At 39.1% G+C, this 72,089-nt stretch overlaps 2 protein-coding genes across 2 annotated transcripts; both read right to left on the bottom strand.

Annotated features, from left to right (window-relative positions):
- Positions 1-2,070: 2,070 nt before the first annotated feature.
- On the bottom strand, positions 2,071-3,009 carry LOC138438326 (taste receptor type 2 member 42-like). Its single transcript, XM_069586492.1, has one exon. The coding sequence runs from the start codon at positions 3,007-3,009 to the stop codon at positions 2,071-2,073; it is 939 nt and encodes a 312-aa protein (XP_069442593.1).
- Positions 3,010-14,297: 11,288 nt separating this feature from the next.
- LOC138436407 (taste receptor type 2 member 42-like) lies at positions 14,298-53,682 on the bottom strand. The gene is made up of 2 exons (XM_069581994.1): positions 53,610-53,682; positions 14,298-15,205 (listed from the first exon to the last, which is right to left on the bottom strand). Exons 1-2 carry the CDS (start codon positions 53,680-53,682, stop codon positions 14,298-14,300), a joined length of 981 nt encoding a protein of 326 aa, XP_069438095.1.
- Between the last annotated feature and the right edge of the window lie 18,407 nt (positions 53,683-72,089).

Raw genomic sequence — 72,089 nt, 5'->3', positions numbered from 1 at the left:
ACCTTTGATATCAAAGTGTGATTTTGATCAATATAATTTTTCCAGTAGTCATGTGAGAGTTGGATGGTGAAGAAAGCTGAGTGCCGAAGAATTGATGCTTTTGAACAGTGGTGTTGGAGAAGACTCTTGAGAGTCCCTTGGACTGCAAGAAGATCCAACCAGTCCATCGTAAAGGAGATCAGTCCTGGGTGTTCATTGGAAGGACTGATGTTGAAGCTGAAACTCCAATACTTTAGCCACCTCATGCAAAGAGTTGACTCATTGCAAAAGACCCTAATGCTGGAAATGATTGGGGGCAGGAGAAGAAGGGGACAACAGAGGATGAGATGGCTGGATGGCATTACCGACTCGATGGACATGGGTTTGGGTAAACTTTTGAAGTTGGTGATGGACAGGGAGGCCTGGCGTGCTTTGATTCATGGGGTCACAAAGAGTTGGACATGACTGAGTGACTGAACTGAACTGAAATGAGACAGAAAAATATTAAGTAGGCATAAAAGTATTATTATACACTTAGGGAATAATTATTCCAAATCTTTTTATAAGTTTAGTTAATTTTTTCTTATTCTGCAAAATAGTGGCTAGTCTAGCTTGGATTCCTAATAATAGTCTACTCCTTTGTTTTAAAGCTCTTTTGGTCATGTCAGCTACAAAATGACACTTGCTACCTACCTCTATAAGGATTAAATCATCTACTGTTTCAGCTGCTGATTTTTGTCACTTCCTCCACCTTCCTTTGGTGGCTTCCCTGGTGACTCAGAGGGTAAAGCATCTGCCTGCAATGCAGGAGACCCGGGTTCAATCCTTGCGTCGGGAAGATCCCCTGGAGAAGGAAATGGCAACCCACTCCAGTACTCTTGCCTGGAAAATTCTATGGACAGAGGAGCCTGGTAGGATATAGTCCATGGGGTTGCAAAGAGTTGGATTTCACTTAGGACTTCACTTAGGAGTTCAGGGTAGAGAGCAGAAATAAGGCACTTTGAGCTCAAGGAAAACTGGCAGAACAGGTCTTCAGATAGTTAGATATTTTTAAGAAACAATTTTATGAGCTCAGTTCTTGTATCTCCTCATATCAAAAAAAGCCCTGCAGTCCTTCATGGTGACGACTGCTCTTTGTGACTAGCAGAAACATTCTGCAAAAATATGTGCTTGATTGCATATATTCCCCCTTCACCAAAATCACCTCTATACTGACCTTCTCCCCTGCCTCTTTGGAGCAGTCTCTCAGAGCTATATGAGGTGCTAAATCCAGGGCCGCTGTCGTCATTTTGCCCTGAGAAAAATTAACTCACAAAGTCGACAGCCATTTTAAGGTTCTGTGCTTCCAACAGTTTTAGTCCTTGATTTATCTATTTTTTATAATTTAACTTCTTTATTTTTCATTTTGGGCTTTGCTGGTCTCCATTGCTATGCAGGCTTTTTTCTAGTTGCAGAGAATGGTCTTCTCATTGTGGTGGCTTCTCTTGTTGCAGACCAGAGGCTGTAGGGCGCACAGGCTTCAGCAGTTACAGCACATGGGTTCAGTAGTTGTGGCTTCCAGGCGGCAGGGCGCAGACTCTATAGTTGTGAGCAAGGGCCCAGGTACTCTGAGACATGTGGGACCTTCTTGAGTCAGAGACTGATCCTGTGTCTTCTCCATGAAAGGCAGACTTTCCACCACTGAGCCACCAGGGAATCCCCCTTGATTTCTTTTTAGCTTAATTTTTTACAAAGATTTCACCTGCTCTACTTTGAAAAAGATTTGCATGTCTAAATATTCATGTTTTTCCTCACATATGACTATAGTAAATATTTTCCAACATATATAAAATTAATACAGATTACACTATATATTTTATATTGCTCAAATTTTTTTCACTAGTAGAAAGTCTTATGATGCCAGTGATGCTTGCTTTATAAAATATCGGTTCATCTCTGAGTAGATTGTTAGTTTATAGGCCATTCGAGGGAAAGCTTCTAATGCTCAGTAGAGTCTAAAGGAATCCAGTGAGAAAAACAGAAGTTAAAATGCATCTTCAATTTCTCACGATTAATTCAATGCTCTTGGAATATAGAAAATTCTGGATAAATCTATGAAGCTAAAGATTTCACTCTTTTCAGGCGGCAGTTAAGATACCACAGTAGTCCTATGGCATTTTGTCTCAGCTTGCTATTTCCCAAAATTAGGATAAATGAGTGGCTTGAAGGAAAAACAGTCGAAGTTAACACAACCACCAATTTGGCCAGACATCCCTGCAGTTTAAGGAAAACCCAACCTGTTAATAGGACGGAAGAAACATGAATGACGAAGAGGAAGAGGAAAGACATCACCATTTTCATGGCTCTTTTATGGGCCTCTGTGCTGAGATCCTTTGAGCTGGGGTTGAGCTGCAAATTCCTGATGTGCCTCATCAAGGAGAGGACTAAGAGGAGCAGTGAGGTCAGGGACAGAAGAAAGGGGATTAAGTTGATGAAGTTAAAAACAATCAACTGGTGAAGATAATGAGTTTCACTTACATTTGGGGACCACGTTGAGTTTCTTGCATATATTTTGTAGCTGTTAGTTGAGATATGACTAAACATATATATTGATTCAGAATTCAAAAACAGTAAGGACAAAGACCCCAAGAGAAGCACCAGTACCACACTACGAATTCGCCACCGCAGCCAAGTGAAGCAGGGGTGGGAGAAGTTGGCTACTTTAAAGAAGTAGAAAACACTTAGGCAGGTGGCAAACCAGGTAGCTAGGTGATTGGACAGTATCCAAAAACTATTAACAACCTTTGTTAGTTTATCAATGGCATATAGGTGTGGCCATAGTACCAATAAAAATGAGTCACATAGTATTGCCCAAAGTTGACTGATTCTGGAGATAGCCAGGCCTGTGAGGATGCAGTCAGCTGATGAGAGCTTTTGTCTCTTCACCAGGTCAATGCAGTTAACTAGTACAATGAACCCATTCCCCAACATTCCAATCACAAATCCTCCTATTGTTGCTACTAGAAAAGTATTTTCAATTCCAGATGGCATTTCTGTAGAAAGAGTCCAGAAAGCTGATACTATTTTTCGCTGATTTTTTCTTGCTTTTGTTGCTGTCCAAGTGTTGTAGAAGGATACCCAGTTTGATTCTTTTCAAAAATGCTTAATGAAACTCAGATACCATCTCACATATCTTCATAAAGATCTTTCTCTTTTCTTCCAGCCGTAGTTCTGAAATTTATGCAAGGAGATCCACTCCCATAGCTCTAAATGGAAAACTTGAATTTTGCTTTCAATCGGCTACTGATTTCCAGATTAAGCAGTGAATGTGCCCACTCATCATTGGTGCTGGCAGCAATTTTCCACTTGTGGAGACATCTGGAAAAGGAAAATCAGATATGCAAAGATGCAAATGTGAGACAGATTTCTTTACACTCATTTGTACTTCCTTTCTCAACAGAAACTCGATGCCATTTGGATTCATGTTTCTCAATTTTAATAGTATTCTCAGAAAATAACCTCTGAAATAGAAACATTGTTCATCGATTTCATTTAATAATCTCCATAACATTTCAGATACTGTTATAGATGAAAGAAACATAATAAAGAGAAGCAATATATAGGATCTCACAGAGTTATGGAAGAAATAACTTTTAATAAACTATTACTATTGTATATGACAAAAACTTGACCAAAATGCAGTTGGAACACCGAGGATGGTGTTTCAAAATCTATAGTTGATAGTTAATTTTCGTTTCTAAGGACAAAGACAATTGGCTTAGGGTTTGAAGCCTTTTAAGATTTCTTAAAGAAATAGATTAAAAGGGAAGTGATATGCAAAGTACCAAAATCATACCTCTTTCTGAGCTCCTACTTTGAATTTTTGAACTTTGTTTCCACGTAGCTACTGCCTATTTGATTCTGAATTAGGTATCATCAACTTAGAGGAAAAAATACCAAGAAAAAAGCCAAAAAAAGCAGGTGATGGATGAGTAGGAGATAAGTTCTCCTTTTCATTAATTCTGCTTTTGATAAAATTCTTCATCTCATAAAAAATTGATTTATAAGTGAACTGTATTTTCACTTCAACAAACAACTAACTGTAATACAACGGTTTACAACCTTGACTGTAAACTGGAGCCTCCCTCCCACCACCCACCCCCACCTCATTCCTCTAGTTCATCACAGAACCCTGAGCCCATTGAGCCAACTGTGACTGTGGTTGACAAACAACCTACTTCATGTCCATCTCAGCCTCTCTGTGTGATGCTAAGGCACTCAGCTGGGCTGAAACTACCTGTGGGAGTCCTCACAGACATTTCCCCACCAGCCAGTGTTGTCTCTGGACTGGCTGTTTTGGTTCTTATTATGATTGCAAGACCCACCTCAGTAGCAACCATCAGGAAAAAAGCAAAGTTTATTACTCACAGATCCAGAGGGTACATGACACATCCAGGGCCATACAGTGAAGTCATGAGGAGAGAGGGAGAAAGCACCTGGGACTCTGCCTTTTAAGGGTTGAGGGTAGGGTGCCTAGGGTTTCACAAGTTCACTCTTTAATGGTGAAATTAAAATGTAAGAGAGGGAATTAGGGCTCTTGAGGGGAGGAATGGAGTCACTTGAGTGAACGGTCAGTTATCTAGTTTACCTGGCATTTTCTAATGGGGAAACTTCATGGGTTGGGGGCAACCTGGCATCTTATCTAGGTGTTTATTAGTAGTTGTAGACAGCTGGCAATATGTCCTATCAAGATGGAGGCCTTTAGGACCTCCTTAGTGGTCTAACAGTTTCACTGCTGAGGGAGTGGTTTCAATCCCTGGTTAGAGAACTAAGATCTCACAAACCACATAGCCCAGCCAATAAAAGTAAAAGACAGCGGTGCCAGAGATGGATACCTCGGCAATCAAAAGGCTATTGTCAGGCACTTATATGACCTTAGCCACCTTGGCAGTCACCTACACTCCACAAGGAAAGGAACTATGTTCTGTCATCCACTGATCTCTTTCCAGTTCCCAGAATAAAGAGGGCCTGGCAAATAGAAGGCCCTCAATAACTGTTTGTCAAGTGAATGAGTGTTAACTCGGCTGATTATCTCATTGGGAACACAGAAAAAGAGAAAATGCATTAAGACTTGATGGTGAAACTAGTATTAGAGCAAGAAAAGATGGAAACCCTTTAAAGCTAGAGACAGTTTTGTAACATATGAACTCATGAGAGATTTCTGTACTCACCTGAAATAACCAACACTGCTCTCGTCTTCTGGTTCAAATCAGAAGTCATACCGAATCATTAAGATCATTGTACACATCTGGCAACCAAAATGTGGGAGTCTTTGAAGGAGAACTACTTTAAGCCCAAAGAGTTGAAAATGGATAGAAAACTCTAGCTTTTGTGGCAGGGGAGCAAGAAGGCCTAGAGATCACTGATGTTTTCAGAAATGCTCTGACCTGGTATAGAAGGCTACCTGAGAAGCAGACTTCACTGATAGGTGTGGCTTAGCAGTGACAAAAAAAAAAAAAAAAAACCAGACAGCAAATCAGCCAATAGGTGCTTAGTCATTAAAAAACACTTGAGTTCATAGTTATACACTTTACACTAAAGGAGAAACTCACTCTAAAGGATATAATTACAAATTTAAAATCACAAGTGCCATATGCTATAAGTTAAATTCAAAGTCCAAGTTAACAATCACAGTTTTAGAAAAATCTACGTAACTGCAGAACTATCTCATTTCCTGGGGAACTGCCTTTATATCCTTTATTCTTACAATGATCGATTTATACATGCAAAAGAAAGTGCTATTGCATGTTTAAATGAAAAGCATATTGTTAAAAAAGTTTTAGGTAGATAATGATTCATTAAATTTATGTATATGCTATAATATTCCAAATTAATCAGTCTAAACTTAACCATAATGACAATAATTGAGGTCAGAAAATTTGCGAACATTGATTTTATAATTGTCAGTAGGAAGATTCACATTTCCTCCAAGAAATAGTGAGAAAACACATTGAGAGAAGCTAAAGCAGAGGATATGGGGGAAGGCCTATTGGGAAGGTCCCATGGGGGCCTGCTCAGTTACATTTCCCTTCCCTGAGCCCACACATTTAGATTTCCCAATAGTTTTAGACATAAGGCAGAATTAGAGGAGAATAAGGTTTATTAGAGTGGGAGACGCTGTTGGAACAGTGGGCCAGCTCAAGAGAGAACAAAGAGTCGGACAGTCACAAAGGGTTGGACATGCCTGAGCGACTGAACTGAATAGTCTCAGAGAAGTCAGCAACAAATGCTCCCCTAGTTGTGATGCTCTATCATCCTGTCAATAGAAAGATGTCCCATTTATTTGCAAGCAAAGAAATAGCCTCCTAATTCTTTTTGAATCACAACTTAGAGCTTCCACACATTGACCTTAACAACAACTGCTTTTCTGGTCACTAAATGAAAGCACTAGCCTTTGTGTTTTTCAGGTAAAAGGGATCTTCAATGTTTCTTTGCCTTCAGTGTTTCTAAGCCAAGAAGCAGTCAACTGGGACCAGGGCCACAGCTTGAAGGGACAAAGATTTAATCATTCATACCTGAAGGATATTTCTTCAGCTTAATCACTGCTATGGAGCTTCCAAGGTGGCACAGTGGTAAAGAATCAACTTGCCAATGCAGAAGAATCAGGAGATACAGGTTCAATCCCTGGGCTGGGAAGATCCCCTAGAGAAGGAAATGGCAACTCACTCCAGTATTCTTGTCTGAGAAATTCCATGGACAGGGGAACCTGGAGGGCTACAGCCCATAGTGTCACAAAGAGTCAGACACAACTGAACATGGGGCACAAGCACACAATCCCTGCTGTCTGTGAACATTTCTTGTTTCCTGGTACATTTTTGTTTCACTTAGAATTCTTTCATTTTTGTAATTGAGGTTACAAAATTAGGTTTTGCTATTAGGTTTCTTTTCTCCCCAAAATCCTTAAAGGGCAGATATATCCCCTGGTTCCTCCTCATGACAAAACTAAGACAATCTAACTTAATAAATTCCCACACTGGTAAGCATTAGTGTCTCAAACTCAAAGCAAGAATAGTTGCGTTTTGTTTGTTTGTTTGTTGTTTTTTAGTTTTCTGAGGTTGCATTTATATTGGTGTCCAAGGAGATAAAAAAGGCTCCCCTACATATGTTCCCCAAATAAATCAAAAAAATCTTTCAAATAAGTTTGTTTTTGTAATAATTGGTCTTAAGGTCCTTAATAGAACATAGATTACTCTAGACAACATATCCAGTGTCTTATATGACAGAATTGAGAATGACCATGTGATAAGCAAGCACCCCTTCAAAGGATGTCCCTGGCTCAGAGGACATGGGGTCTAATCAGGATCTTGCTAGGAGAAGCCACCTATTGAGAGAGAATAGATAAATGACATGAGACATTAGGAAATCTGCACATCTCTTTCTCAGACATCAGTGAAGTTACGTGTTTCTATCTGATCTGCACACTCAGCAGGGTTCAAGAAAACATGCCCTGATGTTCTTGATTTATGTCTTACCAGATGGGCTTCCCAAGTGGTGCTAGTGGTGAAGGATCCACCTGCAATGCAGGAGACTTCAGATATTTAGTTGGATAACTGGGTGGGGAAGACCCCCTAGAAAAAAAAATGGCCACTCACTCCAGTATTCTTGCCTGGAGAATCCCCATGGACAGAGGATCCTGGCGGACTACAGTCCATGGGGTTGCAAAACAGTCAGACATGACTAAAGCGACTAAAAACGAACTGACTTCAGCACTAGTCTTACGGATCAATGATAACACTCTTCCATCCATAAAAAGTTTATTTTTTCCCCTCCTACAAATTGCCTGAGTGAACAAACTGAAATAAAAATGGTTACACCCAGATTCTTAAAGTGAACATTTATTTGGTGAATGAGAAAAGGGTGGTTAGTGAGAAATCAATGTTACTCTTCCTCTTACCCCAACACTATTTGTCACAGGGTAGGTTATTATCTGGGGAAGGAAATGGCAACACAGTCCAGTATTCTTGCCTAGAGAATCCCATGGACAGAGGAGGCTGCTGGGCTGCTGCCCAGAGGGTCACACAGAGTTGGACATGATTGAAGTGAATTAGCAGCAGCAGCAGCAGGTTATTATCATTCAGTCTTTCTTCTCCAGATTGCATGGGGCCAGTAACATACATATTGGGAGTGGCTCTTCTTGTATTATGGCTTGTCTGCCACTGAGTCACTCACAGAGGCTCTTTTCACAGGGCTGCCAAGCTTGATCTCATCTGCCATTCAAGCATACAGCTTATAATATCTATACATCAATTGTAATTACTCTAGCCTATGGCCTGGTCATTTATTAGTCTTTTGGTATACTTTGACAAAAATAGGTCTCTGTTCCTTATAATTCCGTCTTCCTAATGTGGCTGCAGAAATATAAACTTACTCCTAGTTAGACACTTACACTAAAGATTCATTTATTCCAAGCACAGTTTGCTTATTTCTTTATGTACTTTACCAAACAGAAATTTAGTAACTAAAGCTCAGTTCAGTTCAGTTCAGTCGCTCAGTCATGTCCAACTCATGGCCTCCCTGTCCATCACCAACTCCCGGAGTTCACTCAGACTCAGGTCCATTGAGTCAGTGATGCCATCCAGCCATCTTATCCTCTGTCGTCCCCTTATCCTCCTGCCCCGAATCCCTCCCAGCATCAGAGTCTTTTCCAATGAGTCAACTCTTCACATGAGGTGGCCAAAGTATTGGAGTTTCAGCTTTAGCATCATTCCTTCCAAAGAAATCCCAGGGCTGATCTCCTTCAGAATGGACTGGTTGGATCTCCTTGCAGTCCAAGGCAATCTCAAGAGTCTTCTCCAACACCACAGTTCAAAAGCATCAATTCTTTGGCGCTCAGCCTTCCTCACAGTCCAACTCTCACATCCATATATGACCACCGGAAAAACCATAGCCTTGACTAGATGGACATTTGTTGGCAAAGTAATGTCTCTGTTTTCAATATGTTCTCTAGGTTGGTCATAACTTTTCTTCCAAGGAGTATGCGTCTTTTAATTTCATGGCTGCAGTCACCATCTGCAGTGATTTTGGAGCCCAGAAAAATAAAGTCTGACACAGTTTCCACTGTTTCCCCAGCTATTTCCCGTGAAGTGATGGGACCAGATGCCATGATCTTCGTTTTCTGAATGTTGAGCTTTAAGCCAACTTTTTCACTCTCCTCTTTCACTTTCATCAAGAGGCTTTTTAGTTCCTCTTTCTGCCATAAGGGTGGTGTCATCTGCATATCTGAGGTTATTGATATTTCTCCTGGCAATCTTGATTTCAGCTTGTGCTTTTTCCAGCCCAGCATTTCTCGTGATGTACTCTGCATATAAGTTAAATAAGCAGGGTGACAATATACAGCCTTGACGTACTCCTTTTCCTATTTGGAACCAGTCTGTTGTTCCATGTCTAGTTCTAACGGTTGCTTCCTGACCTGCATATAGGTTTCTCAAGAGGCAGGTCAGGTGGTCTGGTATTCCCATCTCTTTCAGAATTTTCCACAGTTTTTTGTGATCCACACAACCAAAGGCTTTGGCATAGTCAATAAAGCAGAAATAGATGTTTTTCTGGAACTCTCTTGCTTTTTCGATGATCCAGCAGATGTTGGCTATTTGATCTCTGGTTCCGTTGCCTTTTCTAAAACCAGCCTGAACATCAGGAAGTTCTTTGTTCATGTATTGCTGAAGCCTGGCTTGGAGAATTTTGAGCATTACTTTACTAGTGTGTGAGATGAGTGCAATTGTGCGGTAATTTGAGCATTCTTTGGCATTGCCTTTCTTTGGGATTGGAATGAAAACTGACCTTTTCCAGTCCTGTGGCCACTGCTGAGTTTCCCAAATTTGCTGGCATAGTGAGTGCAGCACTTTCACAGCATCATCTTTCAGGATTTGAAATAGTTCAACTGGAATTTCATCACCTCCACTAGCTTTGTTCGTAGTGATGCTTTCTAAGGCCCACTTGACTTCACATTCCAGGATGTCTGGCTCTAGATGAGTAATCACACCATCGTAATTATCTGGGTTTTGAAGATCTTTTTTGTACAGTTCTACTGTGTATTCTTGCCACCTCTTCTTAAAATCTTCTGCTCTGTTAGGTTCATACCATTTCTGTCCTTATCGGGCCCATCTTTGCATGAAATATTCCCTTGGTATCTCTAATTTTCTTGAAGAGATCTCTAGTCTTTCCCATTTTCTTGTTTTCCTCTATTTCTTTGCATTGATCACTGAGGAAGGCTTTCTTATCTCTTCTTGCTAATCTTTGTAACTCTGCATTCAGATGCTTATATCTTGCCTTTTCTCCTTTGCTTTTTGCTTCTCTTCTTTTGACAGCTATTTGTAAGGCCTCCCCAGACAGCCTTGTCTAACTCAATGAAACTAAGCCATGCCTGTGGTGCCACCCAAGATGGGCGGGTCATGGTGGAGAGGTCTGACAGAATGTGGTCCACTGGAGAAGGGAATGGCAAACCACTTCAGTATTCTTGCCTTGAGAATCCCATGAACAGTATGAAAAGCCAAAATGATAAGATACTGAAAGAGGAACTCCCCAGGTCAGTAGGTGCCCAATATGCTACTGGAGGTCAGTGGAGAAATAACTCCAGAAAGAATGAAGAGATGGAGCCAAAGCAAAAACAATAACATTGTGGATGTGACTGGTGATAGAAGCAAGGTCTGGTGCTATAAAGAGCAATATTGCATAGAAACCTGGAATGTCAGGTCCATGAATCAAGGCAAATTGGAAGTGGTCAAACAAGAAATGGCAAGAGTGAACGTTGACATTCTTGAAATCAGTGAACTGCAATGGACTGGAATGGGTGAATTTAATTCAGATGACCATTATATCTACTACTGCGGGCAGGAATCCCTTAGAAGAAATGGAGAAGCCATCATGGTTAAAAAAAGAGTCTGAAATGCAGTACTTGGATGCAATCTCAAAAACGACAGAATGATCTCTGTTCCTTTCCAAGGAAAACCATTCAATATCACAGTAATCCAAGTCTATGCCCCAACCAGTAATGCTGAAGAAACTGAAGTTGAAAGGTTCTATGAAGACCTACAAGACCTTTTAGAACTAACACCCAGAAAAGATGTCCTTTTCATTATAGGGGACTGGAATGCAAAAGTAGGAAGTCAAGAAACACCTGGAGTAACAGGCAAATTTGGCCTTGGAATGTGGAATGAAGCAGGGCAAAGACTAATAGAGTTTTGCCAAGAAAATGCACTGGTCATAGCAAATACCCTCTTCCAACAACACAAGAGAAGACTCTAGACATGGACATCACCAGATGGTCAACACCAAAATCAGATTGATTATTTTCTTTGCAGCCAAAAACGGAGAAGCTCTATACAGTCAACGAAAACAAGACCGGGTGCTGACTGTGACTCAGATCATGAACCCCTTACTGCCAAATTCAGACTTAAATTGAAGAAAGTAGGAAAAACCACTAGACCATTCAGGTATGACCTAAATCAAATCCCTTATGATTATACAGTGGAAGTGAGAAATAGATTTGAGGGACTAGATCTAATAGATAGAGTGCTTGATGAACTATGGACTGTGGTTCATGACATTATACTGGAGACAGGGATCAAGACCATCCCCACGGAAAAGAAATGCAACTAAAGTTTTAACTAAAAAAAAAAAAAACTAAGGTAAAACTTTAGTGTTACTTTTGGTTATTATCTTATAAAGAGTGCAAGATTATCTTTAAGTAATTTATATGAAAGACTATCCAAGAAAAAACAAACTCAGCTATATGTATTCAGCTTGATTTGCACATTACTTTTTACCAATCCAAGATAATCACAATGATAATCTTTGGTAAAATACTAACTTAGTGTCCAAAACAATATATGTACATTTTATTTTGTAAAATGAATGTTACTTTTTATGACACTCTCTTTTTTAAAACTTTTTATTTTGTTAGAGTACAGCCAATTAATGTTGTGATAGTTTCAGGAAGACAGCAAAGAGACTCAGCCATACATATACATGTATCCATTCTCCCCCAAACTCTCCTCCTATCCAGTCTGCTACATAGCATTGAGCAGGACACTCTATTTCTTATCATTAAAACCATCATCAGATTCATTATTGTAACTGATAAACAAAAGCACCACAGAGTGTAGATGTGCTAGCCATTTCAGTTCAGTTCAGTTCAGTTCATTCGCTCAGTCGAGTCCAACTCTTTGCAACCTCATGGACTGCAGCACGCCAGGCCTCCCTGTCATCACCAACTCCCAGAGCTTACTCAAATTCATGTCCGTTGAGTCGGTGATGCCATCCAACCATCTCATCCTCGGTATTCCCTTCTCCTCCTGCCCTCAATCTTTCCCAGCATCAAGGTCTTTTCAAATGAGTCAGCTCTTTGCAACAGGTGGCCAAAGTATTGGAGTTTCAGCTTCAACATCAGTCCTTCCAAAGAACACTCAGGACTGATCTCCTTAGGATGGACTGGTTGGATCTCCTTGCAGTCCAAGGGACTCTCAAGAGTCTTCTCCAACACCACAGTTCAAAAGCATCAATTCTTTGGCACTCAGCTTTCTTTATAGTCCAACTTTCACATCCATACATGACCACTGGAAAAACCATAGCCTTGACTAGACAGACCTTTTTTGTCAAAATACTGTCTCTGCTAGCAATGTTTCTGTTGGCAAAGTAATGTCTCTGTTTAGTTTTCTACATATGGTGTTTGAGGGTGGACATAAATATTAATAATTCTAACATCATTCTTAGCTTCAGGGAACAGCCCTAAAGCAGTACCCTTTCCTATGGCTTTATTAAGGTTAACTTATAGGTCACATATTTATCACCATCTAAATGCAACTTTTTGTTTCTTTACTCTAATACAATCTAAAGATTATATCAAGGGCAAACCTTAACAAGGATGATTTTTAATAATTTCCATTATATATACAAGTATAACATTTGTGCAATATTAAAATTCATACCATCATTTTGAAATTTTATAGTAAACTTTCTTATCCTTAACTTTGTTTACAATTTGTAGTCACCTTATATAAATTCAGATAATTTTAGTCAAAACAACACTATACACATGCACGACCAAAATTTACACTAAACACGTAATGGTATTAAAAAATTTCTGTGTCTTTACTATTGACCTGTTTCCATTTCTTTCTCTAAGAACTCTACTGATCAGATTTTGAGAAAATGTATCTGCACAGACAAAAATATGTTCTCAAACTGTAATTATGATATTTTTGTAAAAGCAGTTGTATGATTTTGAATTAAGGATAATTCTTCCTTCTATGTTTACTTCTATTACATAACATGATAGAAATATTGACTTCTACCACTCTGAAAATACATACCCCATATCCTGGAATTTAACAGAATTAGTAAGTGCACAATACATCATTTATGATTTGGGGTTTCAAATTAAAATTAATATTATAAGCATGTTTTGAACTTCTACTTAAAGAAAATTTAGTTTATTTTGTGCTATGAATATAATTCTTTTTTTCAAGGGAAATAAAAGCAATTTATTTAGATAGATGTCAAAAAGACTTCTGATAAAATTTCACCCTCAATCCAGATATAACCATTAATAGGATTGGTCTAGGAGAACACTTCTTTAATGTGATAAAAACTATTGAAACCTCAATATGGAGATGCCTGGTAACCTTGCTGTTTTTCAGTAGTGTTCTTATAACACTGATTGATGTAGGCATAAAGGATAAAGAAATACGGTAATTGATACAACATTGTAATATAAAAACAAACAAATATTGGAAAGGAAGAGGTCTTTTTCATTTTTTTGCAGATAACATCTATGTTGGCAACAGCACTATGAATATCACTCATTCTGAAACATCTCATTCTTTTGTTATCAGTAAGACTCCCAATAACAATGCAAAGCCTTTTTAAAATTTCTTTTTAAGACTTTTGAGCTATGAGGTTATGTTTTTCCCACCTATGACTTTAGCTGCTTAGTTAACTTTTCTATCAATATTGTATAGATCTTCTACTTAGTCAAGTAGGATTTATCTTAATTTCTAAAGAGTTACAAGCCTCTTCTCCCAAATACGAGTTGAAATTGCACACATCTTTTTCAGAAATCTAATTTGACTATCTTTAAAAGAATATTTGAAACTTTTAAATATTGGTAACCAATGAACATGTGTGAATTATCATCAAAAGCAACCTGTTCTAAGGAAAATTTCAGTTATGCTCAACAATACCTAAAGGAACCCAAGAGGAAAAAACAAAACAGTAGAAGTGAAAATTAACCCTCAAAATCTCCTCATAAAGTTTTCATCTTTGAAAAGATTCTGAAAGTGTTTCTATAAAGCCAATGGATTTTGTCTTTTCAAGGAGCTTTTAAGATGCTTCAGTACCTTCAAGGCTATCTGTCTTAACTGGTTGTTTCCCAGAATCAACATGAACGAGTGGCCTGAAGGAAAGACATATAGTGCTAACATGATGAACTTTGTGAACTTATTGTCCAAAAACCTATGAAACATCCAATTTGCCAATTGTGTAAAAAGAAAATGAACCATGATAAGGAGGAGGAATGACGTCACCATTTTCATGGCTCTTTTATGGGCCTTTGTGCTGAAGTCCCTGGAACCCATAAAATTGAGATGCAAATTTCTGGTGTGTTTCACCAAGGACCGAAATAAAAAAAACAATGAGAGCAGGGACAGAACAATAGGAATGAAATAGGAGAAACTAAGAAGACTCTCGCTTTTAATATAATGAGTTTTACTTTCAACTAAAGTCAAATTGCCTTCATTTATTAAATTCCAGAAGAGATCATTAAATGTTTCTAGCAAAAGAATGTCCAAAATCAGAAAGACCAAAGAAAATGCAAGTATCACAAGAATGACGCTGTTCATTCTCCACTTCAGCCAGAAAAAAAGAGAGTGGGAGAAATGAGCTATCTTAAGGAGATAGAAAATACTTAGGCAGGTGACAAGCCAGGTAGTCAAATGATTAGATATTCTCCAAAGTAAAGCAATGGGCTTCGCTAGTTTAAAAATGGCAAATACCTGTGGTTCTAGTCCTATTATAAGTGATTCCACAAAAAACACCAACAGTTGACTGATTCTGGAGATAGCCAAGCCAGTGAGGATGAAGTCAAATAAAGATGTCTTTTGGTTCTTAACACATTCAGAGCAGAGTACCAGTCCAATGAACACATTGCCTAGAATTCCGATTAAGAATTCCACTCCTGACAGTATCAGAAAGACTGTACAACCCAGGGAACATTTCCACTGAAAAAAAATCCAGATTTCTAATATTACGTCTCAATGAAAAAATTAGAATGAAGCTACAGCAGAATAGGATCCATTTCCGATCCTTATCTTCAGTGCTTTTATTGCAGTTACAGTCTGAAGAAGAATTCTTGCTGTTGGATACAGTCTCATACCTAGAAAACCTTTCTGCTTTGATTGTAATGCCAATATAAACCCAGAAAGATCTGCTAAGCATTGCAGTCTTAAGTACTTTCATGGAAATGGTTTTATTTCTTTGAGAGAGCTACTAATTTTCAAGCCAAATAGTTTGTGTGTGCATTCATCATCGGCAGAGATTGAAATTTTCCACTTGTGGTGGTGATGAAAATGTTAAAGGCAAATATGCATGCAAATATGGAGAGGTTCTTTTTCACTGATTGTACTTTCCTCCTCATTAGAAATCCTATACCATTTGGGTCAAAATATCTTAGCTTGCTTTAGAAATAAGCTAAGTAATTCAGGTATTATTCAATGATTATATTTTATGAGTGCCTACTTTATGTCAGAGTTTTTTCCAAATACAGAATAGGTTAATACAAAAAAGAACAAAGAGAGCATTAGGAAATCTATAATAGATTTCACAGAAAGAAATACAATATAGAAGTAAAAATAAAATGTAATGTGAACATGGAAAACGTAACAACAAACATTATTGTCGGAGAGAAAGGGAGGTGATATTTGCCTTGGATTTTTAAGATATTTAGAATTCATAGCAATACAGGCATACCTCAAGAAACAAGAAAAAAGTCAAATAAATAACCTAACTCTATAACTAAAGCAACTAGAAAAGGAAGAATTGGAGAACCCCAGAGTTAGTAGAAGGAAAGAAATCTTAAAAATTAGGGCAGAAATAAATGCAAAAGAAACAAAAGAGACCATAGCAAAAATCAACAAAGCCAAAAGCTGGTTCTTTGAAAGGATAAATAAAATTGACAAACCATTAGCCAATTTCATCAAGAAGCAAAGAGAGAAAAATCAAAATCAATTAAATTAGAAATGAAAATGGAGAGATCACAACAGACAACACAGAAATACAAATGATCATAAGAGACTACTATCAGCAATTATATGCCAATAAAATGGACAACGTGGAAGAAATGGACAAATTCTTAGAAAAGTACAATTTTCCAAAACTGAACCAGGAAGAAACAGAAAACCTTAACAGACCCATCACAAGCACGGAAATTGAAACTGTAATCACAAATCTTCCAGCAAACAAAAGCCCAGGTCCAGACGGCTTCATAGATGAATTCTACCAAAAATTTCAAGAAGAGCTAACACCTATCCTCCTCAAACTCTTCCAGAAAGTTGCAGAGGAAGGTAAACTTCCAAACTCATTCTATGAGGCCACCATCACCCTAATACCAAAACCTGACAAAGATATTACAAAAAAAGAAAACTACAGGCCAATATCACTGATGAACATAGATGCAAAAATCCTTAACAAAATTCTAGCAATCAGAATCCAACAACACATTAAAAAGATCATACACTATGACCAAGTGGGCTTTATCCCAGGGATGCAAGGATTCTTCAATATCCACAAATCAATCAATGTAACTCACCACATTAACAAATTGAAAAATAAAAGCCATATGATTATCTCAATAAATGCAGAGAAGGCCTTTGACAAAATTCAACATCCATTTATGATTAAAAAAAAAAAAACTCTCCAGAAAGCAGGAATAGAAGGAACAGACCTCAACATAATGAAAGCTATATATGACAAACCCACAGCAAACATTATCCTCAATGGTGAAAAATTGAAAGCGTTTCCCCTAAAGTCAGGAACAAGACAAGGGTGCCCACTTTCACCACTACTATTCAACATAGTTCTGGAAGTTTTGGCCACAGCAATCAGAGCAGAAAAAGAAATAAAAGGAATCCAAATTGGAAAAGAAGAAGTAAAACTCTCACTGTTTGCAGATGACATGATCCTCTACATAGAAAACCCTAAAGACTCCACCAGAAAATTACTAGAGCTAATCAATGAATATAGTAAAGTTGCAGGATATAAAATCAACACACAGATATCCCTTGCATTCCTATATACTAATAATGAGAAAGTAGAGAAAGAAATTAAGGAAACAATTCCATTCACCATTGCAACGAAAAGGATAAAATACTTAGGAATATATCTACCTAAAGAAACTAAAGACCTATATATATAAAACTATAAAACACTGATGAAAGAAATCAAAGAGGACACTAATAGATGGAGAAATATACCATGTACATGGATCGGAAGAATCAATATAGTGAAAATGAGGATACTACCCAAAGCAAGTTACAAATTCAATGCAATCCCTATCAAGCTACCAGCCATATTTTTCACAGAACTAGAACAAATAATTTCAAGATTTGTATGGAAATACAAAAAACCTCGAATAGCCAAAGCAGTCTTGAGAAAGAAGAATGGAACTGGTGGAATCAACTTGCCTGACTTCAGGCTCTACTATAAAGCCACAGTCATCAAGACAGTATGGTACTGGCACAAAGACAGACATATAGATCAATGGAACAAAATAGAAAGCCCAGAGATAAATCCACACACCTATGGACACATTATCTTTGACAAAGGAGGCAAGAATATACAATGGAGTAAAGACAATCTCTTTAACAAGTGGTGCAGGGAAAACTGGTCAACCACTTGTAAAAGAATGAAACTAGATCACTTTCTAACACCATACACAAAAATAAACTCAAAATGGATTAAAGATCTAAATGTAAGACCAGAAACTATAAAACTCCTAGAGAAGAACATACGCAAAACACTCTCCGACCTAAATCACAGCAGGATCCTCTATGATCCACCTCCCAGAATTCTGGAAATAAAAGCAAAAATAAACAAATGGGATCTAATTAAAATTAAAAGCTTCTGCACAACAAAGGAAAATATGAGCAAGGTGAAAAGACAGCATTCAGAATGGGAGAAAATAATAGCAAATGAAACAACTGACAAACAACTAATCTCAAAAATATACAAGCAACTTATGCAGCTCAATTCCAGAAAAATAAATGACCCAATCAAAAAATGGGCCAAAGAACTAAACAGACATTTCTCCAAAGAAGACATATGGATGGCTAACAAACGCATGAAAAGATGCTCAACATCACTCATTATTAGAGAAATGAAAATCAAAACCACAATGAGGTACCACTTCACACCAGTCAGAATGGCTGCGATCCAAAAATCTGCAAGCAATAAATGCTGGAGAGGGTGTGAAGAAAGAAAAGGGAACCCTCCTACACTGTTGGTGGGAATGCAAACTAGTACAACCACTATGGAGAACAGTGTGGAGATTCCTTAAAAAATTGCAAGTAGAACTGCCTTATGACCCAGCAATTCCACTGCTGGGCATACACACCGAGAAAACCAGAATTGATGGAGACACATGTACCCCAATGTTCATCGCAGCACTGTTTATAATAGCTAGGACATGGAAACAACCTAGATGTCCATCAGCAGATGAATGGATAAGAAAGCTGTGGTGCATACACACAATGGAATATTACTCAGCCATTAAAAAGAATCAGTTCTGATGAGATGGATGAAACTGGAGCCAATTATACAGGGTGAAGTAAGCCAGAAAGAAAAACACCAATACAGTATACTAACACATATATGCGGAATTTAGGAAGATGGCAATGATGACCCTCTTTGCAAGACAGCAAAAAAGACACAGATGTGTATAGAGGACTTTTGGACTCAGAGGGAGAGGGAGAGGGTGGGATGATTTGGGAGAATGGCATTGAAACATGTATGCTATCATGTAAGAATCGAATCGCCAGTCTATGTCCGATGCAGGACACAGCATGCTCGGGGCTGGTGCACGGGGATGACCCAGAGAGATGTTATGGGGAGGGAGGTGGGAGGGGGGTTCATGTTTGGGAACGCATGTACACCCGTGGTGGATTCATGTCAATATATGGCAAAACTAATACAGTATTGTAAAGTAAAATAAAGTAAAAATAAATTTAAAAAATGATATTTAGAATTTCATGAGGAAACTGGCAAGTAATTTGGACTGGTTGAACAATTACAAAAGGACACCAAAACCCACACTTTTCTGAAATAAAAGTCTCACTGAAAGTTTACTTTTAGTAACATGCACAATTAAATAGTAGGCAGAGGATAGTTTAAATAAGAAAATAGTGAACAAATGTATCTGTTCTATATTCTAGGAACAATAATTTTAGCCAAAGCCATTAATGCATCAGAAGTGAGCTTTACAGACTTTGTATCTTGGTGTGTTTGCAGGTATTCTATTGTTAGTGTTAATTATTCAAGCATTTAAGTGTTGCCAGATAACATCCCCCCAGAATGAATAAAATCATTAAAAAATTCAACCTTTTCAATGCTGCTGTCACACACCTCAGTTAAATTCTACTAATTTTTTAAAGTGTATTTTTCAAGAACAATGATGTGTAATGAACTGCTGGTAAGTTATTTTGTACAAAATATATTTTTATTTAGGACAAATATTTAAAATTATAAGAGGAAAGAAAGAATAGAAGAAAAGGGGAAGGAAAGAATAGGAAGGAAGAAGGGAAGGAAAAAAGAGAGGAAGGAATTTATTGGCTAGAGCAAGAAATTTGGTCCTGTGTTTGAGGAGAATGGTACATATAACTATTAATAAATTAATGTCTAGAGATAGAGAGAAATTCACAACAATGAGAAGCATCCAGGAAGTAGAATCAGTAAGGCTTGGTGATGGATATGGGGGTTATATAAAGGAAGCGAAACCAACAATGACAGCATGCTTGTTTTGCACCTCGATATGTGGAATACAGTGACCTGAGGCAATCATTGGAGAAATAACAGGTTTAGAAGCCATTAGGGTGGGAAAAAGAAGAAAAGGTGGGAGATGACAAGTTCTGTTTTGAACATTTTGGACTATTTGTAAATCATCTAAGAGGAAACATAGGTAGGTACTTAGGTATTACTGACTGCAGCTCAGAAAAGGAATTTGGGCTCCAAGCAGACTACTAAGGATCATCAGTGTATACTTGATTCATAAGAGATGATGAGCTCTCAGGTCCATGAGGAACACTAGAGGATAAAAACACCAAAGAAAGATGAAAATACAAGCAAATGGAGGATGGAAACCAAGAGACTACAGCTTCAAAACAATCAAGAGCAAGGAGTATCCCAAGGAAAAGTGTGTGGTGTGTGCTTAGTCATGTCTGACTCTTTGCAACCACGGACTATAGCCCTTCAGGCTCCTCTGTCCGTGGGATTTTTCCAGGCAAGAATACTGGAGTGGGTTTCCATTTCCCACTCCGGGGATATTCCTGACCCATGGATCAAACTGACATTTCTCACATCTCCTGTATTGGTAGGTGGATTCTTTATTACTGTGCCAACTGGGAATCCATTACAAGGAAAGTGTAACCAATATTTCCTAATATTAATAAAAAGCCACTTACAGGGAAGCACCAAGGGGATCCTTAGTTAAAATAGTGAGAACAGCTTAACTAAATTGAAACCAAACTACCATCAATTACATAGTCAATGAGATCTCAATAATGAAGCATTAAGAAATCAATTAATATAATCAATAAATTAACATATTAAAGGAGAAACACCAAGAGGGAAAAAAATTCAGTAAAGTTCTACATCTATTCACAATAAATATTCTCAGAAAGCTGGAAACAATATAAAATATTCTTTTTTTCTGATAAAAAGTTGTCTATAAAACCCTAGAGTAAATACTATACTTATCAATGGTACATAGAAATCATTCCCTTTGAGTTTGAGACCAAATCAGCATTAAACATCTAAGTTTATTTTTTTGGAAGTTTTCACCAATCTCAGTAAGATCAGAAAATTATATAAAAGATACAAATTGTAAAGCTTGAAATAAAACTATCTTTATTCATACATTATGATTTATAGTACATGAAAATCTAAACATATTCTTTAATACATTGTTAGAATAAGATCAAGAGACACAAAACAAACATGTAAAAATCCATTCCATTTCTTCATGCCATCAAGAGTTAAAAAGAATTATTCTTTTAAAAGAAAAAATTACCATTATCTTAGCAAAAATCAAGTATCTAAGAAAAATTCATATGTAAAACATTTATGGGGAATACTAATGGGTGTAATCAAACCTAAATTTTTTAAATATAAGTCATTATCATACTCATTTTCCTGTTTTCAGCATGTGATCCAAGGACATTAAATTCTCTAGGTTGCTGAATATGTTAAATTTTCCTGCTTAATATCTAGATCATGGCTCTGGCCCAGGTCTAAAAGCAAGCACTGCTAGTAATATAGTAATGGCCATTCCTTCTCCATGAATACCAGCTTTGTTTCTTTCTTCTAGTCCAGTCACTTGATGTATATATTATTTTATATATATATAATATTATATATATATATAAAATCATAGCTATAGGCTGAAATTTTCCATGTGAGGTGATTGATGGGTAACAAGATAATTTCTTGTTTGCTAAAATGCAAATACAAGTACTGATATTTCATCATCCCTTTTGTATTTTCTTTGCCTACCAAATTTGTATCTACTTTTAGCTGTGGAAGATAATCTAAGGTAAGAATCCTACAGACTATAAGTTTTGGAAATCAACCGAAGTGTATCCTTATCCAAGTATGTGAGAAAAACATTGATCAGAACATTGTCCACCATAAAGAATGGACTTGTGGGCACAGTGGGAAGGAAAGGCTGGGATGAACGGAGGGCAGCACTGACATATATACACCACCACGTGTAAAATAGACAGCTGGTGGAAAGCTGCTGCACAGCACAGGGAGCTCAGCTCAATGCTCTGTGATGATCTAAGGTGTAGGATTGGGGGTGGGATGGGAGGGAGGCTTAAGAGAGAGGGGATATATGTATCCATATAGCTGATTCACATTATCACATAGCAGAAGCTAAAAGTAATTAGCCTCCAACTAAAAAAGAAATAAAATTTTAAAAAATACAAACTAACAGTTTCATTTTTTTAAAAAAGAACACTGTCCAGAATGGGAAGAACAGAGTCTGTGGCATGCCCTCTAGCCTGCCATTAAACAGAATTATGAGATCATTTACAAATATACTTAATTGCACTATATTAAAGTTCTTATTCTTTGTTTTGTCCACAAGTATCACAAGAATCTATACCTGAAGCTTTACTGGAATCAAGGTATAAGACATCAACTATATCCTCATGTCAGTAAGTCTACAAATTATAGCCCACAGGAAATAGTGTGCCAGAACTTTCTGCAGTTCTTTAGCATAAAAGATGCTTATACTAACGGTGGTGGTTTTTGGCAAGGTTTAGAGATGTTTTATATTTGTTATATATGTCCTCTTGTTCAGCTATGTCTTTTAAACAATATCACAATAATACTAGAAGTGAGCCAAGAAATTAATCGGGAAGAAGTCAACATCTGATGAGACATTTATAAACTGAATTAGTCATGTATTTCGCTAATTATAAAAGTAATCACAATGATAAACATAATAGGTTACATTTATAGAACTCTTACCCTATGTCTGTGGTGGTTTAGTCACTCAGTCATGTCTGACTCTTGAGACCCCATGGACTGTAGCCTGCCAGGCTCCTCTGTCTATGGGATTCTCCAGGCAAGAATACTCCAGTGGGTTGCCATCTTCTCCGGGGGAATCTTCCTGATCCAGGAATATAACCCAGGTCTCCTGCATTGCAGACAGATTCTCTGCCAACTAAGCGATAAGGAAAGCCCCTACTACATGTCTATCTCTGGGTTAAATTTCTTATTTTGAATATTTTTATGTAGTCACCTAAGACCATAAGCAAGAATGTTTACAGCAGTGTTCAAAAGTGAAACAATTTTTTGTTTTAGAAAGGATGTCTTTTTAATTTGTCTTCTATTGTATTAGAAGAAAAGGATCCCTTCTCAGGAGGCTCCAGTGATCACAACCACACTTGGTCAGCCTCCGCATGTCCACAGACAGAAATGTAAGGAAATTCTACGTGCTCCAAGGAAGACATCAAGTTTCATGTCCAACACGATCTACCACCACAGCTGGAGATATGAAGACTCACCACATCTTACCTGTTTTATATCAGTTCCCATAGAAAGTCCAAGACTCTAAGCAGTGTTATTTTATGTCCCTTGTGGTTCTGTAAACTCATTTGATCTCCTAAGAAGCATTGTGGTATAACTAATATTCACAAATTCAAAAGCATTCAAGCACCATGGAACTGGTAAAAATTAATGGTGTGAAGAATGATACAAGAGGCAAGGGTAGAGAGTGACAAAACAGAGGATGTATGACCCACTCGGTTCACTTCAGTTCAGTTGCTCAGTCCTGTCCCAACTCTTTGGGACCCCATGGACTGCAGCATGCTAGGCCTCCCTGTCCATCACCAACTCCTGGATTTTACTCAAAACTTTGAATGCATATTCAGGACCAGTTTCCTTTAGGATGGACTGGTTGGATCTCCTTGCTGTCCAAGGGACTCTCAAGAATCTTCTCCAACACCATAGTTCAAAAGCATCAATTCATAGGCACTCAGCTTTCTTTATAGTCCAACTCTCACATCCATACATGACTACTGGAAAAAACCATAGTTTTGACTAGATGGAACTTGGTTGGCAAAGTAATGTCTCTGCTTTTTAATATGCTGTCTAGGTTGGTCAAAACTTTTCTTCCAAGGAGCAAGTGTCTTTTAATTTCATGGCTGCAGTCACCATCTGCAGTGATTTTGGAGCCCCCCAAAATAAAGTCTGCCACTGTTTCCACTGTTTCCTCATCTATTTGCCATGAAGTGATGGGACCAGATGCCATGATATTAGTTTTCTGAATGATGAGTTTTAAGCCAACTTTTTCACTCTCCTCTTTCACTTTCATCAAGAGACTCTAGTTCTTTTTCCCTTTCTGGCCATCAGAGTAGTATCATCTGCATATCTGGGGTAACTGATATTTCTCCTGGTAATCTTGATTCCAGCTTGTGCTTCATCCAGCCCAGCATTTCTCAAGTTGTACTCTGCATATAAGTTAAATAAGTTTATTGTTAAATAAACAATATACAGACTTGACATACTCCTTTCTCAATTTGGAACCAGTCTGTTGTTCCATGTCCAGTTCTAATTGTTGCTCCTTGACCTGCATACAGATTTCTCAGGAGGCAGATCAGATAACCCACCCAGAGGTATTTAATTTTTCTAATTAGAAAAACATTGTGCTGTAACAAAAACAAACTAAATTTTTCTCACTCCTATCCCAGTCTTCGGAGAAGGCAATGGCACCCCACTCTAGTACTCTTGGCCTGGAAAATCCCATGGATGGAGGAGCCTGGTAGGCTGCAGTCTATGGGGTCACTAGGACTCGGATACTACTGAGTGACTTCACTTTCACTTTTCACTTTCATGCATTGGAGAAGGAAATGGCAAGCCACTCCAGTATTCTTGCCTGGAGAATCCCAGGGACGGGGGAGCCTGGTGGGCTGCCATCTATGGGGTCACACAGAGTTGGACACGACTGAAGCGACTTAGCAGCAGCAGCATCCCAGTCTTTGCCATCCCATGGACTGTAGCCCGCCAGGCTCCTCTGTCCATGGAATTCTCCAGGCAAGAATACTGGAGTGGGTTGCCATTTCCTTCTCCAGGAGATCTTCCTTGGAATCAAACCTGGATCTCCTGCATTGCAGGTGAATTCTTTACCATCTGAGACACCACGGTCACGAAATTCAGGCTGGAAATATTAATTTCAGTAAATCTATCCTAAGAAAAAAAATTTTTTTTTTCCTGAAGTCTATTCCTTTGTGCTTCCCAGGTGGCCCAATGGTAAAGAATCCGCCTGCCAATGCAGGAGACATAAGAGATGCAGGTTCAGTCTCTGAGTGAGGAAGATCTCCTGGAGAAGGAAATGACAACCCACTTCATTATTCTTGCCTGGTAAATGCCATGGACAGAGGAGCCTGAATGACTATGGTCCATAGCGTTACAAAGAATCAAATGCGACTGAGTGAGAACACACACAGATGCCCTTTAACCAATACACTGTCCCCACTGAGATCAAAATTCATAATATGCCAAATAATGACCATTCATTTTTATCTTTCTGCTCGCATATTGTTCCAGTGAACACAGAAACAGATATATTTTCAAAGGTAGTATTAATCATTTTACCTTTTATTTACCATTACCTAGCCTCATAAAACCACTGAAATCAAAATCTATTCATTCATATCAGCAAATATTTATTGAACGCCTACCATGTTCCTACCATGAAGAGGAAATGGCAACCCACTCCAGTATTCTTGCCTGGAGAATCCACAGACAGTGGAGCCTGAAAGGCTATGGTCCATTGAGTCACAGAGTCAGACACGACTGAAGTGACTTAGCACACCCATAACATGTGTTAAATGTTATGCTAGATCTGAGGCCTCTTTTCCTAATACTTTTGTTTTGATTAGCTGTTTGTTTTTTTTTTTTTTTTTTCAAAAAATTGCATGTGTGGTATTTCTGGATCCTGGCATTTCCATAAAGGGCTTGATTTTCTCTTCACCCTAGAGTAATAGCATGGCTGACAACATAAAGGTCACAACTCTTTCTCTTTGGAGATCCGTAAATACTACTTCCTTGTCTTCTAACTGGAGACCATCCAGCTATCTTCCCTTGGTAGGCAACCTTTGTTTTCATCCAGAAGCATGTGTGGTTTTTCTCTTTATCTTTGGAACATGGTATATTTGCTAGGATGCGTGAAAAAGTATGTCTATTGATTTTTTCACTATGCTTATCCAGGGCTCAATAGTCCTTTTGAATTGAAAATCAGTCTTTCTTTCCACTCAGGAATATTTTTTCTACTTCTTTGATTATCTTCTAGCATTTATATTATCTCCATTTTGATCATTTCTTTTCATTCCCCACATCAGAACAAATGGCTAAGCTGAGGGATAAATAACCACACAGCACAGCTATTTTCCTCTTGACAGTAAAGTAGCTAAAGATGTTAAGAAATTTTCCAAATAGAAGAAAAAGAAAAGAAAGCAATCAAAATGCTCATGGTCTCACATTGGCCTCTGTCCTTTGAGACATATGTCTGCTGTTTTCTCCACAGAGGGTTAACTGACAAGGAACACAAGATTTGAGAAACCCTAAGTGAATAGACTTCAGGTTAACAAGAATCTGATCAACAGAAAACTGGGTTTCACTCACAATGACCTTCCAATTAGAAGGTCATTTAGAAGGTCCAATTAGAAGATAATACAATTCTCTTGTATTTCATTTTGATGACAAATCAAAATGAGAATGGAGTAATCACAGTTCAAGCATACACCAAGGGTGTAAAGTGACCATTGAGGATCTAGTCTCAGACACTTCTCTGTCTCACTGAAAACTGGAACTTTCTTTGAACTCTACCAGATAGAAGAATATCACCAGTGGTATTCAAAACACCTGCCAGCTACAACCTTATGGTCTCACCATTAATAAGGACTGTGCAAGAGACTCAGAATACTTTGGAAGTGGTTTATGAATTGAAGCAGTGTGTATGTTTACCATGATTTATTCAGATAAATATTTTCCAGTGTTTATCTGGGTTTAAGGAAATACATATTTATTTTGAAAATATAGATCAAATGCCTACCAGGTACCAGGCACTGTACTGGGTATGGTTCAAAGCCTCATATAAAGAAAACCATATATTGTCAGTTCTAAGCATAATATTTCAGCCTGAAGTCCTGAAAATAATACTTAATCATTATTATCATTAAAATGCTTTCCCATGTATAAAAGCAATATCTTAAGAGTATAAGGAAAAATTACTTTACATCATTAATTATAATGGTTGTCACATTTTTACGCTTTTATCCAATAACAGCTGCAGGCAAACTTGAGTAGATAAAAATATCTCATATACCCTGTATGTGTGGCATGCCACCTAAGAAGAGGATGAGAACTATCTGCTCCCATAAAGTATGTTAGTCGCTCAGTCGTGTCCGACTGTTTGCAACCTCATGGACTCTACAGTCCATGAAATTCTCCAGGCCAGAATACTGGAGTAGGTAGCTTTTCCCATCTCCCAGGGAATCTTCCCAACCCAGGGATCAAACTCAGCTCTCCCACATTGCAGGTGGATTTTTTTACCAGCTGAGGCACAAGGGAAGCCCAAGAATACTAGGGTGGGTATCCTATCCCTTCTCCAGCAATCTTCCTGACCCAGGAATTGAACCAGGGTCTCCTGTATTATAGGCAGACTCTTTACTAACTGAGCTGTCAGCTCCCATGAAAGAAGTATTTTATTGCTGAATTACAAGTGCATGAAGATCATAAAAAGTGGACTGACTTTTAGTTCATTGTATTACAGTTTTTAAATTCCCTAAAATCAGCCTTTTATTGTTTGTAGTTCAGTTCAGCTCAGTTGCTCAGTCATATCCGACTCTTTGCGACCCCATGAATCACAGCACGCCAGGCCTACCTGTCCATCACCAACTCCCGGAGTTCACTCAGACCCACGTCCATCAAGTCCGTGATGCCATCCAGCCATCTCATCTTTGGTCGTCCCCTTCTCCTCCTGCCCCTAATCCCTCCCAGCATCAAAGTCTTTTCCAATAAGTCAACCCTTCTCGTGAGGTGGCCAAAATACTGGAGTTTCAGCTTTACCATCATTCCTTCCAAAGAAATCCCAGGGTTGATCTCCTTCAGAATGGACTGGTTGGATCTCCTTGCAGTCCAAGGGACTCTCAAGAGTCTTCTCCAACACCACAGTTCAAAAGCATCAATTCTTTGGCTCTCAGCCTTCTTCACAGTCCAACTCTCACATCCATACGTGACTACTGGAAAAACGATAGCCTTGACTAGACAGACCTTAGTCAGCAAAGTAATGTCTCTGCTTTTGAATATGCTGTCTAGGTTGGTCATAGCTTTTCTTCCAACGAGTAAGCATCTTTTAATTTCATGGCTGCAGTTACCATCTGCAGTGATTTTGTTGGACACTCAACTCTCATCCCTCCACACCCAATACTGTGTAGCCCTCTACCTTAGGTCCTCCACAAAACTACAGCTTATTTTTTATCTCCATTGTACATAGAGGCAGCAGTAAAGTATAGGAAAGTCATTAGGGTTGCGGATATAATTTCACTGCATGATCTGAATACAATTATCCCCGTGAAAGCAGTAAGAATACAAATAAGAGCTGACATCTACTGGGCTCTTGCTCTGTCTAATCAGTGTCTTCACTGTTAATCATTTTATTTGTCTCAGTTCAGTCAGTCAGTCATGTCCGACTCTTTGTGACCCCATGAACAACAGAACACCAGGCATCTCTGTCCATCACCAACTCCCAGGGTTTACCCAAACTCATGTCCATTGAGTTGGTGATGCCATCCATCTCATCCTCTGTTGTCCCCTTCTCCTCCTGCCTTCAATCTTTCCCAGCATCAGGGCCTTTTCAAATGAGTTAGCACTTTGCCTCAGGTGGCCAAAGTACTGGAGTTTCAGCTTCAACATCAGTCCTTCCAATGTACACTCAGGACTGATCTCCTTTAAGATGGACTGGTTGAATCTCCTTACAGCCCAAGGGACTCTCAAGAATGTTCTCCAACACCACAGTTCAAAAGCATTAATTCTTCGGTGCTGAGCTTTCTTTATAGTCCAACTTTCACATCCATACATGATTACTGGAAAAACCATAGCCTTGACTAGACGGACCTTCGCTGGCAAAGCAATGTTTCTGCTTTTCAATATGCTGTCTAGGTTGGTCATAACTTTTCTTCCAAGGAGTAAGCGTCTTTTTATTTCATGGCTGCAGTCACCATTTGCAGTGATTTTGGAGCCTAAAAAACTAAAGTCAGTCACTGTTTCCACTGTTTCCCCATCTATTTCCCAGGAAGTGATGGAACCAGATGCCATGATCTTTGTTTTCTGAATATTGAGCTTTAAGCAAAATTTTTCACTCTCCTCTTTCACTTTCATCAAGAGGCTTTTTAGTTCCTCTTCACTTTCTGCCATAAGGGTGGTGTCATCTGCATATCTGAGGTTATTGATATTTCTCCCAGCAATCTTGATTCCAGCTTGTGCTTCTTCCAGCCCAGCGTTTCTCATGATGTACTTTGCATATAAGTTAAACAAGCAAAGTGACAATATACAGCCTTGACGTACTCCTTTTCCTATTTGGAACCAATCTGTTGTTCCATGTCCACTTCTAACTGTTGCTTCCTGACCTGCATACAGGTTTCTCAAGAGGCAAGTCAGGTGGTCTGGTATCCCCATCTCTTTCAGAATTTTCCACAGTTTATTGTCTAAGCTCATTTAATCCTCACAATAGTTCTATTAACAGGTACTGCCATTATCTCCATTTTACGCATAAAGGAATAGAAATACAGAGAGGTTAATTAATTTGCCCAAGTTCAGGTTAATTAGTAAATCACACTGATTTCTATTCAGGTGAATGTACACTTGTGAGACTCTTGGAAACCTTCATTTTATAGCAATTTTAACAAGACATTGCAAAAATTAAAATAACTTAATTAGCAGTGCAACATAAGATATGATTCTCTCAGTACAACAACAGATACAGATTAAAATGAAAGTAAAGAATATAATAGAAATGCAGAAAATAATAGATGCTAAGTCAATTAAGATTGGCAGTTATAATATCTATATAAATTTTAATTAGCTTTCACTATTTTCCTAGCACCTTACAATTATTATATTTAATCTTCACAGAACCCTACTAGTTCAGGTACTATATTATCACTATTATACGGATGAGTGGATTGAGGCTTAGAGACATTATGTATCCTGCTAAAGTTTAAACATGGTCTTCCAAAGTGGCTCAGTGGTAAGGTAAAGAATCCTCTTGCCAATGCAGAAGCCACAGGAGATGCAGGTTCAATCCCTGGGTTAGGAAGAATCCATGGAAGAAGAAATTGCAACCCACTCCAACATTCTTCCCTGGGAAATTTCATGGACAGAGGAGCCTGGTGAGGTGCAGTCCATGGGATCGCAAAGAGTCAGACACAACTAAGCATGCACAATCTATTAAAGTTCAAACAGCTAGAAACCTGAAAGAAATGAGAAACTAAGTCTTATCACTCAGAGCTCACACGAGATTGTTACTTGAGTTTGCCACCTTTTATATTTGAATTGTTAATTCAATCATTGCATTCATCTATTGATACAAAAACCTATGGGAGCACAAAAAAGGGAAAAAATGGGCTGACTGCAAGCCTAAAGATATTCTTAAATTCTAAATAATATACTTACAAATGAATTTAAACATCAAAAGTATAATACCAGTGGTAGTGATTTCACGAATGTGAACTTATGTCAAAACTTGTCAAATTGTATACTTTAAATATGTGCCATTCATTGTATGTCAATCATACTTCAGCAAAGCTGTTTTTTTTTTATTTAAGTTCAATATCATAAAGATCATACAAGGTTTATTTCACAAATGTAGTCATGGTTCAGTAGTAAATATATACATACACATGCATAAACATACATGATAAACATTATTAGATTGAAAGAAAAAGATGTGTAATCATCTTTCAGTTCACGTCAGTTCAGTCGCTCAGTTGTGTCCGACTCTTTGCAACCCCAAGATTCGCAGCACACCAGGTGTCCCTGTATATCACAAACTCCCAGAGTCTACCCAAACCCATGTCCATTGAGTTGGTGATGCCAGCCAGCCATCTCATCCTCTGTTGTGCCCTTCTCCTCCTGCCCCTAATCCCTCCCAGCATCAGAGTCTTTTCCAATGAGTCAACTCTTCACATCAGGTGGCCAATGGAGTTTCAGCTTTAGCATCAGTCCTTCCAATGAACCCAGGACTGATCTCCTTTAGAATGGACTGGCTGGATCTCCTTGCAGTCCAAGGGACTCTCAAGAGTCTTCTCCAACACCACAATCAAAGCATCAGTTCTTCGGTGCTCAGCTTTCTTCACAGTCCAACTTTCACATCCATACATGACTACTGGAAAAACCATAGACTTGACTAGATGGACCTTTGTTGACAAAGTAATGTCTCTGCTTTTCAATACGCTATCTAGGTTTCTCTTAACTTTCCTTCTAAGGAGTAAGCATTTTTTTTAACTTCATGGCTGCAATCACCATCTGCAGTGATTTTGGAGCCCCCCCAAAATAAAGCCAGCCACTGTTTCCACATCTATATCCCATGAAGTGATGGGACCAGATGCCATGATCTTCGTTTCTGAATGTTGAGCTTTAAGCCAACGTTTTCACTCTCCTCTTTCACTTTCATCAAGGGCCTCTTTATTTCTTCTTCACTTTCTGCCATAAGGGTGGTATCATCTGCATATCTGAGGTTATTGATATTTCTCCAGGCAATCTTGATTCCAGCTTGTGTTCCTTCCAGTCCAGTGTTTCTCATGATGTACCCTGCATAGAAGTTAAATAAGCAGGGTGACAATACACAGCCTTGATGTATTCCTTCTCCTATTCGGAACCAGTCTGTTGTTCCATGTCCAGTTCTAACTGTTGCTTCCTGACCTGCATATAGGTTTCTCAAGAGGCAGGTCAGGTGTTCTGGTATTCCCATCTCTTTCAGAATTTTCCACAGCTTATTGTGATCCACACAGTCAAAGGCTTTGGCATAGTCAATAAAGCAGAAACAGATATTTTTCTGGAACTCTCTTGCTTTTTTGATGATCCAGCAGATGTTGGCAATTTGATCTCTGGTTCCTCTGCCTTTTCTAAAACCAGCTAGAACATCTGGAAGTTCATGATTCATGTATTGCTGAAGCCTGCTTTGAAAATTTTGAGCATTAAAAAATGGCATTTAATTTGATGTACTTTCCTGACTATTTACATATTAATAAAATAGGAGGTAAATTTAAATTTTTAAATTTACAATCAGAAGCACATACTAATGGAGGAAAAAAGCAGAGAAGTTGTAACATACTAGGGAGATTGGTTTTAGGAGAAAGCAATTTGAATCATGCATTTTATAATAGCTGCATACTACAACCCTACTTGTTCTAGGTGCTCAATTGTGTCCAACTCTTTGTTACCCCATGGACTGTAGCCTACCAGCTCCACACTTCATGGAATTCTGCAAGCAAGAATACTGGACTAAGTTGCCATTCTCTTCTCCAGGTGGTCTTCCCAACCCAGGGATCAAACCCAGGTCTCATGCATTGCAGATGGATTCTTTACCATCTAACCCAATTTAAGATAGTAAATCAGGAGACAATGTTTTTCAAGCTACAAACCACAGTGATAAAGCAAATTGGAAGTAAGACAAAATTTGGAGGCAATAAAACAGACACAGATGTAGTAAGGGTTGTGATTTAGCAAACGAAAAATGTAGAAAACCAGCTATAGGGAAAGCTGAGAACCAACCTGATTTGTATTATAGAATATGATGAGGATGAAGGTGAGGTCGGAAACTGATTGGTTGAAAGACGCATTGGGGTAATTTGATTTGGAAAGCCCCTTCAGGTTTCCACACAGCTGTGCACCTAGCCCTCCCTTTGCTGCACCAGACTTTCCTTCTCTGGAGAGGTCACTTGTCTGGACTGGGGATTGGACACACTAAAGACAGAGAAAGAGTTCTGAAAACTGCAGATTCATTCAGTGTTAATGTCCTCAAAGTTGAAACAGAAGCTTCTTTTCCTTCTAATCCCCCAAAATATTAAAGCCAAGATTATTCCCTCCAGACGGATTGGAAATGTCTTCTTTAGGGATCCTGAATGGATGTTTTTAAAATACCTAAAGATACTTTGTTTATATGCCAATGATAAGTTTCAAAATACAACTTTAAAAAAATACACACACTACAAAAACAATCAAAGCTACCAAAAATATCCAGGAATTGGTTAAGAATTTACAGAATTGATTTGTAACAATACTTTAAAAGTCTACATGTGGGGCAAGTTTTTAATTAATAGAGTGACTTGCCTTGTTTTTTCTTAAAAAGACTAAATATTGTGAAAATGTTAGGCTCAAATCAATTGAGAAATATGATATCAATACATTGCTTTTATTAAAAATATTTTAAATTATCATGATGTTCAACTGAAAAACTAAATAAGAACAGCAGGAAAAAGTCTGAAACATAAAATCAATGGAAGCACAAATGATATTTCACACACTGAACCATGACAAGTATGCTGTAAACAGAAAAATTTGGCTTTGATAGAATAAATCAATAATACAAGAATGGAAAGTACAGATGGAAGAATATGTAAGAACTTATATGATAAATGTGAATTTCCTAGTCAGTAGGAAAAAGATAAGTGATTAAGTAGAGTAACAACTGACCAGTCATGTACTCAAAATTGAAGTTAGATTGATATATATTTTTTGATTGGGGTGTAATTGATCTACAATGTTGCATTAGTTTCAGGTGTATAGCAAAGTGAATCTGTTATACATAAACATATATCCATAGATTGATATGTTTCTGTAACATAGAAGCTGTTCAATAGTAGGTTTTAAATTTCAAAACAAATTATTCTAAAGCATACCAGAAGAAAAAATTAAATGTATACAGATAAATTCCATGTAGATAAATTATGTACATATAATATATAAAAAATGTATAGATATCTTAGACCAGAAAGGCTTGTTACAAGCATGCAATAAAATCAGAAGCCACAGAGAAGAAAATCCATAGATTGAACACATAATCAAATTTTATTTTAAAATAATAAAGCTAACACTTATTCAGCCTGCATTATATGCAGCAGCCATGAAATTAAAAGACACTTACTCCTTGGAAGAAAAGTTATGACCAACCTAGATAGTATATTCAAAAGCAGAGACATTACTTTGCAGACTAAGGTCCATCTAGTCAAGGCTATTGTTTTTCCTGTGGTCATGTATGGATGTGAGAGTTGGACTGTGAAGAAGGCTGAGCACTGAAGAATTGATGCTTTTGAACTGTGGTGTTGGAGAAGACTCTTGAGAGTCCCTTGGACTGAAAGGAGATCCAACCAGTCCATTCTGAAGGAGGTCAACCCTGGGATTTCTTTAGAAGGAATGATGCTAAAGCTGAAGCTCCAGCACTTTGGCCACCTCATGCGAAGAGCTGACTCATTGGAAAAGACTCTGATGCTGGGAGGGATTGGGGGCAGGAGGAGAAGGGGACGACAGAGGATGAAATGGCTGGATGGCATCACGGACTCGATGGATGTGAGCCTGAGTGAACTCCAGGAGTTGGTGATGGACAGGGAGGCTTGGCGTGCTGCGATTCATGGGGTCACAAAGAGTCGGACACGACTGAGTGACTGAACTGAACTGAACTGAACTGAACTGATCTGAACTGATATGCTGAGTATGATGTTATTTCATTTATTCTTCACACCAGTGTTATGTTTATATTCTGTTATTATTTCCATTTTTCGAACAAAGACACTGAGGTTCATCAAAGAAAGTGATCTGACCAAGGTCCTATAACATTCAAGTGGTGCATGATGCCAAATCCTACACTGATTATTCCTAACTGGTCACCCATGGGTCCTCTAGCCAGGGACTCACAGTTGGACGCCCTCATTACTCCAAGATCAAGAGGTGGAGGGAAGTAATTTTTGACAACTTCAGAAGTAATAGGTTCTTCAGGCACAGGCAGCTGAGGCTCAGAGATCTCTGGTGGGAAGGGGAAACCCTGACATCCAGGTGACACAGGGTTCAGGCTAAAGTCTGAATGAAGTAGATCTGAAGTCTTCACTGGTGACAAGACCCTACACGATCTGCCTATCACGAGCACCCAGCCCCCTCATAGCTGGGAGATCTGCCCCATACTGACACCTTTATTGTTGCACTGCCTTCCAACTCTTCCCCCAACACTCCAGGCTCCTCCAGCTTCACAGTCTTGAGGGATGGTCCCTCTGCCTGCAATCCACATGTTTCACTGCTAAGTACCACATGTCTTTCTGCAAAAGTTCCCTGAGGCTTCCCATGTCTACCCAACCCTGATCAACCATCTCCTCCTTCCCCAGTGTTTTTCCCTCCTTGGCATTTATTACTATCAAACATAGATTAGATTGGTTTTGGTTTTGTCTGTTATCCTTCTTTTCCCTAAAAGGCAAATCCCAAGAGAGCAGGAGTTTTTTCTATTTTGCTCACTTCTGTATTCCTGTGCTGTGCTTATTTGCCCAGTCATGTCCAACTATTCATGACCCCATGGACTGTGGCCAGCCAGACTCCTCTGTCCATGGGGATTCTCCAGGCAAGAATACTGGAGTGGGTTGCCATGCCCTCCTCCAGGGGATCTTCCCAACCCAGAAATAAACCAAGGTCTCCCACGTTGTAGGTGGATTCTTTACCGGCTGAACCATAAGGGAAGCCCAAGAATACTGGAGTGGGTAGGCAATCCCTTCTCCAGCATAACTTCTAGACCCAAGAATTGAACTGGGGGGCTCCTGCATTGCTGGCAGATACTTTACCATCTGAGCCACTAGGTCCTAGCATTTAGAATATTCCTGAGAAATAAATTAATAACATGATTTATTTTAAAAAAGGAAAAGGGGGTCACTTCCCCAAACTGCAAATATTAGTGACTCTCTCTTTGAATTTTTTAAAAGTCTTGCATAAAAACTGACTGAGAAACAAGAAAATGAAAGGTGCTTTTAAAAAAATTATTTTTTATTTTTTTCTTTGGCTAGACCAGGTCTTGGTTGTGGCAGGCAAAAATCTTCACTGCAGCAGGATCTTTAGTTGCAGCATGCAGAATCTTGAGTTGTGGCATGTGGGCAGGATCAGTTCTCGGATCAGTGATCAAACCGGGCTCCTGCACTGGGAGCTCACAGTCATAGCCCCTCAGTCAGCAGGGAAGTCCCTAAAAGCTATTTCTGATCAGACTAAGATATTCAAAACAGCCAGCCAGTAATCACCAAAATGAGTAGAGGACCAATACAAGAAAAGCAGCTGAAATAGGGATTGTGCCCACTTTAGGTACAGCTGAGTGTGAGGACCCTAAATGAGGTCTGAAGGGGTGGGAGCTGTCTGTGTCACAAACACCCCTACAGCTAGCTCCCTTACAAACAGAGCCCTACAGTGAGCAGAAACTGCCAAAGTAATCAAAATTGAGCAGAATAGAGATAAAACAAGAAGAGACAATCCAGACAAAAAGGTAGGATAAGAACATGGCCAGGAAATGTCACAAAACAAACCATTACAATTTTTAAAATGATTCATATGTTAGATTTCAACACACGGCATTTAATGTTATTGATTGATTGATTTTGGCTGTGCTGGGTCTTCTTTTCTCTAGTTGCAGTGTGCAGGCTTCTCTTGTTGCAGAGCATGGGCTCTAGGCTTCTGGGCTTCAGTAGGTGTGGCTTGTTGGCTCAATAGTTTTAGTTCCTAGGCTCTAGAGCACAGACTCAGTAGCTGTGGTACACAAGCTTAGTTGCTTCATGACATCTGGGATTTTCCTGGACCAGGGATGGAACCTGTGTCTCCTGCACTGACAGGCAGGTTCTTTACCACTGAGCCACCAGGGAAACCTCTACAATTTTTAATAACGTGAGAAGAGTTAAGCTTTGCAAAGGTAGGAAATTTGTCTATCTGACCCATGCTTCCCTATAAAAGTTTTAAGTGAATGTAAAAATGATTTCATGTACCAACTTTTAGCTCTAAAGAATGTAAGTCAAATCTCCTACAAAATTTTAATGAGGAAAAGTGACAATAATAAAAAGAACAACATCCTTAGGGATAATGAAAATACTTCAAAAAGATGAACACAGAAAAAACACAATAAAAAACAAAAACTCCAGAACCTTCTAATAGAAATGAGATAACAGGACTCAGGAAAGAATTAGAAATAAAAGGGAAAAAAAACAAACAGTTCCTAGACAAAGTCTGAAATAGAAAGAAAATGAAAATAATGCATACGACAAAAGCACCTAAAAGAAATTAGAAATGAAAAGAAAAAAAAAACAAAATCAAAAAGAATGAAGAGATAAATTAATTAAAAAGGGATTTTAGAGAAAGTAAAAATTATTGAGAACTAGCCAAAGAGCCAAGCTACAGTTACTAGGAGGCCTTAAAGAAGGAAAATACAGCAAGGTAACAGAATAAATTCTAAAAACACTAACTCAAGAAATGTTCCTGAAATTTCTTTTTAAAAGTTTTGAAACTAGAAGTTGAAAGAAAAAATTTGCCAACTGAGAATACTGACCCAGAACAATATGAAGCCATGTCTTAATATGGTAATTGGACTTTAAAGAAAAAGAGAAAATTCCTTGGACATCTATGAAAAACTGCTAATGACTTACAACAGAAATAAAAATAAATTATTCTAAGAGTTCTTCACAGGAACACTCTTTGATAAAAGAAAGTGGAATAACCTATTAAAGATGTGGAGAGAAAGCAAGTGTGATGTTTCTATATGAAAAAATAACACTCTAGTAAAAGTGTATAAACAGTTGTTAACTAAGGATTGTTGTTCTCATAAGTCCTTCTTAATGAATTTACTGGAGAATGAGTCTCAGACAATCAAAACGCCTAGGGAAAATCAATATAAATATTGGTAGAGCATAAAACATACAGTTACTTATAGAACTAAAACAAATGAAAGTTAAAAGAAAGAAAATAATGGCTATATGATCTGACAATCCAGTTAAATGGGAAACCCAATTAAAAATAGGATAGGGAAATGGAGAGAGCATATGGAAAAATATATATAAATAAAATTTAATACTGTCAAAAATCATGCAGTTGGTGGTAGTATTATTATTGTTATTCTGAGGCTACTTATGTAATGTGACAATATTCATTATCCATGGTTTCCTTAACTTTTTTAATAAGTCAAGAATTCATATATTCTCAGACATTATTTTTAAAAGACTCCTTTGCAAGGTGAAATTCATATGGTAATATCTAATGTTGTGTAATATTTCTTTGAGTAGAGAACAGAGAGACGACAGAAGAGTCAGAATGACTGAAATGTCTGCCTCATTGCTTATTTTTAAAAAACAGTCTGTGCTATCAGTTTTTCAATAGGCTCCAAAGATATCACAGTTGTCATATGATTTAATTTGAGGACATTAACAATCTCAATATCTAGGACACTTAAGGAATGGGATCAGACATTCATTTCTCTTGGCCTTGGCTATTTGATAACCTGCAGTCTTCCAAGGTGTAATGCCATCTTTCCCCAACAAGGAAAGGTCATGCTTTGGAACACTCTTGTTTCTCATGGCTGACTGTGACCATCGCTGGCAGAATGACTTTCCCCTGATCTGCTGCAACATTTAAGCAAGCATGTCCAAGCTTGAGAAACAACCATTACTTCCGTTCTCAATTCAATAGCAAGATTGACCGTTTAATGTAAGATATTCCATTATTCAGGAAATTTAAACTCTGAGATGTTGCTGCTGTTGTTCAGTCGCTAAGTCCTGCCTGATTCTTTTTTGACCACATGGACAGTAGGCTGCCAGGTTCCTCTGTCTATGGGATTTCTCAGGCAAGAATCAGCTCAGCTCAGTTCAGTTCATTTCAGTCGCTCTGCCATGTCCGACTCTTTGCGACCCCATGAATTTCAGCACGCCAGGCCTCCATGTCCATCACCAACTCCCGGAGTTCACTCAGACTCATGTCCATCGAGTCCGTGATGCCATCCAGCCATCTCATCCTCGGTTGTCCCCTTCTGCTCCTGCCCCCAATCCCTCCCAGCATCAGAGTCTTTTCCAATGAGTCAACTCTTCACGTGAGGTGGCCAAAGAACTGGAGTTTCAGCTTTACCATCATTCCTTTCAAAGAAATCCCAGGGTTGATCTCCTTCAGAATGGACTGCTTGGATCTCCTTGCAGTCCAAGGGACTCTCAAGAGTCTTCTCCAACTTCACAGTGCAAAAGCATCAGTTCTTCGGCACTCAGCTTTCTTCACAGTTCAACTCTCACATCCATACATGACCACAGGAAAAACCATAGCCTTGACTAGATGGACCTTAGTCTGCAAAGTAATGTCTCTGCTTTTGAATATACTATCTAGGTTGGTCATAACTTTTCTTCCAAGGAGTAAGCATCTTTTAATTTCATGGCTGCAATCACCATTTGCAGTGATTCTGGAGCCCAAAAAAATAAAGTCTGACACTGTTTCCACTGTTTCCCCATCTATTTGCCATGAAGTGATGGGACCGGATGCCATGATCTTTGTTTTCTGAATGTTGAGCTTTAAGCCAACTCTTTCACTCTCCACTTTCACTTTCACAAGAGGCTTTTTAGCTCCTCTTCACTTTCTGCCATAAGGGTGGTGTCATCTGCATATCTGAGGTTATTGATATTTCTCCTGGCAATCTTGATTCCAGCTTGTGTTCCTTCCAGTCCAGCGTTTCTCAGATGTACTCTGCATATAAGTTAAATAAGCATGGTGACAATATACAGCCTTGACGTACTCTTTTTCCTATTTGGAACCAGTCTGTTGTTCCATGTCCAGTTCTAACTGTTGCTTCCTGACCTGCATATAGGTTTCTCAAGAGGCAGGTTAGGTGGTCTGGTATTCCCATCTCTTTCAGAATTTTCCACAGTTTATTGTGATCCACACAGTCAAAGGCTTTGGCATAGTCAATAAAGCAGAAACAGATGTTTTTCTGGAACTCTCTTGCTTTTTTGATGATCCAGCAGATGTTGGTAATATGATCTCTGGTTCCTCTGCCTTTTCTAAAACCAGCTTGAACATCAGGGAGTTCATGGTTCACGTATTGCTGAAGCTTGCCTTGGAGAATTTTGAGCATTACTTTACTAGCATGTGAGATGAGTGCAATTGTGCGGTAGTTTGAGCATCCCTTTTGCATTGCCTTTCTTTGGGATTGGAATGAAAACTGACCTTTTCCAGTCCTGTAGCCACTGCTGAGTTTTCCAAATGTGCTGGCATAGTGAGTGCAGCACTTTCACAGCATCATCTTTCAGGATTTGAAAGAGCTCAACTGGAATGCCATCATCTCCACTAGCTTTGTTCATAGTGATGCTTTCTAAGGCCCACTTGGCTTCACTTTCCAAGATGTCTGGCTCTAGATTAGTGATCACATCATCATGATTATCTGGGTCGTGAAGATCTTTTTTGTACAGTTCTTCCATGTATTCTTGCCACCTCTTCTTAATATATTCTGCTTCTGTTAGGTCCATACCATTTCTGTCCTTTATTGAGCCCATCTTTGCATGAAATGTTCCCTTGGTATCTCTAATTTTCTTGAAGAGATCTCTAGTCTTTCCCATTCTGTTTTTTTCCTCTATTTCTTTGCATTGATCGCTGGAGAAGGCTTTCTTTACTCTTCTTGCTATTCTTTGGAACTCTGCATTCAGATGCTTATACCTTTCCTTTTCACCTCTCTTCTTTTCACAGCTATTTGTAAGGCCTCCCCAGACAGCCATTTTGCTTTTTTGCATTTCTTTTCCATGGGGATGGTCTTGATCCCTGTCTCCTGTACAATGTCACGAACCTCGTAGTTCATAGGCACTGTATCCATAGGTCATCAGGCACTCTTTGAGATCTAGGCCCTTAAATCTATTTCTCACTTCCACTGTTAATCATAAGTATTTGATTTAGGTCATACCTGAATGGTCTAGTGGTTTTCCCTATTTTCTTCAATTTGAGTCTGAATTTAGTAATAAGGAGTTCATGATCTGAGCCACAGTCAGCTCCTAGTCTTGTTTTTGTTGACTGTATAGAGCTTCTCCATCTTTGGCTGCAAAGAATGTAATCATTCAGTGTTGACCATCTGGTGATGTCCATGTGTAGAGTCTTCTCTTGTGTTGTTGGAAGAGGGTGTTTGCTATGACCAGTGCATTTTCTTGGCAGAATTCTATTAGTCTTTGCCCTGCTTCATTTCGTATTCCAAGCCCAAATTTGCCTGTTACTCCAGGTGTTTCTCCCAGGTCATTAGGTGCCCAATATGCTACTGGAGGTCAGTGGAGAAATAACTCCAGAAAGAATGAAGGGATGGAGCCAAAGCAAAAACAATACCCACTTCTGGATGTGACTGGTGATAGAAGCAAGATCTGTTTCTCTGCTGTAAAGAGAAATATTGCATAGGAACCTGGAATGTCAGGTCCATGAATCAAGGCAAATTGGAAGTGGTCAAACAAGAGATGGCAAGGGTGAACGTTGACATTCTAGGAACCAGTGAACTAAAATGGACTGGAATGGGTGAATTTAACTCAGATGACCATTATATCTACTACTACGGGCAGGAATCCCTCAGAAGAAATGGAGTAGCCATCATGGTCAACAAAAGAATCCGAAATGCAGTACTTGGATGCAATCTCAAAAATGACAGAATGATCTCTGTTTGTCTCCAAGGCAAACCATTCAATATCACAGTAATCCAAGTCTATACTCCAACCAGTAACGCTGAAGAAACTGAAGTTGAACGGTTCTATGAAGACCTACAAGACCTTTTAGAACTAACTCCCCCAAAATATGTCCTTTTCATTATAGGGGACTGGAATACAAAAGTAGGAAGTCAAGAAACTCCTGGAGTAACAGGTAAATTTGGCCTTGGAATGTGGAATGAAGCAGGCAAGAATATTGGAGTGAATTACCATTTCTTTCCCCAGGGGATCATCCTGACCCAGGGATCGAATCCTCATCTCCTGAATTGGCAAGCAGATCCTTTACCACTGAGCCACTAGGAAAGCCCCAAAATCTGAGATATGAGTCTTTAAAAATTATTGTCCATGCCGTTCTCTTTATTGATTCTTTTCTATAAATTACTAGGAAATGAGTCTCTTTAGTAAACTCTGTCAAGGCTTCAGTTCCCTTCCCAAATCTTCTGAAAACACTCACTATCTTCTCAGTATTACTAAAAAATCATAGGTTAAGAGTCTTTTCAGGTTGTCATGTACCATCCTCTGATTATCACTAAAGGAAAAACGACTTTTGCATTTTCACACTCATTTCTGTACATCTATTATGTGCTTGTTTCAGACCATTTTCCCCAAAATTTATGATCATTGTCTGCAAACAGCTGCAATTTTCTCTAGACCTATAATCTTAGATGTCTAGACACTTTGCTGCCTGTTAGATGTTAGAACAGAAAACACATTCTGTGTTTTAACCAAGAGGTGAGTGCACTAGAGTTCTCTCTTTAGTATTGTTAGGAGAGGCAGAATATTGAAGATGCAGGCTCTCAGTGCAGGTTATCTCAATTAACCATTGCAACATTTCCTTGAAGGCCACCTCCTACTCCTGATATCCACTCAACTTCAATACTGAGCCATTCTCACCTCCTTAGTTGTCTCTTCTTGCATGTGCTTCTAACTCTGAGGGTTTCCTTCCACTTTTCCCCATTAATCTACAGCTTATGCTACCTTCAGGAAGTCTTTATAAATTTCTAAATCTCAGTTAATAGTCTCAGCTAGTGATCTCTGTTAATATTTTCAGTTAATGCTGTTAATTTTCAAAAATGTTATGAAATCATTTTTTTTGAAAGTATTTTCTATCATTTCAGAGAATTTGGGTCAAAAGGAAATGTAAATATATGTGTTCTATTTCATTTTCTTGATCAAATATCATGACAAATATATATATATATATATGTTTATATGGACTTCCCAGGTAGCTCAGCTGGTAAAGAATCCACTCGCAATGCAGAAGACCCAATTCCACTCCTAGGTTGAGAACTTCCCCTGGAGAAGGGATCAGCTACCCACTCCAGTATTCTTGGGCTTCCCTAGTGGCTCAGATGGTAAAGAATCTGCCTCCAATGCAGGAGAACTGGGTTCGATCCCTGGGTTGGGATGATACCCTGGAGGAGGCATGGCAACCCACTCCAATATTCTTGCTTGGAGAATCCCACAGAGGAGCCTGGTGGTTTACAGTCCATGGGGTCACAAAGAGTGGAACATGACTGAGTGACTAAGTATATATATATATAAAGCCACACCAACCACTTGGCTTGTGGGATCTTAGTTCCCTAACTAGGGATAGAACCCAGGCCCCCTGCTGAGCCCTAACCACTGGTGTGTGTGTGTGGGTGTGTGTGTGTGTGTGTGCGTGCGCGTGCACACAGACATACACCCACGCTCAGTCACTCAATCATGTGCTACTCTCTGCAACCCCATAGACTGTAGCCTGCCAGGCTTCTCTGTACGTGGGATTCTCTAGGCAAGAACACTGGAATGGGTTGCTTTTTCCTTCTCCAGGAGAGCTTCCCCATCCAGGAACTGAACCCTAGTCTCTTGCACCTCCTGCATTAGAGGCAGGTTCTTTACTTCTAGGGCCACCTGGGTAGCCCCTCCCACTCCCAACCACTGGACCACTGGGGGCTTTCCTCATGACAGTGATTTTCATGGTTACATTAAATGATTGAAGAGCAGCAAGATTGTTCTCAATGTTCTTATTACTTTAAAAAAAAGGAATTTATAAGCATATATATTTGTTCATTTTTTATTATGTAACTGTTACTTCATGAGAAACACTGGGCTGGAAGAAGCACAAGCTGGAATCAAGATTTCTGGGAGAAATATCAATAACCTCAGATATACAGATGACACCACCCTTATGGCAGAAAGTGAAGAGGAACTAAAAAGCCTCTTGGTGAAAGAGGAGAGTGAAAAAGTTAGCTTAAAGCTCAACATTCAGAAAACGAAGATCATGGCATCTGGTCCCATCACTTCATGGCAAATAGATGGGGAAACAGGGGAAACAGTGCCAGACTTTGGGGGGGGGGGCTCTAAAATCACTGCAGATGGTGATTGCAGCCATGAAATTAAAAGACGCTTACTTCTTGGAAGAAAAGTTATGACCAACCTACATAGCATATTGAAAAGCAGAAACATTACTTTGCCAACAAAGGTCTGTTTGGTCAAGGCTATGATTTTTCCAGTAGTCATGTATGGATGTGAGAGTTGGACTGTGAAGAAAGCTGAGCACCGAAGAATTGATGCTTTTGAACTGTGGTGTTGGAGAAGACTCTTGAGAGTCCCTTGGACTGCAAGGAGATCCGACCAGTCCATTCTGAAGGAGATCAGCCCTGGGATTTCTTTGGAAGGAATGATGGTAAAGCTGAAACTCCAGTTCTTTGGCCACCTCACGTGAAGAGTTGACTCATTGGAAAAGACTCTGATGCTGGGAGGGATTGGGGGCAGGAGGAGAAGGGGACGACAGAGGATGAGATGGCTAGATGGCATCACCGACTTCATGCACATGAGTCTGAGTGAACTCCGGGAGTTGGTGTTGAAAAAGAAGGCCTGGCGTGCTGCAATTCATGGGGTCGCAAAGAGTCGGACACAACTTAGAGACTGAACTGAACTGAACTATTACTTAGATATTTCTGCTTATACAGAATATTTTATTGTCAAAATAGTGATAGCTTTATGAAAATGTGTGGAATTTTCCTTTTTCTCTATGTTGTAGAGTAGTTTAAATAGCACAGTTGTCTATTCCTGCAGATTTAAAAGAACTAACATTTAAAATGATATTGAACTCTCCTTTTTTTAGTTAATTAATTAATTGGCTAATAATAATAATTAGCCAACTTTAAAAATATCTACTTTATTTATTTAGCTGTGTCAGGGCTTAGTTGTGGCACGTGGCATCTTTGTTGCATCATGCAAGATCTTTGTTGTGGTGAACAGCCTCTCTAATTGTGTCCAGGCTCAGTAAAAAGTTTGAGGTGTGAGCTCAGTTGCCCTGCAGTATGTGCTATCCTAGTTTCCCAACCAGAGATCAAACCCACATCCTCTGCATTGCAAGGTGGATTCTTAACCACCAGACCACCAGGAAGTTCCTGAACTGTCCTTTTTCAACAGGGATAATTTTTTTAATACTTTTGGTGTTTCCCTGGTGTTTCAGATGGTAAAGAATCTGCCTGCAATGCAGGAGAACTGGGTTCAATCCCTGGGTTGGGAGGATCTCCTGCAGGAGGGCATGCAACCCGCTTCATCATTCTTTCCTGGAGAATCCCCATGGACAGAGGAGCCTGGCAGGCTACAGTTCATAGGGTCACAAAGAATTGGACATGACTGAATATAGCACAGCACATAACTTTTTAATAACTTTCTCAGTCTCATCCGTTGATACTGATCTATTCATATAATCCTGACTTAATTGTATTCATTTATATTTATTGATAGTCTCTTTTATTCAGAATTTAAAATCAGTTGACATAGAGTTGTGCCATAAATTTTTAAACTGATTTCATTTAATCTCTCTTGGGTTCTTTCATAATTGAGTTAGCTTACTGTTTTATTTATTTACTGCAGATAACTGTCTTAGATTCACATAAAATTCTGTTTTCATTCTGATTTTAGCTTTATATTTTTGTCTCTTCTATTTATGTTTTTGTCTTTGTGTTCCCTTTTTCTGTTTTCTTGAATTTAATATTTATTTCACTTATTTCCCTAATATCTTGCTTAGTAGTAGAAGTATTGAATTCCATGAAGTTTTACAAATAAAATGTTACTTGAATTTTTAACATGTAGGATTTAGCTTAAAATTCTAGACTTATTCCTATCAGAATTCCCTTAAAATCAAGTAGGGATGGGTTGTTCATGATAAAGGATATTAGTCAATACATTTCTAATGAAGAAAATGTAAAATCAAAAAAGGCAGATTGTCACTTAGACTACAACTTGAAGGATTGTTTGAAAGTCTCAACAAAGATTAAAGAGCTTACACTTCTCCAAGCAATTAATTGTTTTCTACTTTCCTTCAACCTTAAACCTCATCCTTGGTGGGAGGTTTACATACCTCCTCTTCTGGTGTGTTTTTTGTTTTGTTTTGTTTCATCTAGGGATACAGTTTCTGATATTTATTCTGTTGTGGTACGTTGATAACTTCTATTCATTCTCATTCATTATGAAGTTGGGAAAAGTTCCTGAGTTGAGGACATTTTTACAATGGGGATAACAAAACCAGTACTTAAAAGGAAACCTGACATTGGAGTTGTTGACATCAAGTAGAAAGTAAACATTTGGATTTCATTGAGCATTTCCATCTATCTTCAAATCATGTACAATGATGAGAATCTGTCCTGGTATATCTCTACAATGTCATCAAACCCATTCATGAACTTATCTGAAAAAGACTGACAAACCTCATGGATGGAGAAAAGAAAATCTGAAGGACATTCCTTCAGAGCCAGATTCGTGCTAACTCCAACTCTAGTTACCATACTTCTATTAATGAATGTTGAGTATTTTATTTTCTTACCTACTAGATGACACTAGATTTTGCATAAACTGTTACTTCAGTAATTAACTTTTAAATCTAATGCAGAACTTCACACACAGTGGATTGTATCTTTGAACTTGGAGTATTCCCAAACTTGATTTCAGTATCTACCAAATGTGATAGAACCCTCAGCTTTACTTCCTCAAATTAGTAAATATTCTAATTCTTTTCAAAATAGACATGTACTTCATTTAATTTTAGGCAAGTCTTCATAAAAACTTTTGGAAATTATATTTGTTCTACCAGGCTCTAACTAGAAAAGCTTACATTGTTCTCACTGCCAATGGCATAAAGCTAGAAGTACCTATATAAAGGCAGTTTGGAAAAAAATGACATGGAATATCTACTCTCTCTTCTACCTACCCCTCCTCCACCCAAGAATAGCTCACCAACCAAAAGGAAGCCTGCCTTCGAGCAGGACCACTCCTTCCAACGCCCTACTCAAGTTGGCTGCCACTTCCCTCTCTTCCTTAACTCTGACTTTTTCCCACTGGAAAGTTCTACCAAAAATCACCAATCAGTTCTCATTTTCTCCCCTTTCCTTTCCAAATTGTCTGAGGAAACCAGAAACAGTCATCCCAATACCGACAGGGGATTGCTCCCTTTCTCCCACGAAGCCCAGCTGGAACCATGTGCTTCATCAACTAGCTACATAGCTTTCCCACATTGCCAAATGTGGATACAGTCCTCATTCTGAAATAAATTCCTTATTATGCCAGGAAAAGAAACCAATCTGCCCAGTCAACCTGCAAGGGCACAGTTATCTGTAGAAAACTCCAATTATCAGGAAGCTTTCCTGTAATGTTATCTGCAACCCATCAGAAAGTCCCAGACTTATATGCATAGCAAGGGACCTACTCATCCACACTGGTCAAGGGACCTGTTCTTTGGGAACAGGTTCAATATATATGGCTTTCCAGTTCAATATATATGGCTTTCCCTCAGATTACCCCAAGCACACCATCATAAAATTTCACTAGGTGGCCAGAGCATTGAATGAACCTGTTTCTGCCAGTACAGGAAACATAAGAGAGGCAGGTTCCATCCCTGGGTGAGGAAGATCCCCTTGAGGTGGGCATGGCAACCCACTCCATTATTCTTGCCTGGAGAATCCCATGGACAGAGGAGTTTGGTGGACTACAGTTCATAGGATCGCAAAGAGTCAGACACGACTGAAGTGACTGAGCACACACACACAAATTGAACAATTATATAAACGCTACACTAGTTCTGAAATAAGTGGCAGGTGATGATATTGATGAATCTCATTCTAAAATAAAAGGACAAGCAGATAACTATTTAACATAATAGAATACTCAGCTGAAACCTAGATGTCCATCAGCAGATGAATGGATAAGAAAGCTGTGGTACATATACACAATGGAGTATTACTCAGCCATTACAAAGAATACATTTGAATCAGTTCTAATGAGATGGATGAAACTGGAGCCTATTATACAGAGTGAAGTAAGCCAGAAAGAAAAACACCAGTACAGTATACTAACACATATATATGGAATTTAGAAAGATGGTAATGATGACCCTGTATGCAAGACAGCAAAAGAGACACAGATGTGTAGAGCAGAATTTTGGACTCTGAGGGAGAGGGAGAGGGTGGGATGATTTGGGAGAATGGCATTGAAACATGTATACTGTCATGTAAGAAACGAATCGCCAGTCTATGTTTGATGCAGGATACAGGATGCTTGAGGCTGGTGCATGGGGATGATCCAGAGAGATGATATGGGGTGGGAGGTGGGAGGGGCATTCATGTTTGGGAACTCATGTACACCCGTGGTGGATTCATGTCAATGTATGGCAAAACCAATACAGTATTGTAAAGTAAAATAAAGTAAAAATAAAAATCGAAAAAAAAGAAGAAGAAGGACGCAGATAATTTTTTTTTAATTTGGAAACACAGTACTTCTGAAATACAAGCAACAAGATAGTGAAGAGGAGAAAGGCCTGATTTAGATGATCAAATAAAGGAATTCCTCCAAAATGTATAGGAAAAAGCTAGATATAAGAGGGAAAATAACACAAGGAGAATTGATTCCAGATAAAATATCAACAAATAAGATTCAGACAGAGAATGGGGAGATATAAGTGTAAGAATACTGCACAGAAAAAATACTTTGTTGGAGAACAAAATGAGAAAATAGACTCTAGTGTCAAAACTAATTGCAAAATAGAAGATTCATGACATGCAATTGAGGCTTTAAAGAGGGTATCAGACTATCTTGCTGGAGTACACAATTTCAACCAGTAGATTATCAGGGGGTAGGCGGTTAAAAATAATTTCTAGAAAAAATGAAACCCAACCAGAATCTTACAAAAGATCCTAGAAAATGGAAGTGGCTTGGCAGAACTCTTAGAGACATAAAATGACATGATCCATGACCCATTCTAGGAGTTATGTATTTATTCATTTCTTCTGCAGGAGACCCCGGTTCGATTCCTGGGTCAGGAAGATCCACTGGAGAAGGGATAGGCTACCCACTCCAGTATTATTGGGCTTCCCTGTGGCTCAGCTGGTAAAGAATCCATCTGCAATGCAGGAGACCTGGGTTCAATTCCTGGGTTGGGTAGATCCCCTGGAGAAGGGAAAGACAACCCACTCTAGTATTCTAGACTGGAGATTTTCATTGACTGTATAATCCATGGGGTAGCAAAGAGTTGAACATGACTGAAAGACTTTCACCCTTAGACTCTGTCCTAGAAACTCTATGGTGGATTTCCTATCTATATTTGCAGTTAGTAAATACAACTTTCAAGAATTTTAATAAGAATAGAAAGCCTTAAGTTACATTTTTTCTACAACATAAAGGTTTCCCAATTAGAGCCAGGGAATCTTGGATGATGGGTGGGGACTTCAGTAAGTTGAGGGCCACCCTTCTGCCATTCATGTGAGCCCAAGTATGAGTTTTCTATATATCTCTCAAAGTTAAACCGAGATGATCTCTATCATAAACATGTTTTGCTACATATCAGGTGGCACTAGTGATACAGAACCCACTTGCCAATGTAGAAAACATAAGAGACAGAGATACACAAATGAATGGTGGTGTTGCAGCCGTAAAAAATAACCAGAAAACAGTTTCACTATGGGCAATAGGATCATTGCCAACACACACACACACACACACACACACACACACACATACACAAATACACATATATCTATACCCCATTCATGAGAAACACTGGGCTGGAAGAAGTACAAGCTGGAATCAAGATTGCTAGGAGAAATATCAGTAACCTCAGATATGCCACCCTTATGGCGAAAGTGAAGAAGAACTAAAGCGCCTCTTGATGAAAGTGAAAGAGGAGAGTGAAAAAGTTGACTTAAAGCTCAATGTTCAGAAAACTAAGATCATGGCATCCAGTCCCATTAGTTCAGTTCAGTCACTCAGTCGAGTCCGACTCTGTGACTCCATGAATTGCAGCACGCCAGGCCTCCTTGTCCATCAACAACTCCTGAAGTTCACTCAAACTCACGTCCATCGAGTCGGTGATGCCATCCAGCCATCTCATCCTCTGATATCCTCTTCTCTTCCTGCCCCCAAACCCTCCCAGCATCAGAGTCTTTTCCAGTGAGTCAACTCTGCATGAGGTGGCCAAAGTACTGGAGTTTCTGCTTTAGCATTAGTGCTTCCAATGAACACCCAGGACTGATCTTTAGAATGGACAGGTTGGATCTCCTTGCAGTCCCAGGGACTCTCAAGAGTCTTCTCCAACACCACAGTTCAAAAGCATCAATTCTTCAGCGCTCAGCTTTCTTCACGGTCCAACCTTCACATCCATATATGACCACTGGAAAAACCATAGCCTTGACTAGACAGACCTTTGTTGGCAAAATAATGTCTCTGCTTTTCAATATGCTATCTAGGTTGGTCATAACTTTCCTTCCAATGAGTAAGCATCTTTTAATTTCATGGCTGCAATCACCATCTGCAGTGATTTTTGGAGCCCCCCAGAATAAATTCTGACACTGTTTCCGCTGTTTCCCCATCTATTTCCCATGAAGTGATGGGTCCAAATGCCATGATCTTCGTTTTCTGAATGTTGAGCTTTAAGCCAACTTTTTCACTCTCCTCTTTCACTTTCATCAAGAGGCTTTTTGTTCCTCTTCACTTTCTACCATAAAGGTGGTGTCATCTGCATTTCTGAGGTTATTGATATTACTTCATGGCAAATAGATGGGGAAACAGTGGAAACAGTGGCTGACTTTATTTTGGGGGGCTCCAAAATCACTAGAGATGGTGACTGCAGCCATGAAATTAAAAGACACTTACTGCTTGGAAGAAAAGTTATGACCAACCTAGATAGCATATTGAAAAGCAGAGACATTATTTTGCCAACAAAGGTCCGTCTAGTCAAGGCTATGGTTTTTCTAGTGGTCATATATGGATGTGAGAGTTGGACTGTGAAGAAAGCTGAGTGCTGAAGAATTGATGCCTTTGAACTGTGGTGTTGGAGAAAACTCTTGAGAGTCCCTTGGACTGCAAGGAGATCCAACCAGTCCATTCTAAAGGAGATCAGTCCTGGGTGTTTACTGGAAGGACTGATACTGAAGCTGAAACTCCAATACTTTGGCCACCTGATGTGAAGAGCTGACTCATTTGAAAAGACCCTGATGCTGGGAAAGATTCAGGGCAAGAGGAGAAGGGGATGACAGAGGACAAGATGGCTGGATGGCATCACTGACTCAATGGACATGAGTTTGGGTAAACTCCGGGAGTTGGTGATGGACAGGGAGGCCTGTGTGCTGCAGTTCATGGGGTCACAAAGAGTTGGACACGACTGAGCGACTGAACTGAACTGAACTCAATATACCCCACACATATGAACCACACTTTGGTAGGACAGAGAAACAGACCACTAAACAGACTGAAAATCACACGATGATAGAACAAGTCTAATATCTGCTTTGATTGCTTGGCTATCCTTCCTTCAAATCTTTGCCCAAGTCACATCCTTTACCTTTAAGAAATGACACACTGATAACACCTAACCTCTCAATCCTGTTGGGCTAAGTCCCAACTCTAAACATGTCTATACAGTGACAAGTTCTGCCTAATGTGAAACAAAAGATAACATTGTTCTGGTCCCCTTTATAAAGGAAGCTGCCTGGTTTCTCCTAGACCAGAACTGAGAACATTCCAGAGCTTCCTCCAAGATGCTGCTGATCCTGCTCTCAGTGACCTTGCTGGCTCTGAGCTCAGTTCAAAGCCTGCTTGATGGTAAGAGAAAGAAAGAGGAGAGTGCTGAGACTCTGCTTGGGGCTTGAGGGATGACACTGCAGTGAGGAAGACGGTAAGAAAGGACAAAAATGAAAGATGAGGTACAGAGATCTTAAGACAAGGATAAAGCTCTTCACACCCTCATTGACACCAAGGCCTCTACTTTATTTAAAGTGCAGTTCCAACCCAATCCAGAATTTTAACCAGAGGAATGACAAGGTAAGTTTTCCACAAAGTCTCTCTATATGTTATGAAGGATGCATTGCAAAAAAGGAAAGACTGGAACAGAGATGTTTCTTCATGAAGATGTTATGGTAATCAAAGTAGGCAGTAGATGAGGGTGACCTTGCTAGGAGGTGCCAGATGGGCGGAGGAGGTGAAGCCCATTCAGAGCTATTTCGGAGACAGAGACTAGGATAATCTCTCTCTCTCTCTCTCTCTCTCTCTCTCTCTCTCTCTCTCTCTCTCTCTCTTTCTCTCTCTCTCTCTCTCTCTCTCTCTCTCTCTCTCTCTCTCTCTTTCTCTCTCTCTCTCTCTCTCTCTCTCTCTCTCTCTCTCTCTCTCTCTCTCTCTCTCTCCCCATGAAGATACAGAGATTCCAGGAACCAGTTGTCTCATTTTACCCCCATCCACATTTAATATTTCAGTGTATTGTGCCCAATATGGGCAAGCTTGTATACACTTGTTTACTGCTGGTTGCCCCACCTTTAGAAATATAAGTAAAGGATTCATGAATGAATATCTTAGAATTCTCATAGGATATAAGTCAATACAAGTAAAGGATTTCATGAATTGAGAGGGCAGAAGTCCACTAAAATATGACATTGAAATAGCCCAGCACTTCATCTAAATTAGCATTACGGTTTGAGGAATCCTAAGCTTCCCTCGCAGCTCAGTCAGTAAAAAGTCCGCCTGCAAAGCAGGAGACCCAGGTTCAGTTCCTGGCTCAGGAAGATTCCCCTGGAGAAGAAAATGGCAACCCTCTCCAGTATTCCTGCCTGGAGAATCCCAAGGACAGAGGAGCCTGGCAGGCTATAGTCTATAGGGTTGCAAGAGTCAGACACGACAGAGCAACTAAGCTACACACACATAGAGAGGACAAAACTGCCTTTTCTCCTTGAGTTTGTGATTGATCCTCAGCACAGGAGCAACCCTGCCATCGCTTCATGTCTTCCTCCCTTTGCAAAAGCATCACAGACAGTGACTGACAAGCTAACTTCAGGGATATAGAGATGTAGTTGAAGAGTCCCATTCCCTGTACAACAGCTGTGAGCCCTGAACTTACTTTACACTTCATCTTCTGCTTCTTTCCCTAGAAGGCATCAGTGAAGACTTCCTTACCCCATATATGGCAAGACTTAATTAATTCTCATTCAACTGTGTTTTTTTTTTCCCATTAGCCACTTTTCACTTTTCCAGTGTCCTACTATCATCTTTGTCTTGTCAAGAACAGATTAATGCTAGCAACCCTTCCCAGGTGGCTCAGAGGTCAAGAATCTAGCTGCAACACAGGAGACGAGGGTTCAGTCCCTTGGTTGGGAAGATTCTTTGGAGAAAGAACTGGCAACCCACTCCACTGTTCTTGCCTGGGAAATTCCATGAACAGAAGAACCTAGCAGCCTATAGTCTATGGGGTCACAAAAGAGTCAGATACTATTAAACAACAACAGCAATTAGCTTGGATGACACAGGAGAATTCTGCCTATATACCCTCAGACCAGAAATGACTGTTGAGTACCAACCACTCAACTTGTTCCTTCTTCCCTAATATTCCTCTCTCTAAATATACGGTTTAAGAAGAAATGTAAAGAAATGGAGTCTGGGTCCTTTTGTCCCTATAATTAATTTTGCTCACTGTTATTTAGTCACTCTTAGGCAAACTATTATTTGTGTTTCTCTCTGTCTTTATTGTTACTCATCAGGTCTTAGGAGAGGCGAATTCCACATATGCATTCAACTGGCCAGACTTGAAGTCACAGATGTCAGTTTACATCACTGACCCAAAATAAAACTGGCAACATAACTAACATCGATAATCCATTTGCTTTCTTTTGTCTTTCGAAGCATCTTTTGAGAATTCTAAGATATCCAGTAACTTCATTTTTGCCAAATTGAGGACACCTGTTTGTCTCAAGAACACAGAATTACTATTCAATATCACTTGTATGTGAGTGAATAGGAACCCTGCAAAATGAAGCTAAGGGTAAGAGGGAAATTGGTAGTTAACAAGCAGGTCCTAGGAGAAAGGGAATGTCTAATAAGGTGACCAGAGATCAAAATAAGAGGGTGCCTTCCATCACTAAGTTCCTCTACTCCTGTGCTGTATCCTACAGATGCAGAGGACCCAGAACAGGGCTCCCCTGAGCACTTTCAGAGACTTCCTGAGGAACCTGAAACACCACCACCTGGAGCCCCTCCTAATGGTGAAAACCTAGAAGGTGAATCTCAGCTAGGTCCACCTCCACAAGATGGTGAACCTCAGCAAGGACCCCCCAGACAAGGTGATGGACCTCGGCAGAGGCCACATCCACAAGGTGATGGACGTTGGCAGAGACTACGTCCACAAGGTGATGGGCCTCAGCAGAGACCACGTCCACGAGATGGTGAACCTCCGTAGAGACCACCCCCACAAAAGCAACATTGTCATCACTATCCTCCCCCATCTTCTCCTGAAAGACATCACAGACCACCATCCCCAAGACGTGGACCACACAGATCTCCCCAAGGCCCACCAACCCAGTAATCTGGAGTTCAATGACAGGTATGAGTCAAGCTCACTTTCCATAAAGGTCCTAACTGCTACAAGTTTCACACTTTATTATGTCATTGAATCAACTGAAAATATGTGGAAATTGCCTACTTCTGGATTCCAGTCTAAATATTTCTGTTCAGATATTCTGGAATAAAGTAGCAAGACCTTGTATTTATTACATGCTATCCAAGGTGATTCTGATTTTAAGAAAGATGGACCATAGGTTGTCTTTTCCCCGATGACTACCTGTCATAAAGTGTGTTGGTGGTGAGAAAGTAGAGCTGTGTTCTCCCTTGTCCTCTCCCCTCCTCCTCCTCAGGCTCAATGACTTCCCTTCTCAAGTTTTCACCTGCCAGGCCTCTCAGGTCCCATGTGCCTGATAAACGATACTTTAATTTTTATGCCTGTAATGTTACCCAGTTTTTAAAATATTGACTTTTGATTTAATATATGCTCAAAGTAAGAAAAAAGCAGCTTTTCCATTTTCTTAGGTTGCAGGAAACTTTGTAGTTGAAGTTTAACATGTTATGTATCCCTAAATTAACATTAATCACTATGCTAATGAGTATGTAAACCATTCTTTGGATCGATGCATTTTGTATCTCCTTCCATTCATTAAATGCATAACAGCCAAAAAAGAAAAAGAAAACAAGGGAAAAGTATGAGGCTAATTCTTAATGGCATATTACACCCTACCTTCCCACTTCCTTCCCCAAGGCCACCACAATTAGCTCCTTTGAACATCCCCATGGGAATATTTAGACTTCCCAGGTAGCTCAAATGATAAAGAATCTGCCTGCAATGTGGGAGACCTGGGTTTGATCCCTGAATCAGGAAGATCCCCTGGAGAAGGGCATAGCAACCCACTCCAGTATTCTTGGCTGAAGAATTCCATGGACAGTGGAGCCAGGTGGGCTACAGTCCATGGGGTTGCAAAGAGTCAGACACAATTGAGTGACTAACACACACACACACACACACACACACACATATGTTATCTTTTTGTTTGCATGCCATGATTTCTTTAACTAAGGCTCTATCAATAGACACTTAGGCTGGCCTCGCAGTAACCATCTTTGTAACTATAATTTATGTTTGAACATTATAAGTAGCACCCTAGAGATAAACAACCTAAGAAAAAACTTTCTTCATCTTGCAAGCAACAATTTAGAACTCACTGTCTGTTACATGCATACTAATCATAAACAAGAACATTAGAAGATTACAGGACACGGAGGAAGAAGAGAAAGTGAGAAGTTGGGCTCTCATCAGCTTCCTTTCAGTTGCCAGCAGGGCTATGAACTCAGTTTCCAATACTCTCTGAACTTCCCTTTTTTTGTTTGTTTGTTTCAGAAAATATGAAGATATGTGTCCTTCAGAAAGCCATGGAAGAAGGCAGTCTATCTTCCATTTACCAATCAGCATCTAATTTCTAAGTGTCATGTCTCATTCTGGGTGTTTGTGAGTCTGAAATTTGAGGGCCGTGAACCCAGCATAGGAGCATCCAAGACCCGTTCTCATCGATGGGGCCAGATGGCTTCCTCTGGGGCCACCTTCCTAGGAAATATTTTCCCTTAGTTCTTTGCTTGAGGACGGGAATGTGTATCTCCTTTCAACCTGCGTTTGCCTCCTCCTTCCCTCTAGAACCGTTACTCATAAGCCAGATACCTGTTCCTCTCCCTCCATGGTTTCTACGGCATTAAGGCCATATTTTAATTTTTTTACACTTTTAACTAAGACCCTAGTAATGTTAGGGAAATAAGGAAAATATTGCAAATGTAAGAAGTTGCACAGGATGGAAATTCTTAAAATTTCCAAAATAATTGATGTTATTGCTAGGGAAATGAGTGGTTCTAGGTCCTTACTCTCTGCTATACCCCACCTCCATATTTTTTTTTAACATTTCTCAGTTTTCTCCCTCCTTAGATCCCCGGCCTTTCTTTAACAAAACCTGAGTATACTTCATGAAGGAAGTGGTATGCTCCAAAGGAATTTGGAGTTCTTCAGACTTGAGTTTAAATCCTATCTCTTTATGTTAGCTCTGGACCCTTAGCAAGCTGCTTCAGGCTTCAGAGCCTTTGTTTACTCATCCATACAGTGAGGATAATTATAATATCTACCCCAGAGGATGAATATAGTGAGTTAACATACATAAAAGAACAATTTACATCAACAAGTTAACATTATGGGGAGAAAAAGGATGTACTTCTCTAGATTAAAAATGAAACAACTGAATGTGGGAAGGAGCCAGGTTTTAAGGAGCCAAAAGCTTATATAATTTAGATTGTTCCCTGTAAGGTAAACAGTTGTTGTACAGTTGCTAAGCTGTATCTTACTCTATGAGACCCCATGGACTGTAGTACACCAGGCTTCTCTGTCCTCCACTATCTCCCAGAGTTTGCTCTAACTGATGTCCGTTGAGTCAGTTATGCTAACCATTTCATCTTCGGTTGTCCCCTTCTCCTTTTGCCCTCAATCTTTCCCAGCATCAGGATCTTTACCAATGTATTGGCTCTTCTCAACGGGTGGACAAAGTATTGGATCTTCAGCTTCAGCATCACTCCTTCCAATGAAATATTCAGGGTTGATTTCCTTTAGGATCCACTGGTTGATCTCCTTGCTGTTCAAGGGACTCTCAAGAGTCTTCTCCAGCACCACAGTTTGAGCATCAGTTCTCTTATGCTCAGCATTCTTTATAGACCAACTCTCATATCAATACATGATTAGTACAGTAAACAGGAAACCAGTACAAAATGATGAATACAAAATTCCCAGCCTTCTCCCAGGGCATTAAAAGAGGCCTGTGAAATAGGGGATCCCAAATTTAAAGTTGCATCAGCTTTGTAGAAAATGTAAATCTGACTAAATATAACACATAAACATTGTTCAAGTCCTCATTTAGATAAACCAGTATTTGTTGTACAAAAATGTACATTTTTCATACAGCCAGGATATTGTGAGTATAGACTAGGTTTAGCCAGAAAACAAAGAAATTTAGTGAAAATATAAGAAAAATCCAAACTTTTTTCTTTCCCTTAACATAAAGTTAAGTTTCCGTCTAGGTTAGTTTACTAAAAAGACAAATAGAATTCCTATAATGTTAAGAGGTTCATTTTAACAGTTCTCAGAACTGTTAAGTGGTAGGTTTGAAACTATGAAACTTTACTGTAGGAAGCTATATTTGTTAATTGTTAAACAGAAAACAGGGCTAGTACACTTAAAATTATTATTCCTATGTTTGAAAAATATGTTAATTACTCATCAATCTTGTGAAAATTACCCAATTGATTATGAACTCAGTCATGTTTATTTGATGCAACCAGTAAGAAAGCACAGTGCAGATTCTTCTCCTAAAATTATGAACATAGATAACAGTTGTTTACCTAGAAAAATAACTTAAAAGTGCAAAAAGACAAAACAAACAAAAAACAATGGAGCAGCAAAGGCTGATTTATACAAGTTCTTTTAATCTATCAAGGAATTTGTCCTTTTAACCTAATGATATTGGAACATTGGATATTGGAATGCTATCAGAATGTTAAGCCAGGAAGTTACAGGATCAGACTAGACATTAAAAAGATCATTAAGGTTTTAATTTAAATTTACTACATTGGACACCCATATTTATTTATGTTTCTACCAGTGCCCAAATAAAACTATAATAATGAAATTTTAAAGTAATTAATGGCCAAGAATAAGAAGAATGTGAGAGAAGATGACAGCAACAAAAAAGATGAACAAAATTCTGAAATTGGAATGACTAGATGAAAGTTGACATGGAAGTCAGAAGAGCAGTGCAAATCAAAGTACTTCAGAACACCTGAGATATTGCCTCTTTTACAATATTGCATTTCCCTCTCCAGTTCATGTTTATCCACATTTAGTGAAGAACTTGTATTTCTAGTTGTTTGATCCTAGAAATTTTGATTTGTTCTTGTAAGAAAAGTTGTTCTCTCTTTCATTCTCTGTCCACTGAATCTCCTACTAATTTTGATACTTACAAAGTACATGGTGTGGGAAAGTCACTCTATCATATTATGCCTTTATTCTTTCATCTGAAACATGAACATGATGCCAAAAATCAAAGGGCTCTTGTGAAAGTTTCAGCTCTATATATGAAGCACTTATGAATCTGCTGGACACAAAGGAATGATCAATAGACATGTAGCTATACAGCTGTTCATGTAAAGACGCTTAATATGGGAAAAGGTTAACTTGTCAACCTGCATTTCTGATGCTGTTGCAAAGGGAGGAATACATGAAGGGATGGCAGGGTTGCTCCTGTGCTGAAAATTAACCACAAACTCAAAAGAGAAAAGGTCCTTTTGTCCTCCCTAGGATCCCTCAAACCCTAGTGCTTAAGTGCTGGAGCAGTTCAGTGTCATATTTTTCAGTGTCCTTCTGCCCTCTTTCTTCATGAAATATTTTACTTATATTAACATACTTTCTCAGGGTAGTGGGACCAGAAGTAAATACATGGATACAATCTGGCCTATATTCGGCAGAGCACATAGAAATATTAGAGGTAGGTGGGAGTAAAATAAAACAAATGGGCCCTGGAATATGTATATCTCCATGTAGAGAGAGAGGGGTTTATTATTGTAGTCTCTGTCTCTGAATTACCCCTGAGTGGCCATCCAGCCATTGGTATCCCCTAACAGGCCACTAGTTTCACTGAGTTAGACAAGGCTGTGGTCCATGTGATTAGATTGAATAGTTTTCTGTGATTATGGTTTCAGTGTGTCTGCCCTCTGATACCCTCTCTAAACACCTATCGGCTTACTTGGGTTTCTCTTACCTTGGACGTGGGGTATTTCTTCGCAGCTGCTTCAGCGAAGTGCAGCTGCTGCTCCTTACCTTGGAGCTTCCAGATGTTCAAGCTGGTTTTAGAAAAGGCAGAGGAACCAAGGATCAAATTGCCAACATTCGCTGGATCATGGAAAAAGAAAGAGAGTTGCAGAAAATCATCAGTTTCTGCTTTACTGACTATGTCAAAGACTTTGATTGTGTGGATCACAATAAACTATGGAAAATTCTGAAAGAGATAGGAATACCAAAACACCTGACCTGCTCTTGAGAAACCTATATGCAGGTCAGGAAGCAACAGTCAGAACTGGACATGGAACAACAGACTGGTTCCAAATAGGAGAAGGAGTATGCCAAGGCTGTATATTGTCACTCTATTTATTTAACTTATGTGCAGAGTACATCATGAGAAACACTGGACTGGAAGAAACACAAGCTGGAATCAAGATTGCTGGGAGAAATATCAATAACCTCAGATGTGCAGATGACACCACCCTTATGGCAGAAAGTGAAGAGGAACTAAAAAGCCTCTTGATGAAAGTGAAAGAGGAAAGTGAAAAGGTTGGCATAAAGCTCAACATTCAGAAAACTAAGATCATGGCATCTGGTCCCATCACTTCATGGGAAATAGATGGAGAAACAGTGGAAACAGTGTCAGACTTTGTTTTTGTTTTTTTGGCAGGGGAGGGGGCTCCAAAATCACTGCAGATGGTGATTGCAGCCATGAAATTAAAAGACACTTACTCCTTGGAAGGAAAGTTATGACCAACCTAGATAGCGTATTCAAAAGCAGAGATATTACTTTGCCAACAAAAGTCCATCTAGTCAAGGCTATGGTTTTTCCAGTAGTCATGTATGGATGTGAGAGTTGGACTGTGAAGAAAGCTGAGCACCGAAGAATCGATGCTTTTGAACTGTGGTGTTGGAGAAGACTCTTGAGAGTCCCTTGGACTGCAAGGAGATCCAACCAGTCCATTCTAAAGGAGATCAGTCCTGGGTGTTCTTTGGACGGACTGATGCTGAGGCTGAAACTCCAATAATTTGGCCACCTCATGCGAAGAGTTGACTCATTGGAAAAGACTCTGATGCTGGGAGAGATTGGGGGCAGGAGGAGAAGGGATGACAGAGGATGAGATAACTGGATGGCATCACCGACTCGATGGACATGAGTCTGAGTGAACTCTGGGAGTTGGTGATGGACAGGGAGGCCTGGCGTGCTGTGATTCATGCGGTCACAAAAAGTCAGACACGACCGAGCGACTGAACTGAATGAGCTGAATTGTGCACCTTCTATGAGATTCTTTTGTCTTTTTTTTGTTTGTTTGTTTTCAGAGCATGAGTATGAAGGTATCAGTCCTTCAGAAAGCCATGATGTTGGGAGAAGTCAGTATGTATTCAATTTACCAATGAAATAATCAGCATCCAATTTCTATTGAGCATGTTGAAAAGGGATACTACTACTACTACTACTATTACTACTACTACTACTACTACTACTACTACTACTACTACTACTACTAAGTCGCTTCAGTCGTGTCTGACTCTGTGCGACCCCATAGACGGCATACTTGTGGCTTTTATGCATGTCAATTTCTATTGACATGAGATAATGTCATGTCTCATTCTGGGTGTTCTTGAATCTGAAATTTGAAGGCCATGAATCCAGCATAGAAACATTCAGGACCCCTTCTCATTGATGCTTCCATCAGGCTTCCTCCTGGACCACTTTCCTGGGAAACATATTCCCCTTGTTCTTTGCTTGGGGGCAGAAAGATATCTCTTTTTTTCTCCCTGCTATTGCATCCCCTTTACACCTCTCACCCAATTTCAGAAGCAAGCTGCATGTTCCTCTCCTTCCCTGATTTCTACCACACTAATACAATGTTTTTTATTACTTTCACCCCTTTCACCAAGATTCTAATAATTTTAGGAAAATAAAGAAAGTACTTCAAATGTGAAGAAGTGGCACAATCTGAGGGAACCTTTATAACTTCCAAAATAACTGACACTGGTTTCTAGGAAAATAAATGTTGTTCTGGGTCCCTGCTCCCTCGAGCCCACTATACCCCATTCATCCCTTTTTAAATAATTTCTCAGTTTTCTTCCTTCCTCGATGCTGCACCTTTGCTTAACAAAATCTGAATTAATTTCATAAAGAAGGTGGCATGCTATCTTCTAATTGGAGTCCTTCAGACATGAGTTTAATCTTATCTCTTTTGTTCGCTCTAGACTTCTAGTAAGCTACTTCAACTCAAAGCCCTAGTTTCCTCATCTGTATAGTGAGGATAATATTAATACATACCTTAGCACATAAAGGGAGACGGCAATGGCAACCCACTCCAGTACTCTTGGCTGGAAAATCCCATGGACATAGGAGCCTGGTAGGCTGCAGTCCATGCCGTCACTAAGAGTTGGGCACGACTGAACGACTTCACTTTCACTCTTCACTTTAATGCATTGGAAAAGGAAATGGCAACCCACTCCAGTATTCTTGCCTGGAGAATCCCAGGGACAGAGGAGCCTAGTGGGCTGCCATCTATGGTGTTGCACAGAGTTGGACACGACTGAAGCGACTTAGCAGCAGCAGCAGCAGCACATAAAAAGTAAAGATTATCATGCATAAAAACCTAGCAGAGACTGCCTTCACCACTTCCAAATAGTTGTTATAGAGAACAGTATACATTAAGTTGTAAGAAATTAAGTATTCCCCAAATAAAACTGTTCAGAATGCTTTGTCAAAATATCAAATTACAAAATTATCTGACAATGCAATTGTGCAGTAGTTTGAACATTCTTTGGCATTGCCTTTCTTTGGGATTGGAATGAAAACTGACCTTTTCCAGTCCTGTGGCCGCTGCTGAGTCTTCCAAATTTGCTGGCATATTGAGTGCAGCACTTTCACAGCATCATCTTTCAGGATTTGAAATAGCTCAACTGGAATTCCATCACCTCCACTAGCTTTGTTCGTAGTGATGCTTTCTAAGGCCCACTTGACTTCACATTTCAGGATGTCTGGTTGTAGGTGAGTGAGCACACCATCGTGATTATCTTGGTCGTGAAGATCTTTTTTGTACAGTTCTTCCGTGTATACTTGCCACTTCTTCTTAATATCTTCTGCTTCTCTTAGGTCCATACAATTTCTGTCCTTATTGGGCCCTTCTTTGCATGAAATATTCCCTTGGTATCTCTAATTTTCTTGAAGAGATCTCAGTCTTTCCCATTCTGTTGTTTTCCTCTATTTCTTTGCATTGATCGCTGAGGAAGGTTTTCTTATCTCTTCTTGCTATACTTTGGAACTCTGCATTCAGATGCTTATATCTTTCCTCTTCTCCTTTTCTTTTCACTTCTCTTCTTTTCACAGCTATTTGTAAGGCCTCCCCAGACAGCCATTTTGCTTTTTTGCATTTCTTTTCCATGGGGATGGTCTTGATCCCTGTCTCCCGTATGTTAAGAACCTCAGTCCATGTTTCATCAGGCACTGTATCAGATCTAGTCCCTTAAATCTATTTCTCACTTCCACTGTATAATCATAAGGGATTTCATTTAGGTCATACCTGAATGGTCTAGTGGTTTTTCCTAGACCATTTCCCTAGAACCTAGTCTAGTTCCCTAGACTTTCTTCAATTTAAGTCTGAATTTGGCAATAAGGGGTTCATTATCTGAGCCACAGTCAGCTCCCAGTCTTGTTTTTGCTGACTGTATAGAGCTTCTCCATCTTTGGCTGCAAAGAATATAATCAATCTGATTTTGGTGTTGACCATCTGATGATGTCCATGTGTAGAGTTTTCTCTTATGTTGTTGGAAGAGGGTGTTTGCTATGGCCAGTGCGTTCTCTTGGCAAAACTCTATTAGCCTTTGTCTTGCTTCATTCTGTACTCCAAGGTCAAATTTGCCTGTTACTCCAGGTGTTTCTTGACTTCCTACTTTTGCATTCCAGTCCCCTATAATGAAAAGGACATCTTTTTTAGGTGTTAGTTTTAAAAGGTCTTGTAGGTCTTCATAGAACCATTCAACTTCAGCTTCTTCACTGTTACTGGCTGGGGCATAGACTTGGATTACTGTGATGTTGAATGGTTTGCCTTGGAAACGAACAGAGATCATTCTGTCGTGTTTGAGATTGCATTCAAGTACTGCATTTCAGATTCTTTTGTTGACCATGATGGCTACTCCATTTCTTCTGAGGGATTCCTGCCCGCAGTAGTAGATATAATGGTCATCTGAGTTAAATTCACCCATTCCAGTCCATTTCAGTTCACTGATTCCTAGAATGTCGATGTTCACTCTTGCCATCTCCTGTTTGACCACTTCCAATTTGCCTTGATTCATGGACCTAACATTCCAGGTTCCTATGCAATATCGCTCTTTATAGCATTGGACCTTGCTTCTATCACCAGTAACATCCACAAATGGGTATTGTTTTTGCTTTGTTTCCATCCCTTCATTCTTTCTGGAGTTATTTCTCCACTGATCTCCAGTAGCATATTGGGCACCTACTGACCTGGGGAGTTCCTCTTTCAGTATCCTGTCATATTGCCTTTTCATACTGTTCATGGGGTTCTCAAGGCAAAAATAGTGAAGTGGTTTGCCATTCCCTTCTCCAGTGGACCACATTCTGTCATCTCACGTGCTAGTAAAGTAATGCTTAAAATTCTCCAAGCTAGGCCTCAGCAATACGTGAACCGTGAGCTTCCAGATGTTCAAGCTGGTTTTAGAAAAGGCAACGGAACCAGAGATCAAATTGCCAACATCTGCTGGATCATGGAAAAGGCAAGAGAGTTCCAGAAAAACATCTATTTCTGCTTTATTGACTATGCCAAAGCCTTTGACTGTGTGGCTCACAATAAACTATGAAAAATTCTGAAAGAGATGGGAATACCAGAACACCTGACTTGCCTCTTGAGAAACCTATATGCAGGTCAGGAAGCAACAGTTAGAACTGGACATGGAACAACAGACTGGTTCCAAATAGGAAAAGGAGTATGTCAAGGCTGTATATCTTCACCCTGCTTATTTAACTTATATGCAGAATACATCATGAGAAACACTGGGCTGGAAGAAGCACAAGCTGGAATCAAGATTGCCAGGAGAAATATCAATAACCTCAGATATGCAGATGACATCACCCTTATGGCAGAAAGTGAAGAGGAACTAAAAAGCCTCTTGATGAAAGGGAAAGAGGAGAGTGAAATGGTTGGCTTAAAGCTCAACATTTAGACAACTAAGGTCATGGCATCTGGTCCCATCACTTCATGGGATATACTTGGGGAAACGTGGAAACAGTGTCAGAATTTATTTTGGGGGGCTCCAAAATCACTGCAGATGGTGATTGCAGCCGTGAAATTAAAAGACGCTTACTCCTTGGAAGGAAAGTTATGACCAACCTAGATAGCATATTCAAAAGCAGAGACATTACTTTGCCAAGAAAGGTCCATCTAGTTAAGGGTATGGTTTTTCCAGTAGTCATGTATGGATGTGAAATTTGGACTGTGAAGAAAGCTGAGCACCAAAGAATTGATGCTTTTGAACTGTGGTGTTGGAGAAGACTCTTAAGAGTCCCTTGGGCTTCAGGGAGTACCAACCAGTCCATTCTAAAGGAGATCAGTCCTGAGTGTTCTTTGGAAGGAATGATGCTAAAGCTGAAACTCCAGTTCTTTGGTCACCTCATGGGAAGACTTGACTCATTGGAAAAGACTCTGATGCTGGGAGGGATTGGGAGCAGGAGGAGAAGAGGACGACAGAGGATGAGATGGCTGGATGGCATCACCGACTCAATGGACATGAGTTCCAGTGAACTCCGGGAGTTGGTGATGGACAGGGAGGCTTAGCGTGCTGCAATTCTTGGGGTCACAAAGAGTCGTACACGACTGAGTGACTGAACTGAAACTGAACTGACAATGCAGCTTCCAAATTCTAAAAATAAGTGAAAAATTCACTCTGTCAAATTTTTGGTGGCACTTTCTGTCGTCTTTTCTTTTGGAGGATACTGTTTCTGATACTGATTTTGTCATGGTAACTTGATAACTTCCACTCAGTTCCATTTCTTGCAAAGTAGGGAAAGGTTCTTTGGTTAAATGACACTTTTAACAATGGCTTACTAAAATCAGTATTTAAAAATAAACCTAAAGGACTTCCCCGGCAGGACAGTAGTTAAGACTCTATAGAGAGTCTAAACTCTCTATAGAAACTAAAGACCTATATATAGAAAACTATAAAACACTGATGAAAGAAATCAAAGAGGACACTAATAGATGGAGAAATATACCATGTTCATGGATTGGAAGAATCAATATAGTGAAAGTGAGTATACTACAAAAAGCAATCTATAGATTCAGTGCAATCCCTATCAAGCTACCAACGGTATTTTTCACAGAGCTAGAACTAATAATTTCACAATTTGTATGGAAATACAAAAAACCTCGAATAGCCAAAGCAATCTTGAGAAAGAAGAATGGAACTGGAAGAATCAACCTGCCTGACTTCAGGCTCTACTACAAAGCCACAGTCATCAAGACAGTATGGTATTGGCAAAAAGACAGAATTATAGATCAATGGAACAAAATAGAAAGCCCAGAGATAAATCCACACACCTATGGACACCTTATATTTGACAAAGGAGGCAAGAATATACAATGGAGAAAAGACAATCTCTTTAACAAGTGGCACTGGGAAAACTGGTCAACCATTTGTAAAAGAATGAAACTAGAACACTTTCTAACACCATACACAAAAATAAACTCGAAATGGATTAAAGATCTAAATGTAAGACCAGAAACTATAAAACTCCTAGAGGAGAACATAGGCAAAACACTCTCCAACATAAATCACGGCAGGATCCTCTATGACCCACCTCCAAGAATACTGGAAATAAAAGCAAAAATAAACAAATGGGACCTAATTAAAATTAAAAGCTTCTGCACAACAAAGGAAACTATAAGCAAGGTGAAAAGACAGCCTTCGGAATGGGAGAAAATAATAGCAAATGAAACAACTGACAAAGAAATAATTTCAAAAATATACAAGCAACTCCTGCTGCTCAATTCCAGAAAAGTAAATGACCCAGTCAAAAAAATGGGCCAAAGAACTAAATAGGCATTTCTCCAAAGAAGACATATAGATGGCTAACAAACACATGAAAAGATGTTCAATATCACTCGTTATCAGGGAAATGCAAATCAAAACCACAATGAGGTACCATTTCACACCAGTCAGAATGGCTGCAACCCAAATGTCTACAAGCAATAAATGCTGGAGAGGGTGTGGAGAAAAGGGAACCCTCCTACACTGTTGGTGGGAATGCAAACTAGTACAGCCACTATGGAGAACAGTGTGGAGATTCCTTAAAAAACTAGAAATAGAACTGCCTTATGACCCAGCAATCCCACTGCTGGGCATACACACCGAGGAAACCAGAACTGAAAGAGACACATGTATCCCAATGTTCACTGCAGCCAGGACATGGAAGCAACCTAGATGTCCATCAGCAGACGAATGGATAAGAAAGCTGTGGTACATATACACAATGGAGTATTACTCAGCCATTACAAAGAATACATTTGAATCAGTTCTAATGAGGTGGATGAAACTGGAGCCTATTATACAGAGTGAAGTAAGGCAGAAAGAAAAATACCAATACAGTATACTAACGCATATATATGGAATTTAGAAAGATGGTGACAACCCTGTATGTGAAACAGAAAAAAGAGACACAGATGTATAGAACAATCTTTTGGACTCTGTGAGAGAGGGAGATGGTGGGATGATTTGGGAGAATGGCATTGAAACATGTATAATATCACATATGAAACGAATCGCCAGTCCAGGATCAATGAATGATACAGGATGCTTGGGGCTGGTACACTGGGATAACCCAGAGGGATGGTATTGGGAGGAAGGTGGGAGGGGGGTTCAGGATGGGGGGCACGTGTACACCTGTGGCAGATTCATGTTGATATATGGCAAAACCAATACAATATTGTAAATTAATTGGCCTCCAATTAAAATAAATTTATATTTAAAAAATAAAATAAAAATAAAATTCTTATGAAGAAATTAATAATAATAATAATAATAATAATGAGCCAGAAGCTTATATAATTTGGATTGCTCCCTTTAAGGAAAATGGTACAACATTTTTGGGCTTCTCCTAGGGCCTTAGAAGGAGCCTGTGCAAATGAGGAATACCAAAACTTAAGGTGCATTAGCTTTGTAGAAAATGCAAATCTGACCAAATGTAACAGGTAAATCTTGTTCAGACCTTCATTTAAACAAACTAGCATTTGTTGGACAAAATGTACAAAGTTTTTTAATACAGTCAGGAAATTATGAGTATAGATTAGGTTTAGCTAGAAAACAAATTTTGGTAAAAATTTAAGAAAAATCCAAAATCTTTCTGTACATTAATATAAAACTAGAGTTTCTAGATTTGTTTACTAAAAAGGACAAGCAGTTTTCCTATAATTTTAGAAGTTCTCAGGATAGTTAAGTGGTAGACTTGAAACTATGGACTTTTGTTGTAGGAAACTGTATTTATTATATTATTAGAATAGAAAACAGGGGGGTTGCACTTAAAATTATTGTTCCTACAGCTTCCTAGGTGGCTCAGCTGGTAAAGAATCTGCCTGAAATGGAAGAGACCTGGGTTCAATCCCTGGGTTGGGAAGATCCACTGGAGAAGGAATAGGCTACCCACTCCTGTATACTTGTCTGAAGAATCTCAAGGACTGTATAGTCCGTGGGGCCGCAAAGAGTTGGACACAGCTGAGAAATTTTCACTTCACTTCTTCACAGTTGAAAAATGGTTTTTTTACCTACCAGTCTTGTGAAAATTAACCAACTGATTATGAATTCACAGTCATGTTTTCTTTGATGCAGCTGGTAAAAAACCACTGTTCAGATTCTTCTCCTAAAATTAGGAACACAGCTACTAAGCATCTGCCTTGGAAAATAACTTGAAAAACCCCCAAAAAGGATAAAAAGGAGCAGCAGTGGGTGATTTATATTAGTTCTTTTAAACTCCATTAAGGAATTTGTCCTTTTAACCTAAAGATATGAGAACGGTTCAGAATATTAAGCCAGGAAGTTACAGGATCAGACTGAACATTAAAAAGACCATGAATTTTTTAAATTTAAATGTGGTACTTTGGACACATATGTTTATTTCTGTTTTTCCCAATGTGTAAATAAAACTCCAATAATGAAATTTTAAAATAATTAATCCCCAAGGATAAGAACAGGAGAAGAGATGACAGCAAAAAGAAGAGTGAACAAAATCATGGAATTAGAATGACTAGAAGAAAATTAACAGAGTTAATGAATTTGCAGTGACTGAAACCAGGCATGGAAGTGAGAATAGCAGTGCAAATCAACTTACTCCAGAACCCCTGAAATTTTGGCTTTTTTAGAATATTGTTTCCTTCTCCAGAAATTTATATTTATCCACATTTAGTGTAGAACTTGCATTTCTAGTTATTTAATCTTATGCATGCTCATTGTGACCCTATAACTGTAGCCTTCAAGACTTCTCTGTTCATGGAATTTTCCTGATGAGAATACTGGAATGGGTTGCCATTTCCTCCTCCAGGGAATCTTCCACACCCAGGGATAGAACCTGTGTCTCCTGCATTGCAGACAGATTCTTTACCACTGTGCCACAGGGAAGCCCAAATCTTATTATTGTTTATTTGAGCCTAGGAGTTTTAAATTGTTCTTATGAATATTTGTTCTTTCTCTCATTCTCTCTCTGTTTCCACTGAATTTCCTAATTATGCTGATACTTACAAAGTATATGGGCTTCCCTAGTGGCTCAGATGGTAAAGAATCTGCCTGCAATGCGGGAGACGAGGGTTTGATCCTTGGGTAGGGAAGATCTCCTGAAGAAGGGAATGGCAACCCATTTCAGTATTCTTGCCTGCAGAATTTTGTGGACAGAGGAGCCTGGCAGGCTATAGTCCATGCAGTCACTAAGAGTCAGACATGACTGAGTGATTGAGTGGCTAACTTACTTATACAGTATGTAAATTTTGGAAAATCTCTGAATAATATTATGCCTTTCTTCTCTCATCTGAAAACATGAATACAATGCAGAAAATCAAAGGGCTCCTGAGAAGATTTTCAGCTAGTACATATAAAGCACTTATGGCTGTGCTGGACAAAGAAATGACCAACAGACATGTAGTTCTATAGCTGTCCATGTAAAGAAATTTAATATGTAAAAAAGATGGCAAGTCAAATCAGTGAAGGAAATTGGGTTATTCAATAGAGTTTAAGCGTAATTAGCTATCCAATTATTTTTTAAATACTAATTTTAGTGCTCTATCACATAGCAATCACAGGAATTAATTTAACACTCCAGTATTCTTGCCTGCAGAATTCCATGGACAGAGGAGCCTGGGAGGCTACAGTCCATGTGGTCGCAAAGAGTCAGACATGATTGAGTGGCTAACTTGCTTATAAGATATATGGATTTCGGAAAATCTCTGAATAACATTATGCCTTTCTTCTCTCATCTGAAAACATGAACACGACGCAGAAAATCAAAGGGTTGCTGTGAAGATTTTCAACTAGTACATATAAAGCACTTATGGCTGTGCTGGACAAAGAAATGACCAATAGACATGTAGTTCTATAACTGACCATGTGAAGAAATTTATTATGTGATCAAGATGGCAAGTCAAATCAGTGAAGGCAATTGGGTTATTCCATAGAGTTTAGGCTGAATTAGCTATCCAATTATTTTTTAAGTACTAATTTTAGTGCTCTATCATATAGAAATCACAAGAATTAATTTAACACTCCAGTATTCTTGCCTGGAGAATTCCATGGACAGAGGAGACTGATAGGCTACAGTCCATGAGGTTGCAAAGAGTCAGACATGACTGAGCGACTTTCACTTTGACTTTTCACAGAGCTAAATGTGATTTGGGGCGGGGGGGGGGGGGTGCCTGGAAAATGTGAGGTTTGGATGGGAAAATGAAGAGAAAATAACTATAAAGGTGAGGTGGGGCAGTGAAATAGAGGCATTTATGTTAATAAGATAGGAAAATCAGTCTGAAACAGGACACATAACACACAGAAAAGATTGAAATATTGAATTACTTCAGTACTTAAGGTTTTACAATACAAAAAACACCATGAACAAAGTTAAAAGATATTCAAGATTTAGAAGAAAAATGTTTATAAAATATATATTATGCAGGATTTATACCCACAATATATAAAGAAAATAAGCAATACTAAAACTACAAAATAATCAACATGAATATGGATAAGACACTCTAGCTGCTTTAAGAGGCTATCAGCAAGATTCCCAAAGATATCCGGGTTCCTGGTCAATGAATCAAGTCTACAGCTCTTGTCTGGAAATATACTGGATCAGGCTAGACTAGGATAAAAGGCTAAGGATAATAATTATGCTGTTGTCTGGGTATATGCTGCTTCAGTCTTAGTCATTCTTAGAACTACAAAACTATGAGATGAATGGTGACCATGCTCATAAGAGATGTGGATGGCTTTCATCCACATTGGCCTCTACATTCATACAGCCATCTCAGCCTGACTTATGAACTGGTGAATCTGGAGGGAGCAGTTCATTTTCCAGAAATTCTGACCTTCATAGTTCAGGCTCTTTATCCGTAACCATGAACACAGAGGAAAAGCTTTGGAGGACTCTGAACATTGGACCTCCACTTTCCTGCATAATGGTGCTGATCCCTCCTTGAGGTATTCTGATGGTCTTCCCTCTCTATTCTTAGAAAATGTTCATCTGATATGACTTATCCACATTCTTTGAATACACCATGCTAATTCCTTTATGAAATACACTCAGTTTTGTTAAAGAATAGAGAGTGATCTAAGGAGGGAGAAAATTGAGCAATAATATGAGACAGTAGGTCCTTGTTTATTATTGATTTTATATATAGTAGTGTGTATATGTTAATCCCAACCTCCTAATTTATCCCTCCACCCCCAGCTTTCTCTTTCAGTACCAATATGTTTATTTTCTAAGTCCAAATTTATTTCTGTTCTGTAAATAAGTTCATTTGTATTTTTTTTCAGATTCCACATATAAATGATATCATACTTGTCTTTGTCTGACTTACTTCATGCAGTATGATAATTGCTAGGTTTATCCCTGTTGCTGCAAATGACTATCATTCTTCGTTATGGATGAGTGATATTCCATTGTTTGTAGGTACCACATCTTCTTTATCCATTCATCTATTGATGGACATTTAGGTTGCTTCCATGTCTCAGTTATTGTAAATAGAGTTGCAACAAACATTGGAGTACATGCATATTTTCAAATTATGATTTTCTCTGGATATATACCTAGAGTGGGATGGCTGAGTCATATTGCAGATTTTTAAGATTTTTAGAGTTTTTAAGGAACATCCATACTCTTCTCCATAGTAACCTCACCAGTTTTCATTCCCACTGGTAATGTACGGGGGCTTCCTTCTTTGCAGACCCTCTCGAGCATTTACTGTTTGTAGACTTTTTGATGATGCCATTCTGAATAGTGTGAAGTGATTCTTCACTGTGGTTTTGATTTGCATTTCTCTACTAATTAGTGATGTTGAGGTCAAGTTTTTCAGAGAGTATCTGGACCTCCCCTGAGTGAGGGAGACTCTTGCTAGCCTTTGGTATTGTAGAGATTTCCTCACCTTGTGCAAGTTCTCCATACTTGCAGTATTTTCCATGTTTGCTAAAATTACTAGAATCTCAGAAAAGGTGTGAAAATAATAAAAACATTGCATTAGTGCTATAGAATTCAGGGAAGGAGACAAAGAGTGGTTTTCCATCGCCTGGCAGCTGATTTGTGAATAAAGGTGTCAGGAAGAGGAAGGAGGTGAGAGCAGGAATTAAAAAAAGAAATCTGGTATTGACCCTAAGCACAGAATGAAGAGAAAATGTCTTCTAGGAAGGTGGTCCTGAGGAAGCCTGTTGGAAGC

This window comes from Ovis canadensis, chromosome 3 (genome assembly GCF_042477335.2).
Source record: "Ovis canadensis isolate MfBH-ARS-UI-01 breed Bighorn chromosome 3, ARS-UI_OviCan_v2, whole genome shotgun sequence".
NCBI classification, from domain to species: domain Eukaryota; kingdom Metazoa; phylum Chordata; class Mammalia; order Artiodactyla; family Bovidae; genus Ovis; species Ovis canadensis.
The sequence above is the reverse complement of the archived record's forward strand: the minus strand, read 5'-3'. Positions and strand labels throughout refer to the sequence as shown.

What these genes read in the sequence shown, in the direction of transcription:
- LOC138438326 (XM_069586492.1), bottom strand. Translation starts at nt 3,009, where the DNA reads ATGCCATCTGGAATTGAAAATACTTTTCTAGTAGCAACAATAGGAGGA.
- LOC138436407 (XM_069581994.1), bottom strand. Translation starts at nt 53,682, where the DNA reads ATGAAGTTACTGGATATCTTAGAATTCTCAAAAGATGCTTCGAAAGAC. An exon ending in AAAGCAAATGGATTATCGAT is followed by an intron (nt 15,206 to 53,609) that starts GTTAGTTATGTT and finishes TGGGTTGTACAG; the next exon opens with TCTTTCTGATACTGTCAGGA.